This window comes from Sorex fumeus, unplaced genomic scaffold, assembly GCF_029834395.1.
Source record: "Sorex fumeus unplaced genomic scaffold, SorFum_2.1 ptg000115l, whole genome shotgun sequence".
NCBI classification, from domain to species: domain Eukaryota; kingdom Metazoa; phylum Chordata; class Mammalia; order Eulipotyphla; family Soricidae; genus Sorex; species Sorex fumeus.
Window position 1 is genome coordinate 11,743,151 of NW_026606172.1, and position 72,089 is coordinate 11,815,239.

Sequence of the window (72,089 nt, forward strand, 5' to 3'; positions counted from 1 at the left end):
AGAAATTATAAAGAATCATATAGTTGAATTCACTTTCAATGAAATAGAAAATACTGTCTAAGTAAGGAGAGTTTTTCCATATTATTGGTCTAACCCTTCACCGCTTTGTGGTGTTTACTAGTTAGAGGAAGTATTATTTCTGCCTGACCAAGAGGAAATACATTGTTCTTCCTGTCCACAGGCCTTAAACTCTCTGTTCCTAACACAAGGTGCTTCCCTAATGCCCTTCTCTGTAAGACCTTTATTGCAACCTTGCAACCTTGCAGATAAGACTATTGTTTGTTTTAGAATCATGCTACACTCTTCTCAGGTCTTACTCCAGATTCTATGCTTAAGGATCACTCTGGTGCTCAAGAATCAAATATATGTAGGGGGTATAACCTGGGTTCTGTCTATATGTGGTAAACATCTTGTTCATTGAACTAATCTCTGGCCACAAACTTTGCAGAGGACTATGAGTGCGCTATCTTCCAATCCGAAGGCTTGTTGCTAATCAAGCTCTTCCTTGGCCTATCATCATGTCTCTCAATTGACTAGTCCTTGAGGCCATGGAGCACGATCTTCTAATTATTTTAACACTTATTTTTTCTAATGGCAAATATATATTTATTTCAACTACTAAACATGCAATCGTTATCTTTATTTATTTTTTATCATTGTTCATTTTAGTTGGGGGCCACACCTGATCATTCTTGAGGATTACTCCTGTTGGTACTCAGGGGGTTATATGTGGTGTGGGTAGTGAAGAAGGCTGTTCTCATGCAATGCAATCACATTATTCTCTGAAATATCTCTTAGGTTTATAATCTTAAGTTTTGAACATTAGAAACATAACCGTTGTTTGCATATATGTCAATCTCTAGGCCGGAATATCTTGTAATAATCATAATAAATATAAAAGTCTCTGTTAATACAAAAAGGATCTCTCTTATTTATAGTATGAGTCAACACATGAAGAATGTGAAGAGTGAGGAGTGTTGAGAAGTGTATTTTTTCATGTCTTTGCAGGAGTAATAGTTCAAACCTACCATGTATCAGAGAGATAGTGGAACAATCAGCACATTTGTCTTGCATGTGGCCAGCCAGGGTTCAATCCCCTGCACAACATATGGTCCCTTGTAATCCCTGGGCACCACTGGCTGTGGTGTCACTATTAAAAAGATTATAATGTGTTGAAAGGGTGAATATTAAAGTATTAACAAGTGACAATAATGATACAGATATAGTAGAGGGGTGGAGTGTCAGTTGAATTTAGTTGGTCACTTTGAATACCACCTATCAAAGAGTATCCAATCAGAGTGAATAATAGGATATCTGAGGGTGGGAAGAAGGAGAAAGAATTCTCTCCTCTCTCTCTCTCTCTCTCTCTCTCTCTCTCACACACACACACACACACATGCACATCCACACACACAGACACAGACACAGACAGACAGACAGACACACACACACACACACACACATTCTCAGACAGATTGTATGATTAGGTAGGTAGTTTTACTCTCCAGACTAATGAATGGCCAACTGCAGGCCGATCTCAGGATTTGACAGGTAAGAATCCAAGCAGAGTTCAGATGCCCAGGAGAGTTCAGATTCAGGGAAGAATCAATGCCCATACAGAGTCAAATACTGAGCATAGGAGTACTTACCCACATGCTCTATGGCTGTGACTGGAGACTAGGAAAGCCAAAATGAATGACATGCACAGTTTAGATAGACCCCATGACTGGTACAGCACTTAGGAATCTCACCCACTTGCACTATGCCATGGTTAGAAATCTGAAATACAGGGGAATCATTAGGGTACATTTTAAGAAAGGCCTGTCAATAAAAGTTCAGAAGGCATACACTGGGGTGTGCATCCTAACAGAATGAGTGAAGTCATACACAGAAAGAGGACAGTGTTGGCCATTTGGGGAGGGGCTCTAACCCATTTACTTTACAATAAACTTACAACTTCTTAAGCATACACTGCCACAATTAAACAAGTGCAACCCTGTCACACATGTGCAAACACAAAAACTCAAAAAGTTAGTGATCCTGGTTATTGCAAAACCAGAATTAAAGGGAATAGAAAGGCAAATTTAAAAAGTGTTATCCTTTGTGAGTAATAAAAATATTTTGTATTTGCACTATTTTAACTTAGTATATGAGGTATAGCTGCTAGGGTATAATAATATCACTTAGAGCATTTTTTGAAGCTGTTTTTAAAAAGCAAACTGATGGCTCTTATTAGTATTTCAACTAAGTATTTTTCTAGTTTAAAATAAACAAGATGGGGTGGTATCTTGTAATCTCTTTAAAAGAGGATTTTACAAGCAGCTTGTTAATACTCAGAAACTATCTCAAAGTATCAGATCATGAAAATTTATTAAATAAGTTATATTTTGTGGGAAAATTTCATTGAAGTACATTTGCAGGAGTTAAAGAATCCTAAGCATAGAAAGCTTTCTTTCCCAAAAAGAAACCCAAGTACAAGTCAGCATCAGAACCACAAAGCAGATCATTATTACCCACATTGCAACATCTTCCTCATCCTTCTCTTTGTTAATCCTCAAGAGAGAATACCTTATTGACTCTCATCGTAATGCATTAAGGACACAGGAACATATTAAATTTGAGAAATAAGTTTAGAACTACTTGGCGGAAGAGGCTTATTAACATAAACCAATAATGAGATGAATAACTAAATAAAGAAAGGATGTGAAAGAAAAACTGACATAGAGGGCAAGTTGAACTTGAACAGAACAAAAAACATCATTTTTATTTATTCTCACTGGGATGTTCACAATGTCAAATGACCAAATTACTTTTGAAAAAGTGGTCCACAGGTCAGGTTATAATAAGTGTGGCCTCATTTTCACAATGCTATTTATTTCCTCAGGGTAGTGAAAAACAAGGACGATTTTTAACAAACCTAATAATGCTTAAGGAACAAATCCTCCTGTTCAAGCTGTTAGGGGATACAGATGGCCTGGTGCAGATAAACACAATTTTAACCTTGTATTTTTCACGGTTTTATCAGCTATTATACTCATCTCTGCTTTGGGGGAGTTCATTTTCCTGGAGCGTAATAGCAAAGATTTGCCTCCCTAATATTCTGGTCCATCTAATAGAGAAATTAGAGTCACCATTAGTCTGGAAAGAGCTTTTCAGAGTGAGTCATTGAATGTTTAAAAGCTGTAAAACCTTTTACCCAGATGGATGATGGGGAGGCATGTTAGCTTGCTTACCAAAATATGACTGATTATGCTGAAACTTTTACTGAATATTCTTCTCTTTTAAATCTTAGCTGGAAGGTCATGCTCATGGATAAATCTCGAACCATAGTAATTCAGACCACATATTGAAAACAAAGACTACAGAATCAGGTTTTTCTATGATCCACATTCAATATTGAACTTCCTGTAAGTGACACTAGACCCCATACCTTTCATGGTCACGGTTCTCCTATTGTTCATCGATTTGCAAGAGAGGGCCCAGTAACGTCTCCATCGTGAGACTTGTTGCTACTGTGTTTGGCATATTGAACACGTCACGGGTAGCTTGCCAAGATTTGCTGTGTGGGCACGATACTCTCAGTAGCTTAACGGGCTCTCCGATAGGGGCAGAGAAATCGAACCCAGCTCAGCCGGGCCAGCTGCACGCAAGGAAAATGCCTGGCCACTGTGCTATTGCTCCTGCCCACCATACCTTTAATGAAATTTAATTAAAGACATTTTAACAAAATGTGGTGATTTAATTTGTAATATCAAAGTATAAGTGTCTTAACTATAGCAACTATTGCTGATTTCAATTTAAACAATTTTTTAGTAGTTGGGACTTTCTGGGGCTGGAGCGATAGCACAGCAGGTAGGGCATTTGCTTTGTATGCAGCCGACCCGGCTTAAGTTCCTCCGTCCCTCTCTGAGAGCCCGGCAAGGTACGAAGAGTATCCCGCCCACATGGCAGAGGCTGGCAAGCTCCCTGTGGCGTATTCGATATGCCAAAAACAGTAACAACAAGCCTCATAATGGAGAAGCTACCGGTGCCCGCTCAAACAAATCTATGAACAACGGGAGGACAGTGCTACAGTGCTACAGTACAGGACTTTCTGGCACACTCTGGTCCGAGTAAGACTCGAACTTTCAAAGTTAGAGGCACTCGAACTCTCCAAATGACCTGTCCATGCTGCTAGTCAATGAGAATACTTGGTACTGCTGCTGCTTTGCTTCATTTATAGCCAGCATATGTCTTCTCACTCTGGAATTTTCTACATTATTTTTATTTTATACTTTTTTGGCGTTTTTTACTACACTATAATTTTCCTTGATTCAGAGAATTTCTTTTGAAGGTCATTGACTGGGTATAAAAGATAACCTATGTTAATTGACTTTGAATATGCTTTAAAGTGTAGTATTTTCTTCATTCTATAGCTTTCATAAAAGGCAGGCATCTAATTTGATTATCCTTAGGATCAGCAGTGCTTTTTATTTTTAACTTTTATTTACATTTTAAAAGTGAAAAACTCTAAATAACAAATATTTCTGGCCATGAAGAAATATGCGGGACTGGAATTTAGCATCAGAAGATATAGAATAAATTTACATGATCACATTTATTGTTATTCAGTTGTGTTGGCTAACAATAAAGAAAATATAAAATATGACAATTCAGAAGTTTAGAATCCATACAAGTTTGTATCTTTGAAAGTATATGATTCATTTACTCTTGACATACGAGTTCTAGAATTATTCCCATTCATCAAGTCAGAAAGAGCTGTATTTAAAATGATTATACTCATATCTTCAGCATATTATGTGTAATGTCAGCATTTTGTTGATTCAAGGTGTGTTAAGCAAAACATGTGTTTCTCGGAAATTTCCCATGTGCATAGAATATTTTCTTTTGATTTCCCAACTACAGAGATATAATTATCAATATCTCAGATGGAGTGATAGCCCAGTGGGTAGGGCATTTGCCTTGCACGCGGCTGACCCTGCTAACCCAAGTTTGATTTTTTCCCCTCTTGGAGAGTCCGGCAAGCTACCAAGAGTATCTCACCTGCATGGCAAAGCCTGGCAAACTACCCGTGACATATTTGGTATGTCAAACACAGTAACAAGTCTCACAATGGAGACATTACTTGGCCCTCTCTTGCAAATCTATGAACAATGGGAGGACAGTGCAGCGTGGTCCCAGATGTACTGTTGCATAATGGAGATGCCTAACAGTAGATAATCTGGAGATAGACTGACTTCATATAAACCTCAGTGCTAAATTTGCCAAATTATTTTGGGATTACTTACTTAGTCATATATTAATAATAATAATGTTACTATCTTTAAATAATAGCACACTATGGTAGTTAAGGGAAATAATAAATGCATAAACTTCATTTACTACAGTAAAAGCTTAACATAAAAGGAACTAGAAAAACAATTTTTGTATGGACTTCTTAAAGTTATTAGGAGTTCTTGATTAAATTATTCTATTTCTGCCTAGTGATCTAATAATAGATTTCCATTATTTTATTTATTCTTTTTATCAAATCCTTAAATATATTAGAATTTACACTCTGGAAGCTAAGTTATATTTTTAAGACATATGTATTCACCCACCAAGGCAATACCAGAAAATATAAATAATGCTCAAAAAGGTGCTTTATAAGTAAATATATTTATATAAAATCAGGAACAATATAATTTGGGAATACACAATTGTTTTAAGTTATATGAGCATTCTTCACTCAGTTCTATTAAAATATTTAGATATAAATTCCTTGTAACCAAGTTTTTAAATGTATATATTCTGTGAATGACTGCTTAGATTAAATTATTTTTACAAAAATCCTAAACAAGGCTTGTATTGTGGCTCAGAGTTAAAGTATATGTCTAAAATGTTTGAGACTTTGCATTCAATTTCTGACAACACACACACACACACACACACAGGCACACACATACACACATCTTGAATAAAAGTGTGAATATTTACCAGAAATCTTAAAACCAAAATATGCCCCACTATAAAAATATACCCAACAATTAAAAAATCATAATAAGGATATTTAATAGTCATCTATAATTTGCTTCTAGACCACAGCCATTATCAATCCAAAAGAAATATGAGAAAAAGAAATCCAGGCTAAGGATCTCTGCAATAATGAGATTTCAAAATTTTGTGAACAATATCAATCAAACGCTACTGGATTCAACCAAGTCACAAAATTGTGTTTTGCTGGCACAGAGTTGAAGAAATATAGCTGCCTTACTATATTCTAACCATAAACTGAGGTGAGAGGGTAATGAATACAATCTATATTTTTTGAAAAGAACAAGCAAGAAAAGTTAAATAGGGCTAAGAAAAGAAACATTTGTTTAAATAACAACCATTAACAATTACTTATAAGGTTAAACAATATGTTTGCTATTAACTATAATTCAAAATCTTTTATTCTTTATGAAACACACATGACAGCTCATTTCTCAGTGAAATTTTTATGGTTAGAGAAAGGCAACTTAGTGACATTTCTTTACTTATCAACCAGATGACTTAGTCTTTGATTCTAGTGTGTCCACTGTGAAACCCTAATCATGTCATTTAATCCTAGTAAAATTCATTTTCTAACTTTATAAAATATAAAACTGAGTCAGATTACTCCTAAAGTATATTTTAAGTTATATTATACTAACACTCATCTCTTTATAAATATATAGTTGAATATAGTATGGCCCTTCTTTAAATTCAAAGCAAGATTTAAATTATATTTTAGATATTTAGCTATTAATTGACAGAAATTAGGGAAAGATCTAACACTCATTTTTTCTAGTTTTGTATTTAATTGATGAAAACATGCCATTTAAAATGTATATTCATCATATAATTGAAAACTTCTGTTTCATTACTGTGTTGGAAACAGAGACCAACTACTTTAATACAGGAAATTCATAATCTTTTGCTCGAGCGATAGTACAGTGGTAGGGCGTTTGCCTTACAAGTGGCCAACATGGCTGACCCGAGTTCGATTCCTCCGCCCCTCTCGGAGAGCCTGGCAAGCTACCGAGAGTATTCGATATGCCAAACACAGTAACAACGAAGTCTCCAATGGAGACGTTACTGGGCCCGCTCGAGCATAATCTTTTAAGTCAGAATAATATTTTGCTTTAATATATCACATTTATCATTGCCTTCTGATTTCTAAAAGGTCACTCTATTTACTATCTAAATTTTAAAAAGCAAATGTAAAAAAATCTTGAATTTTTTTCTCTTCTTTATAATTTTTTATCGACTCATTGTGTCAATACCGACCTAATAATATATTTCTATTCAAATAATTGAAATATATTTATAAACTACAGCACGCTTTTATAATCAGTCTTATAATTTCTAATGGTATTTTAACCTATAAATAATATTCATATCTTAGTATGTCTTGTAAATGGTAAAATATTGCTTATAATTAGAGAATTGTTTAGAAAACAAAAACTGAGTAATCAGCATTAAAAATTTCAAGGAATTCAAATTTTACAGACAAAATTGTGGGTTGCTTTTTAATACCTCTGAGCGGTGAGTTGAATATTTTAGTAAATATATGACATTTGACTATTAATAAAATGTGTCTCATTTTTCAAAAGCGCCTTGAGTATGTGTTGTCAATTTTTGATATGTGAAGCTTCAAATCATCAAATAGAATTTCATTTATTACCTAATCTTAATATTCATCTTAGTGCAAATGGGCAGGCAATGCTCAATTTAACATGGCATTACAACTGATCTCTCATCAGAGTATTATGACATACATCTAATTCTTTCTAAACCTAATATTTATCTTTAGAGAGTATTCATTAAGAGCTCTAGAGAATATAACCTTCCTTTGGAAAGGTGTCATAACTGAAAGAATTTTTAAAATGAGATAACTATTGAATGTTCATTGTTTTTGTTTTCTGCCATATACCTTATTTTTCATCGCATGGAATCATTAAAATATCATTTACATTTCCCAATTCAAATGCAAATTGTGTGTTGGACATATGGTATGACAGCAAATTTGGCAGCCTACAGAGATAGAGTGTTACTGATTTTTGTTAAGTACCTAAAATTTGTGTGGAAGGTCAAATGATATTTTATCAGTTTTTCTCAAAACAAGTGAATTGTTCTAATAAGTAAAATCTTTTTAAGGGTATATTTAGGAAATTAAAATAAATAACTGAAAATAAAATGATTGAAAATGAATAAGCTGTCTTCCTTATAAAATTGGAAATGATTTCCGTATTCAAAATGTAAATAGTTGTATAGTTTAAATATAGTTTTGATATTATTTTTAATTTTAATAAGATAAATGAAATGTACAAACTTTTGTTAGAGAAATATGTTATAATATTAATAAATTGAAAGGTGATTAGAAATTAATTTTTTGTTTTCTCATATAAATTGAGATTGACAAGATTAGTTTTTACTTTATTTTATTAACTGAGATTGACAGAATACTCCCTGTTAACTTTACAGAGTACAGTGGTACCATAATACATCAACTACCAAAGTGCCAGTGTACTTCCAACAATGGTCAAAATGACTTTTCTTATGTAATGCTCCTTTTACATCATCTACCAACATCATTACCTTGTTATAAAAACCTATGACGTTGTTTTTATTACATATTATTTATTCCTTAAGTTATTTATACCCCACATATGAATGAGATCTATAGTACGTTTGTCTTTCTTCTTCTAATTAGCTTCACTTAACGTGACTGTAGTTACATGCATGGGACAACAAAATGCAGGATTCTTTTATCTGAGTAGTATTTTATTACACACAATATTATATACCATAATATATTGTAAATATATATCACAAATTCTTTTTCCATTCATGGGACTGTTGGGCACTTGAGTTTGCAGATCTTGGCTGTTGTAAATGATACTTCAATGAATATAGGTATATATTTTTAAACTTGGGGTCTTTATATTTTTTATTGAGTTACTATGACTTACACTACTGTTAATGGTACAGGTTCATGCATACAACATTCTAACACCACTCCTAATAACCAGACTGATTTATTCCACTATTATAGCTGAGTTCTCTCTCAACTATCCTCTGCTTTGTTCCCTGCCCAACCATCGTTAAATTCAGTTTTATATGCTATAACATTTGGCCATATGTCATTTCCATACTATGAAATTTATTTCCATATGAGAGAGATAATTCTGTTTTTGCCCTTCTCCTTCATATTGACTTTTCTCAACATGATACTCTAGTTCTATCCACCTAGTGGCAAATGGCATGTTTTCAACTTTTCTTATAGATGAGTAGTATTCCATTTTGTGTGGGGGAGGTCGGTGTGTGTGTGTGTGTGTGTGTGTGTGTGTGTTTGTGTGTGTGTTTCTGTGTAGTAGTAGTAGTAGTAGTAGTAGTAGTAGTAGTAGTAGTTTATCAATGCCATCCACCATCACACCATCCTCCCGTTATTCATCGATTTGTTTGAGCGGGCCCAGTAACGTCTCCATTTTGACACTTGTTGTTACTGTGTTTGGCATATAGAACACGCCACGGGTAGTTTGCCAGGCTTTGCCGGGTGAGCAAGATACTCTCGGTAGCTTGCCAGGCACTCCGAGAGAGGCGGAGGAATGGAACTCGGGTCAGTCATGTTGGCTGCGTGCAAGGCAAACACCCTATATCAATGCATCAGCTTTTTTTTTAAATCTGGGTTTTTGGATCATTTCTGTTGTGACTAGGGCTGTAATAGATAAAGGATCACAAATGTTTTTTTGAAATAATATTTTTGGATCTTGGTATAGATGGTAAGAAGTAGAATTGCCAGATTTTATGGAAGTTCAATTTTCAGTGCTTGAGAAGTCTCCATATTGTTTTTCACTTAGGCTAAACTAATTTACATATCTACCAATTATTAGAGGAATTTGAAATGGTATTAAGAATCTCCCCCCAAACACAAGATTGAGCCCTTATGTGTTTACTTACACTTCCAACCTTTAAATATTTCTTTTTAAATTATCTCTTTGTTTGTCTGTTTCTTGGGGGGGTCCCACATGGTGATGGTTAGGGCTTACTTCTAGCTCTTAACTCAGGGATGATATGGTATGTTAGGGATCAAACCTGGGTCAGCTATAGACAAGGAAAATACTATACCCACCCTACTATTTTTCTAGTCCAGAATACTTCTTAGGTTGCAACAAGTGGAAGCTTTTTACTTTTCTACTCCTCAGATTTTTCTAAAAAGTTGAAGAAATAGGAATATTTCTAGAGAGTTTATATAAGGCAGAAACTACCATGATATAAAAAGCAGATAGAGGCATTACTAGAAATGAAAACTATAGAACTGTAGACCCATTTAACACAGACACAAAGATATTCATAAAATTAATAGCAAAGCAAATCCATCAACATATCAAAATATCATACACCATGAGCAAGTGGGATTTTCTTGATTATGCAAGTATGTTTTAATACACACAAGTCAATCAATGCAATATATCATATGAAGAATAGAATATAAAGAAAGATAAAAATCTGATCATATGTACATATGCAGAAAAAACATTTCACAGAATCCAACACCCATTTATAATAAAAAAAAATAGAACTCTAAGTAACCTCTCTCAATATGATTAGAGACATATACCACAAATCTGGAGCTTACCTCATACTCGGTGATGAAAAACTGAAATTATTTCCTTTAAGATCAGGCACAAGACAAGATTTCCCCTGCTCTTCACTATTATTCACCATAATATAGGAAATCTTCGTCACAGTAATTGGATGAATAGGACTTATAGTTTTCTTTGTAGTAATCATTCACTTCATTTTTTTCTTTTTCGTTAAAGTGTTTCTAAAATACTGGATATTTTTTCTCTTTTAGTGGTAATGGGGGAATGGGAATTTTTTTATATAAGTCACCTACTTCATTATTTTCATGCTATGGATTTCTGCGTGTTGACTTAACATCCTGCCACTATACTCTAACTCTTCAGAGACAAAGACCAAATGTTACTATTGTTTTTCTCTTTGAGTCTTATACGATGGACAGTAAAGCCAGAAAATACTTCTAACGGATCTAATGCCCACTATGATCTTAATTTTGAACTATACTCTGAACAGTGACAGGTTATCTTTTTGTCCTTTAAGTCACCTTATCTGTGGAAATACTAGAAAATTAATATCCTACATTTATTTTTATAAACTTACAAACCAAGCAAGGTTAATTAGCTATTTAAATGATTTCAACCAATGAATATATTCATTGCAATGTAATCAGTTCCTACACCATTGCCCATTTCCATTCACTGTGTTCCTTTACTTGGCTTTTCTGTGTTTGTAGACATAATTTTTTGATGCTTGAAACACCTTTAAATAACCCATTGTGCATGCATGTATAGTATATTATTCTTCATGAAATTTGATAAATTCAGTTAATATTATAATTTTAGGTGTTAATTTAAATTCTTAGATAATTTTATCCTAGAATAAAGTTCCAAAATGGAAAAAAATGCTAGTTAACTGTAAGAGAAAAACTACTATGCTAAATTGATATAATTATAAATTATAGCAATTTAAAAATATCTCTAAACTTCTTACCTCTTTTCATTTTTTTATTCCACACTTTCTTTTAAGTAATTTGGGTTTATATACAACTCACTTATTTTGCCCAGCTGAAAATCTGACATTCATTCCTCAGACATCTTTTTCCTTAACTTCAGTTATGCTCTAAAATGTAACTCATTCATGATATTTAGAAATAAAAGTACACAGAATTCATAGATTTCTTTTTCAGAAATTTCCTGAAAGGTAGAAATCCTTAAAACCATATTAGTGAAAGATTAAAATAGTAGAAACTTTTGTGAAGAATGAGTGGATGGGGCTTGGATTTTTTTTTCCCTCTCAACCATCACTGTTCTTCTCTTGCCCCAATTTGATCAGATGAAAACATTTTCTTAATTTCTGTGTGATATCTAACAGATCTTTCTGACTGAGATGTGGCATATAATTTATTGTCACTCAACTTTTTTTGAACATCATCCACTGTGCCAAGATTTTAGAACATGGGAGAAATATAAAATTGCAACAGCTTACATGTACAAAAAATCGAGAACTATTTCTCTTTTGGATGAATAATGCAGCACACAAAGCCAAAAGCCTTCAATAAAATCATCAGAAAATAAACAAGACTAGAAGATAAGGTTGGAGAGGCCTAAGGCTGCTGTCATGATCAATTACCTGTCTCTCAATCATCTTTAAACTTTCCTCACATTAGGTTCAGTATCTAAAGTATAGTTTGATGTTTCTTAAAAGAAAACATATACTATGGAATCATTTACTAAATTTCATATTTTTTATAATGAATAACTTTATAAATAACTTATTTTAATCGTTGTCAGTTTTAGGAAAAAATGTATGTATTTAAAAAAGAATTTACTACATAATTGTAAAACTAATTTTTTGATGTCAAGATAAACTTTTAAATAGCAGATGTATTTATGATACAGTGATGTTTTATTAGCATTTAAAAGAAATACTAACACTAGTACTTCAAAGTTTTTAAACGTTTTCAAATGGAGCTACTATTGGAGCTAAGAATTTAGTTTTAATAACTGTTCATAAAAGTAGAGTAACATAAATTAACTAATTTTCTTTGGTATATATAAAAATATAAAACATATGTTTGTTTAGTAAAACCTACAGCATAGAGATGTCTTGTTTAGCAAGACATTTGGCTAAAAGATTGTGCAAGGGAGAAATGCTTAATGTTTGGAACCAAAAGAATGAAACTGAGAGATAAATAAAGACTCAAAACTTAGGAGGAGACAGTGAGGCTGTTGGTGGCATGATAAGAACAAGAAATAAATATGCCACAATTTTAGGCTGGCAAAATTAATTGTGATGGAGAGGAAGCTATATAATTCAAGTATAAGTGGGTAACTTGTTTCTGATATAAGTATTTAGCTTAAACTTCAATGACGTTTACTATATATAAAAACCTTGAGTGATGACGTGTGTGTGTATTTATGTTGTTTTGTTATCACTTATATATGTATATTGGAATATCTCTACATATCAGATTCTACAATTCCTTTGCCTATAGTAATTGATAGGGGGAAATGTATCTGAAGCAACATTGCATTGTAAAATTATATAACTTTTAGGTGTGCAACATTAAAAATCAGTCTTAAATTATATACTACATTAAATATACCAATTAAAGTCAAAGTCTTTCCTTCTTCAAACAAATAATCCCTTTTACCTATTTTGTTTGTTTTGTTTTGGACTGGAGCGATAGCACAGCGGGTAGGGCATTTGTCTTCCATGTTGAGGACCCGGCTGACCCAAGTTTGATTCCTCCGCCCCTCTCAGAAAGCCCAGCAACTTACTGAGAGTATCTTGCCCACACAGCAAAGCCTGGCAAGCTACCCATGACATATTCAATATGCCAAACACTATAACAACAAGTCTCACCATGGAGACATTACAGGGCCCACTGGAGAAAATCAATGACAATGGGAGGACAGTGCTACAGTGCAGTGTTACAATTTTATTCTGGGGCAGTATCATCTGACAATGCTCAGAGCTTACTCTTGACTCTATGCTAGTAGATCACTATTATGATGGAATTCAGGGAACTATAATGGGATGCAGAGGATGGAACGCAGGTTGTACATGCAAGACAAATTCTACACCTATCCATAGTACAACCTCTCTAGTTCCCTGTTAACTATTTAACCACTCTGCTTCCTTTTCCCTTTTTCGGTAATTTCTAATTGTCATATATTCTAAAAAAACATTTTATTTTATAAAATGTTTATCTGCCATTTAAAATGTATACATTTTAATTAAATAATGTACTAAACATATTTTTCTACTTGACTTACTTCATTAATCACAATGCCTTGTAGATCTATCCATGCTGTTAGAAATATTAATATCTCATCTAATTTTTATTGTTAACTTGGGTTTTATTGTTTGTATATAATGTATCCTTTATTTAATATTCTCTCAAAGAGCATTATGCTTCCTTCAGCAACTGTAAATAATGCTACTACTGTGCACAAAATAAATGGAGAACAGTCAATGGAGCACCAAATGTCTTTCTGTGACTTCCCTGTCAACTTCAACTGGGTAGATACAAGCCTTCCACACATCCCTTGTAGTCAATGACCAGAACAGTTAATAGCTTCTGAGAACTCTTATCTAACAACCTGAAAACATCAATTAAGAGCCATCCACTTTCCCCAAGCATCCACAATAACCAGCACATACCAATGAAGATCTGTGAAGAGTCTCTCGTTACTCATCACATCAAGCACCCTGACATTTCCCAGGATACCCCTCCAAATCATAACTACTGGGTTCTATGTCACACTCTGCTCAACAGCATTTCTATCACTTTTTATTAAATTGTTTCTCTGCTATTTTTATAGTTCTCAATTCTTTGTTCAAGATACCAAGAAACTTGACAGAACTTTCTCTCCTCTCCACCACTACACTACAATAAATATGATTATACATAATGTCGCATTAGTTAGCATTTTCATATTCACCAACTAAAAAATCAGACATAAGACAACTGAATCATAGAATTTGAATGACTATTTTTCAATATCCTATTATTTTTCTTTTTGGGATCACACCTGACGATTCACAGGGGTTACTCCTGGCTCATGCACTCAGGAATTACTCCTGGCAGTGCTCGGGGGACCATATGGGATGCTGGGAATCGAACCTGGGTCTACCATGTGCAATGCAAACATCCTGCCTGCTGTGTTGCTGCTCTAGCCCCAATATCCTATTTTCAATAATAGTGGTGCCTATTTATGTTTCCCAAATAATAATTTAATAGAAATTATTATATGAGATGATTAGCATATCTTTCCATGTGTCTATTTGCTACCTCTGTGTCCTTTCTTGGAGACTTATCTATACTGATGCACTGCATACTTAAATTGTGTTTTTAATTGAAATAAAATTGTTTTACTAGGTTGTAAATATTTGTACACATATTAAATATTATGTTGTTACACCATGTCTGCACCATATCACTCCATCACAGTCCTTCTAGTCCATCCCCATACTTAATTCTGAAATCTGACTAAGGGTTCATGTGTAATAGACTCCGTCTATTTCTTGATTTCTGTATATTCCACCTATGAGTAAGATTGATTGCATTTGCTGCTCTTTTACTGATTTTCTTCACTTTACACAACCCCTTCTAGTTCAATCCATCAATTTTGTAGCAGAAGTCATTACCTCATCTCTTTCAATTATTGAGTAGTAGTCCATTGTGTATAAATACCACATAGTCTTACCCACACATATCTTGTTGGTTCTTGAGTGGTTTGCAACAGTAACACTGTATCATTGTCCTTCTTGTTCATCGATTTGCTCCAGTGGGCACCAGTAATGTCTCATAACAAATTGTGACACTTGTTATTACTGTTTTTTGCATATTGAATGCATTACAGGGAGCTTGCCAGGCTTTGCTGTGCGGGCAAGATACTCTCGGAAGCTTGCCGGTCTCTCCGAGATGGGTGGAGGAATCGAAACCTGGTCAGCCATGTCGGCTGCGTGCAAGGCAAATGCCTTACTAGTTGTGCTATTGCTCCAGGTTTGCAAGTAGACTGCAATATAATAGTAATGTATTTGCACATATATATGTACACATATATACATATACGTACGCATATGTTGCATAAAGACACAAAAATTGTACACAAACATTGTGCATACAGACCACAATGCATTTAACCTATTCATCAGTCACTGTACATTTATTTTGTTTCCAGATTGTCTCTAGGGCTGGAGTGATAGCACAGCGGGTAGGGCATTTGCCTTGCACGCAACCCACCAGGTCAACCCGAGTTCGATTCCTCCACCCCTCTCGGAGAGCCTGGCAAGCTACCCGTGACATATTCGATATGCCAAATACAGTAACAACAAGTCTCACAATGTTACTAGGTCCACTCGAGGAAATCCATGAATGAGAGATGAGTGATAGTGACAGTGACAGATTATGACTATTACAAGTGGCATTATAATAAGCAAGCTGTGCATTCATCTTTTTGAATTAATGTTTTTATATTCTTGGTGTAGATAATCAGAAGTAGAGTCACTGGATCATAGGACACCTCTATTTTGAATTTTTTGAGGAGTCTCCATATTGTTCTCTATACTGCTTAAACTAAACATCCGTTCAATATAGAACATATTTTCCATCCATGATTGTGAGCATTCATTATTTCCAGTCTTTCTTGATGGAAGATATTGTTACTGATGTGAGGTAATGTCATCATCATTTTGATTTGCCTTTCCCTCATAATTAGTGATGCTGAGAATTTTTTCCCCATGCACCGATGACAATCTGTTCATCGTCTTAGGAGGAGAGTCTACTCAGCTCTTTGCATAGATTGCTTTTACAAATTCTTCATAAATCTTGGATATTAGACCTCTGAAATATTCATACTATGCACTTATTTTCTCTTTAGTAGAAATGTTTTTTGTTGTTGTTTAATGATAGTTTCTTTCAAAGTGGAGAATTTTTCTTAATCTGACATATTCCTATTTGTTTTTTGTGTGTTTGTTTTCTTTTGTTAAGTGCATCATAGAAACTAATATCATAGAATGATTTTCCTGTTTTTTTTTCAAGGTATTTTATGGACTCAATTTGGATCTAATATTAAAATTTTTGTCTGGGTGTGGTTTAAGGCAGTGATTCAATTTTAGTTTTTGATTATGACTATACAGTTCTGCCAACACTATTTATTAAACATTATTTTCTTTTTTGAAGGGTTGAGTTTCCCTCCCCATCCCGAGCAGAGCCCCTGCAGCCGAAGACCTCCAGAACCAGCCACAGCCATGCTGAAACCACTCTCCACATGTCCGAACATGCCTCATGAATGAAGGAGCCGGCAGAGGAACCCAGGCATGTGGGTCCCAGGGCTGAGATCTCCAAGCCTGCTTGGATCGGGACTGGGCCTTCTCCACCCAGATGCCCCATCTTCCAGTAGGTAGGCATTACACCCACCAGCTGCCGCTGGCACCAGGTGGGCCAATCAATGGCCAAGACCCAGAGACTATAAATCGCAGCTCCCGGAAGCGACATCTTATTATCTTATTTTTACTTTGGAGAACCCGGCAGGCTACCGAAGGTATCCTGCCTGCACGGCAGAGTCTGGCAAACTTCCTGTGTTGTATTTAGTATGCCAAATACCAGTAACAATGATAGGTCTCATTCTTCTAGCCCTGAAAGAGCATTGAATATGGCTCTTTCAAAATCTCAGGACTAGGCAGAAGGAGACGTTACTGGTGCCTGCTTGAGGTAATCGATGAACAACAGGGTGATTGTGATAGTGATTTTTTTTTTGATTTTCTGCTTCTGCTCCTTTGTCATAATTGTCATTAGCTTTTATAAATTATTTACTTAGAAATTATTTATTATGCTGAGCATATTATGTGAAAATATCTGCTCTAATTTCGTAGAGATTCTTTTAATTTTTCTGTATTTTGCTATGTAATAGCTTCCTTAGAGTCTCCTGCCCCCACGCCTGGCTGTCCTCACCTGTGCTCCTTGGAGGGGGTGGATTTGAGTTTCCCTCCCGGCCCTGCGCAGAGCCCTGGCAGCCAAAGACCTCCGAAACCAGCCACAGCCATGCTTAAGACCACTCTCCACACGATGGAATGAACCTCACACATGAAGGAACCGTCAGAGGAACCCAGGCATGCAGGACCCAGGGCTGAGATGGCCAAGCCTGCTGGGGTTAGGACTGGGCTCCTCCACCCAGATCCCTCATCTTCCAATAGGTATTCGTTACACCCACCAACTGCCCCTGGCGCCGTGTTGTCCCATCAACGGTCAAGACACAGAGACTATATAACCCAGCTCCCGGAAGCTTATTATCTAGTTCTTACTCTTGGAGAACCCAGCAGGCTACTGAGAGTATCCTGCCAGCAAGGCAGAGTCTGGTTAACTCCCCATAGGCATATTCAATTTGGCAAAACCAGTAACAATGATGTGTCTCATTCGCTTGACCCTGAAAGTGCCTCAAATGTGGCAATTTCTAAAATCTCAGAGCTAGGATGAAGGAGACATTACTGGTGCCTGCTCGAGGAAATCGATGAACAATGGGATGACAGTGATACAGTGAATAGCTTCCTTCTTTCCTTCCTCCCTGTCTCCCTCCCTCTCTCTCCTTCCCTTCCTCCATCCTCCCTTTCTTTTCTTTCTCCCTCTTTCCTTCCTTCAACCCTCCCACCCTCCTTTCTTTCCTTCTTTTCTCCTTCCTTCCTTCCTTCCTTCCTTCCTTCCTTCCTTCCTTCCTTCCCTCTTCCTTCCTTCCCTCCCTCCCTCCCTCCCTCCCTCCCTCCCTCCCTCCCTCCCTCCCTTCTTTCTTTCTTTCTTTCTTTCTTTCTTTCTTTCTTTCTTTCTTTCTTTCTTTCTTTCTCTCTCTCTCTTTCTTTCTTTCATTTTTGGGTCACACCTGGTTATGCACAGGGGTTACTCCTGGCTCTAGACTCAGAAATGACTCCTGCTGGTGCTCAGGGATGCTGGAAATCGAACTGGGTGAGCCATGTGCAAGGCAAACACCCTACCCACTGTGCTATAGCTCCAGTCTCCCTCCCTTCCTTCCTTCCTTCCTTCCTTCCTTCCTTCCTTCCTTCCTTCCTTCCTTCTTCCTTCCTTTCCTTTAACATTAAGACTTTGTTATTTTACATAACACATCAGTATTAGTAATGACAAATATTAAGACTCACTAGTCAAGAGGTTCTTACTTCAACAGTTGCTGAGATACTGTACTAATTTTGCCACAGGAGTGAGTTTGTGAATATATTTTCTTCAGTATAGGCTTCATATGAAATTTCAAATATCCCAGGAAAATATCTTGTTTTTGTTATTTGAAGCACTTGATGCCTAAGTAAACTAGTAAAATTGACCTGAGTTCTGAAAGCACTTAAATTGAGGGCATAATATATACTTACTCTTTTAAAATTCTGAGTTGTTGGGGGTGCGTGATGTAAATTGTCTTAAGAGTAAGAGATAAGTATGTCAAAGATAAGTTACATCAATAGAATTATATTTTTACAAGATTATTTAGATTTATATATATAGTTGACTATATCACTTATATATAATATATATATATATACACACACACATACACACACAGACACGCACATTGTCCTAGATTACTCAATTATACTAATCTTCAAGTTTCTTCAAGTTTTTTTGATGCACAAAGATACAGATCATCTTGCCACTGAAGTGCTCATGTCCCATTTCCCCATCCCTTCTTCCAGGTTAGTCCATTTCTCCCATCCTACCCTTACCTTCATTATTTGTTAATTGATAGTTATGGTTTTGGAGCACACTGCTGCCCCCTTAGCAACAACTACGCACTTGAGACCTTCCATCTGTATCCCATATCACCTGAAAGCAGTCTATGAGTTCCCATCTTCCGAACAACCTCCCCCAATCTAGCACTCTCAACTCTGATTCTAGTCTCCAAGGTTTATTATCGATTTATGTTATCCTTATTCTTGGTTTGTTCTCAATATATTACAGGTGAGTGATATCATAGTATATTTTTCCTTGTGTCTATGACTTATTCACTCAGCATGACACTCTCCAATTTCATCCAATTTGCTGCAAACTGCATAACTTTATTTTTTCTAGAGACTACATATGCTTCAGTTTTTTTATAGAAAAATTATAGTGTAACTTTTGTTAAATGTAGAAAACTGAAGTAAACTGATGGACATAAATATCTTTGAATTATCTTGCCACATCAATTCTGCCCCATCATCTATGACATATTTGATGATAAAGGTCAAAAACAAATGAAAGTATGAACTGTAGCACCCAACAACGTGAAATGTTCATCCCGTCACAATTTAACCTAGGCTGATTGCCCTTTTAAATTTGACATACTTGCCTTTCAGAGAGATAAGCACTAAGAGATTCATACATATGGATAAATAAGTTATTATTAAGAAATGAAGAATAAGAAAATATGAATATGCATTTCATTGATTATGGTATAAATGTATTCAACTATATATATATACTGAAATATTTATTTAAAATAATACCTTAATGTAACTATATATTTATCTTAACATTTTTATTAGAATAAAAAATAGTTAGGGAATCATTAGTAAAATTAAGCAACAATGGGGATATATGGTCTACTTTAATATTTTATAATATCTCTATTTTTAAAAATAGAGATATTATAAAAATATTTTTTAAAAATTATTTTAAATGCATTTAAGTTAAATTATAAAATGGAACTAGACATAAGTAATTCGGAGGGAAATTAAGTGTGAATAAATAGTATAAAATGGCACTGTTTAATTTGTTACTATCAGATAAAAATTTGAGAATGAACTTTTCAAGTTTAGAAAAGTGGAATAAATTATGAACGGCAACGATTGAGATGGCAATACTTATGTGAAAATTATTTTAGTCATGTAAATTCCACAAACACTTTTCATCTATTTCTCCAAATTATAGTATTAACTGTATGCTTTCCAGTATAAGTACCGATCAAGTTAGGGTTCATAATTTGTCATAATCTTTTTCTTTTTTTTGGCCACAACCAGAAATGTTCAGGGATAACTCATAGTTTTGTGCTCAAGGATCATTCCTGACAGATTTCAGGAGCAATATAAAGTGTTGGAATAGTGACCGAGTATGCTGAGTGCACTGTAAGTGCCTTAACCTTTGAAAGCTTCTCTGATCCGTGTCATAAATTTTTAAAAGTCTCTTTTCTAAAAATTTTCTACTAAACTTTTGACCAACTTACAAAGAATATACTCAAGATTGATAACATATGTTTACTAGAATGCAAAATTTAAACTTCAATATACTTAGTATTGCAAAAAATAATATTGCCAGAATGTTTAGCAATTAAATGAAAGGCAACATAAAAAGAGAGTATGTAAATGCATATGTAACATTTAATATAGAAATCAAAATATAGAAATGTTGATATAGAAATACACATCTTTTATTATTGATTTATAGAAATAACATCCTTTCTTATTGATGATGCTCACCTGCTAATATATAAAACAATATAAAGAAAGATTCTGTTTATTTTTTCCACTACTGTCTTACAAAACATATATGAAGTTCCTCATATCAATGTCAGTAGAGTTAAAGAATACAGTATAAATCCTCTACTGGCAAAAAAATATATAAATATACATATACACACATATACAGATATATATGCACATATAAGGGAGAAAGATGCTACTGCAATTATAACAAACATTCCAAAATGCAAATATTCAAATTACTGTTTCTTCTAAAAATGCATTCAAATGATGCTGCTATTTCAAGAAATGCATTTTTTGAATTGCCTTTCAAATTTCTTACTCATTTTTCTAAACACCCTAAATGGTAGCAAATAATTATGTCCTAAGGGTAGATTTTAAATTAGGTTAAAAAAAAGACAGATGTTGCTTTAAACATAGAGAATGAGATGGATTACAAATAGAATAGATACATCATTATGAGATTCCTTTTCTTCATTTAGTTTAAGTACTGGTTCCAAAAGAAGATAACATTAACATATTTCAAATATGACAACATAATTAGAGTCAAATGCTTGACCTCCCAAGTCAGTTATTTCATAGAATAAGACTTATTTGTTGTCTAAGTTCTGTTTTCTAATTTGAAGTGTTTTCACTGTTGGTTGAAGAGATAATGTATATGTTGGGCTGTTGTCTTGCATGCAGTCTACCTGAATTCAATTGCTGGCAAACCAGATGGCTCCCCAAACCCACCAGGAGTATATAATAAGTTTAAATTAGTTCAGAAGGGAAAGTAACCAGCAATATGCTCCTAAACTTTCTTTTTGAAGGACATATGGAGCTGGATGTAGACTTGAATTCAACAACTAATCAAATTGAGAAATGAGGTAATACAACATCATAACACTTTAATGCCCTACTTAGTTAACAAGATTCTTCTTCTTCTTCTTCTTCTTCTTCTTCTTCTTCTTCTTCTTCTTCTTCTTCTTCTTCTTCTTCTTCTTCTTCTTCTTCTTCTTCTTCTTCTTCTTCTTCTTCTTCTCCTTCTTCTCCTTCTTCTCCTTCTTCTTTTCCTCCTCCTCCTCCTCTTTTGGTGCACACCTGGACATAACTCTTGGGACTTATTCTTGGCTTTATTCTTAAAGTTTTGAAAGTTCTTAGAGGACCATTAGGCAAGCAGGAACCAAACCTGGACATGTGGAATACAAGGCAAGCACCTGAAACATTGTAGTATCTCTAATTTCACATTTTCTTCTTATGTTTACACTTGGGGCTGATGATTATTCAAAAAAAATTTTAAAATTATGAATTAAAATAGAAATAAAGCCATGTCCTCTAAGAGTGATAATCACATACATTATAAGTCATAAGATGCAAAACATTCACATTCTATCCCATTCAGCATTGTACCAGTACTTACAATCAGAACCAATGTATAATGCATTGCACAGATAGCAGTCACGATGGTTGTCATTGTCTCAGCAGATCGACTTTGTGATAGTAATTTATGTTGTAACCCAATTCTAATGGCTTTTATACATTTTATGTGTTGAGTGTACATTTCTTTTAAAATTATTTATTTTAAAATTATTAAAGCTTTAAAAACAAAAAAATAATATTCGACTTCTCATGAAACCAAATTCATGGTTAATGTAAAGTGATGAAACAATAGCAGAGAATATACTTTTTGTTTGTTTAGGGTACATGCTTTTTGGGAAAATAAAGTGGTTTATCAGGTATAAAAAGGGAAACTTATGAAGCTGAAACTTTTATGCACTTCATTTTTGAAATTAAATAGAACATAAGTGAAATTTCATATATTTCACATCAGAAATGACAGAGGACATGTCAAATTTAATGAAAGATAGTGAGACCAAACTATATGTCATATTAGATCATTTTAAGAACTCTTTGTACATATTTATTCGTTCTTTAACAGGATATAATGTAATCTTTGAAAAAAATTTTAAATGATAAAATCAGATTTAAAATTACCTTTATTGGAAATCTGACTTATGCTAGTTTTAAAAATTTTGTTTCAAGAAAGATTTAAGATGACTATAAGCTCCATACTTAAACGCCATTCTGTGAATCAAATTGTCTTATTTATTCACTTAATATTTTTGTAGTTAATTCCATGCAAATGGTTATTAAAATTTATATAATGTATCTATGAAAACCAGAAATTGAATCTAGTTTTTTGTACTCTTATGCACTGCAATTTCCTAGTACAATCTATTACTTCCTTGAGGAAAGTACGTTTATTATGATTATAATTATTTACTATTATTATGATTACTGCCACACCTATCTATGCTCAGGGATTATTCTAGCTCGGTGTTCAGAGATTACTCATAAAGGAGTTCAGCTGGACCATATGTTATACCAGGGATACAAATTGTGATGGCAAGAATCCTAAGAACTCCACTATCTTTCCAATCCCTATTTAAATTAATTTTATACTAACGCATTGATAATAACTCTTATGACTGATTCCTTATTTAGCTGAAGGTACATTTTTAGGATAAACACAAATGAAACAATTTAAACATATCATGTTGTTCAAATGTTCGGTTAAAAAGAAATGTTTCACGGAGGATCGACAAGACTCGCTCAGGTCTTGTGACCAAGAGCTGCCTTTTCAGCCTCCTTTTATTTGCTGGCTTATTATAATCATGTCCAATGAAATTCAACATCTTCTGAATATGTAAATTAGCAAAATCGTTTAACAAAAATGGAAACATAAATATTTACACAAATGGAAACATAGTTCATGACCTCCTCACACTTGTGTCTGTGATAAATGGGAAAGAATGTTTACACCCAAAGCCTAGCTAGGCCTGAGATATGTGAGAAGAGGAGTCTTCTGCATTGTGCTGCAGGATTTTTGCTGGCCACAGAACGTCAGTTTTGCCCTTTCCATATCAATCAGATTCTCAAGCTTAGGCTTGCCCACCTAGTATAATTTCGGGTCCTGGCCCTTGTTCCTGCTTGCAGAGCAGAGTCCAAGGACTCATCTTCATGATATGGTAGGGTAACAACAATAGCACTTATTAACATGTGCATATAATAATTTATTTATTTACTTATTTATTTTGCTTTTTGGGTCACATTGGGCAATGCACAGAGGTTATTTCTGGCTCTGCACTTAGGAATTACTCCTGGTGGTGCTAGGGGGACCATATAGGATGCTGGAAATTGAACTAGGTCGGCTGTGTGCAAGGTAAACTCCCTACCCACTGTGCTATCACTCCAGCCCCATAATTTAATATTTTATAAAGTACACTTTATACAAAACATTAGCTTATGGCTGCCTTGAGTATTTGTACTTATTTCTTGATTTTGTTAACACTACTCAACTTTTACCAAATTCATAGATATAATTAATATATTATAAAGTCTCAAAAATGTTATAACACGAATCAATGTCTAAAGTGTTGTAGTAGTTGTCCAAAATGATTTACTTTGGTTATGTCACTGGACTATGGAAAAGTTTAGTATCTTCTATGAACATTAAAATGTATCTGATTTAGGTTTAGAAATAATTCAAGTCAGACCAGTTAGCAGTGTCCCTAGATAGCAAAGAAATTTGCAGATTCATCGTTCTCTGAGCTAATGTTGATTATCATAAATTTTAATTTCTGATTAAAATCCCTGAAAGCTTCCAGTTGAAGTTACACAAAATTTTATATAAATTTCTTGAAAAAGCATTTAAAAACCTCAGCAATTAAATTTCTCTTGAACAAACTTGTTTTTTCTTAATAACAGCAAAATAATTTTAATTCCAAGAAATATTTACTAGTTCATAGTTTAATACTGATCCTTTAATATCATGTTTCTAGTATTAAAAGTAAAACAGTCTAACAGCACTCATATATATACATTATATATACATATGTGTGTGTGTGTGTATATATATATATATATATATATATATATATATATCACTCGAGCGGGCCCAGTAACTATCCTCCCGTAGTTTATTGATTTTGCTCGAGCAGACACCAGTAAGGTCTTTATTTTGAGACTGGTTATTACTGTTTTTGTTATATTGAATATTCCATGGTCACTTGCCGGGCTCTGCTGTGTGGGCGGGATACTCTCAGTATCTTACTAGCTTGCCAGGCTCTCCTAGAGGGACAGAGGAATCAAACCTGGGTGGGCCAAGTGCAAGGCAAACACCCTAACTGATGTGCTATCGCCCCAGCCTCACTTTGTGTCTTATGTGAAAATACAAAGCAAGGGGAGAAACAGAGTCAAACAATAAAATTAGATGTAGACTAAATCTAAATTGAAGTGATCAGATTAGCTGGAGAATGGTGAAGTAAAAAAGTAGATGTGTCCTGTGGAATTTGGGACAACACAACAGCGTTCAGTGGTTGACGTGATGTGGTGATATCATGCCCATAAAGCATTACATTCTTATGAACTATTGAAACTTTGCTGAAATGTACATATGCAAAATGAACAAAATTAAATTAAAGGATTTTTATTGTGAAATATATTTTATTACATTATAATTGTATTATGCCATGGTTGCCAAATATGTAGATATTATAGGGCATACTTATTCACAATCTAAATTAACTAAACTTTGTGGAAGAAAAAAAATGATTCCTTAAACCACAGACAATGAAATAACTGATTAGGTATGTGCATACCGCTATTTGTTCTAATGGTTTATCTTTGTTTCTAACAATTTTTGCTTGTGTATATTTCCACCTGTTAAATTACTCTATAATTTACTGTTTCCTGCTATTTGACAAGAAAACATTACAATCACAATAAAAAGTAATTTAAGGCTATTACCAATCAATGAAATATGTCCCAGTCTAAGATGAGATTGAAATAATTTATGGGAATTTTACAGTCAAATTAGAATGGAGATTATTCCACAGGGGGGAATCAACTTCTGCAAAACTGCAAGCATCATATATTTCCTAATAAGTTCTCACAGCTGAAACAATGTCATTATTGGAAAGCAGCACAGGAAATTCAATGCAATCAGAGGAATCTTACAAATAAATGCTGGCAAAAAGGGTATTTGTGAACCCAGAGCTCAGTAATGGATTTGAAGTTAATGCAAAATGAAGTTAATGCAACATTAAACCTAGGAAGCACATTGAGTTTAGTATTGGATGCTAAATCACCACAAATATTGTGTGTTGACTGACTCAGTATACACTTAACACTAGGAAAACATTCCTAATAGCAGTCAGCAATTTTGCAGTAGTATATACCCCCTTCCACTTCCCACACAACTGAAACATTCTGGAAATCAAGCATTTTATTTCATTTGTGATAAACCAATTATGTCCTGGCAAATGAAATATATGAGTGTGAAAGCTTTATAAGCAATGGCATGATATCAAGGTAGGCGTTCATTATTTTTTGTTGAGAGTGAATGTGATGAATTTTACTTTTTTATAAACTTAAACTCATCAAAAAGGACAAATTTTGGAAGGATGAAATTTGCAAAAAAAAAAAATACCACTGAGTTTAACATAGAGCATTAGAAAATGGACACATTTACCATTGCAGTTTTACTAAAACATAAACATATTTTTGTCTGTTTGGGGGGGTCACATCCATTGATATTCAATGATTACTCCTGGCTCCGTACTCAGGGATCATTTCTGATGGATCTTGAAGAACCATAAGTGGTGGTGATGAGGATCAAACCCAATTGGTAATTTAACCCCTGTACTCTCTCCGACCACCATTTTTTTGTTTATTGTTCTTTGTTTAACAAGCATTTTCTCTTCCTCTCCGAGTTCCCCAGTGTTATCACATTCTAAAATTTAGTTGCTCATATTTTGTCAATACAGCAAATTAAGAGGTTGGATTTTCCAGATAACACAAACCGTTATGGGAACGAAAGAGAGAAAGAGAGAAAGGGAGAGAAACAGAGACAGACAGAGGCAAAGATAGTGAAAACAGAGATTTGGATGAGCTGCTCTTTTCATTAAGGAACACATAAGAGCACTTCTGTACCCACTCCCATCACCATTCTACCCCACTGCCCAAAGCATCACCCTGTGTGTTACATCAATATAGACCTAAGAGCAAGCCTGAGCGCAGCTGAGTGTGACACAGTAACCCTTCTCGCCAATTAAAAATGCCCTTAGAAGCCCTCTTCCAATTAAGACATAAGAATGAGATTGAAAGCTAATCTTACATTCAATGCATATTTACCAAATTTGCTGTTATTCAACTTAAAACTGAGTTCATGTACTTTATAATGCCCATTAAAAACAAAAAAAATATGAAAGAGGCAGTATACTTAAGTGGAAATGAGCTTCTAAGTAATGACAAGAGTCCATGATGTTTTCTAAGGAGAATAAACCTATGTTTTAAATATGAAATCTCATGAAGAAATATTGTTCAAGTATTTATAACTACCAATATTTTCATATTGGGACTTAGTTTAAAGAATAAACTTTAAAAGTTTAAAAAATAAACTTTTAAAATGTTTATTTTTGACCCTAAAATTCTTGACATTAAATTATTTAGATTTAATGCTAAGAATTTTTGGGTATATATGTATGTATGTATATATATATATATGTATGTGTGTATATACATATATGGCATATATATATATATACATATATGGCACCAGTAACATCTCCATTGTGAGACTTGTTGTTACTATTTTTGGCATATCAAATACGCCACGGGGAGCTTGCCAAGATTTGCCATGCAGGCGAGATACTATCAGTAGCTTGCCAGGCTCTCCGAGAGGAATGGAGAAATCGAACCTGGGTTCGTCACATGCAAGGCAAACACTTTACCCTTTATGCTCATAGATGAGGTATTTTTCTCAAATACATAATCTAGAACTTGTTGAGAGAACATTTCTGAGTTTATTTTTTAATTTCTAAGTCCTTGGTAAAGAGAATATTAATTCATTCTTTAAGTAAAATATATATTTATGGTGCTACCAAAGGACAATATTCACACAGACAAAGTGTGGTATTGGAATTCAAGGAAATGACTAATGATAATAAAATAAAATTAAAGTTAAAAACGGGTTTTGGGACATAGCTCAGCAATAAGTAGAGTACTTGTTTCTCCTTAATCATGCCCTACTAGATTCGCAACACCACACTTTTCTAATATGTAAATAAAAAAGTAAATAAAAGTCTGGTCTAATACTTATTTCTACAGGCTAAAGAAGGTAAAAAGTTGTAAACATAGAAATATTTAATAAATAACAGGGTTATAATATATAGAACAGTGATATTAATACTTTTGTTTTGTATACCTGAAAGTGGCTATGGAAGACGATATAAGTCATCAAAATGAGAAATAGTATGTACCATGTAGGGGGGTGTATATTAACTGGACATATTCTTCACTATAAGCACAGATTTCAATCATTATGTGATATTCCTGAAGCTTTTTGTCAGTCATGACTCAGTAAAAGTGAATATTATGTTATAGACGTATATAATATATATACATATATATATATAAAATGCACACAATATAAAGATATCTGTGTGCATCTTGTGGAAGGACATTTAAGGACAATATGTTGCCCGGTTTAAACTATTTTTTTACATAAAAGTATGGCATATACTTTAAGTCATATCTATGTCTCCTGATTTTTTATGGGGTTATCTAAACTAATTTGACTGACTTCTAAACTAACCTAATATTGTTAGATTATTCCTTTAGTACTTCTAATTTGTATACTAGTAGTTAAATTGTTTTGCCATGTCTTTGTATAATTGCAAGGACACAGACTATTAGGAAAGGTTAGATTGGGTTACATTTCTATTCAGCTCATCAAAATTATTTGCACAATTATTAGAAGGTGTTGATTTCCTGGGTGAATGTAACTGAAAGTGACTTTCAGTTTGCCACAGAACGTTTAAGAGTCCACCTGAGAATTCTGAAGATTTACTTGATATGCTGTTTGTAAAAAAAATAAATGAAAATCACGCGTTCAGAATTGTTGAGGAAAACGAAATTCAAACACTCTGAAAAATAGATAAAACCATTATTACCTTTTTTGATTATATATCACTGTAGCACTGTCCTCCCATTGTTCATCAATTTGCTCTAGCAGGCACCAGTAACGTCTCTATTGTGAGACTTTTTGTTACTCTTTTGGCAAATAGAATAATCACTGAGGGGCTTGCCAAGGTCTGCCGTTTGGGTAGGATACTCTTGGTAGCTTGCCAGGCTCTCCAAGAGGAACAAAGGAAATGAACCCAGGTCAGTCGCGTGCAAGGCAAAGGCCCTATCCGCTGTTCTCCAGCCCTTTGATTATATAGGTATTCATAAAATTGATCGCTGTTAAGTAAACATTTCAAATATTAGTGAAAATATAAATTTTCTTTAAAACTATTTGTCAATACACTAGTACTACTAGTACTTTGTTTATAAAATAATTTAATAACATTAATAACAATGCTATCTACCATTAAATTATGTTTTATTTTTTTCCAAAACTTATCACTAGTTTTTATTTACTGAGTCACAAGTATAGTACAAGTCATAACTATTTTTAATTAGTTATGGAAAATTATAGAAATAAAAATTGTTCTTTGTGTTATAAAATTTTGATTATGATCTTCAAACTGAGAATGAAAATATAAATTTAGCTCTTATTTGGGCTGGAGCATTAGTACAGTGGTTAGGTCATTTGCTTACACGTGGTCGACCCAGGTTTGATTCCTCCGCCCCTCTCAGAGAGCCCTGCAAGCTAACAAGAGTATCTGTCTGTACTGCAAAGCCTGGCAAGCTACCTGTGACATATTCGATACGCCAATCACACTAACAAGTGTCACAATCTTACTGGGCCTGCTCGAACAGATCGATGAACAACGGGAGGATAGTGAGAGTGACAGAGTGTTATATTCAATAAATGTTGAGTTAAGGTTCGGTTTCAGATCTATTATGATTACATGTGCCCCTTTCAAATTTCTTTCTTAAAATAATGACTCCAAAAGGATGGTATCAAAGTGTAATACCTTTATGATCAAATTATACCTTTGAAGGTGGACTCCTCATGGATTGAATTACAGTCCTTGTAAAAAAAAGGTAGGAACATATATCTCAGTCATGGGAAGATATAACTATGAAGAGGTAATCTATAAACGCAGAATAACGTCTCTCATCAAATACAGACCTCTCAACACATACCTTATCAAGTGGTGCCTTGGTTTTGAAATCCCCACTCTCCAGAACTATGAGAAAGAAATGTTTGTTTTTCAAGTCAATTGTATATAGTATGTTACAGCAGTCCAACTGACTAATACAATTCTGATTTATAAAACCAATGCTGTTTGTTCCTGCATACTCAATGTTTTTGACCTATAGGTATGTGTATGTGTGTATATATAGATATATATCTATATAGAGTGGAGAAGACTTAGAGAAAATAAAATTCATATTACTTTAAGCATTTTGTGGTAATTTCTATCTCTTTGGAAGCTGAGGGCTTATTATCATATTTTCAAGTAGTTTCTGATGAATGGTGTAAAATTCACACAAATTTTAGAAATATAAGACTGATTTTATATAGAACCTATAGGTTGTAATCAGACGTTTAAATGAACTTATTTGGCATTTATAAGTGTTGTTTTTCTCTTATGGTAAAATAGATGAGTGACATATGATCAATCAAAATCTAAGTTAAAATTGCCTGTTTTCCTAGAGAGAGAAGATACTTAATAAATACTAGGTTGAACTGTATGTTTTATGCTTTTCAGTGCAGCCATAAACATCTAGGAGATATTCACAAATCAAAAATCACAAATCAGGAGATATTAGAGAGAATAAAATTAAATTTCTTGTTTTTTAAAACAAAGCATATATATATTACACTGGAGTAACATATATTTATAATTGGAGAAATATTCAAATCTTCTCTTCCCAATCTACTGTTTCTCTATATCTGGGTCTGTAGATTTTTTCTGCCACTTACTTTGGTAACTTGCTTACTTATTTTTTGTTAAGTAGTATTGTCTTTCCGAGAGGTATAGAGGCTTTTGGGGTGACCTCTAATCACCCTTGTAGGTGTTACCATATTTGAACCCTATCAAATATGGTACGACAATTCCAGAAGACGGGTATTTAGTGTCTTATGATGTGTCGCGCGGCCGCTTTGCGGCCGCGCGGTTCCGGAAAGCGTCCTGGAGTGTGGCGACGGCTGGGTAGTGGAAGTAGTGTCGAGAGTGGAAGTCTGCCAGTGGGGTATTTATCTGGGTAGGGTGGGTCTCCTGTGCACAATTCGATCCCTGGGTGGTTGATGGAAGCAGACAGGGCAGGGTAGGGTGGGGCTCCTGATTAGAATCCCTTTGTCACCTGTGGTGGTGGGAGCAAGCAGAGAAGCTCTGTCCCTGGGTCCGCCGAGCCTGGAGTCCAAGGTCTCAGAGAGTTCCGCTTACCTTGTTCTGTGGGTCTTCAGTTGTGCGTGGGTCTCGGCCGGAGCTGCCGCGCGGTTCCGGAAAGCGTCCTGGAGTGTGGCGACGGCTGGGTAGTGGAAGTAGTGTCGAGAGTGGAAGTCTGCCAGTGGGGTATTTATCTGGGTAGGGTGGGTCTCCTGTGCACAATTCGATCCCTGGGTGGTTGATGGAAGCAGACAGGGCAGGGTAGGGTGGGGCTCCTGATTAGAATCCCTTTGTCACCTGTGGTGGTGGGAGCAAGCAGAGAAGCTCTGTCCCTGGGTCCGCCGAGCCTGGAGTCCAAGGTCTCAGAGAGTTCCGCTTACCTTGTTCTGTGGGTCTTCAGTTGTGCGTGGGTCTCGGCCGGAGCTGCCGCGCGGTTCCGGAAAGCGTCCTGGAGTGTGGCGACGGCTGGGTAGTGGAAGTAGTGTCGAGAGTGGAAGTCTGCCAGTGGGGTATTTATCTGGGTAGGGTGGGTCTCCTGTGCACAATTCGATCCCTGGGTGGTTGATGGAAGCAGACAGGGCAGGGTAGGGTGGGGCTCCTGATTAGAATCCCTTTGTCACCTGTGGTGGTGGGAGCAAGCAGAGAAGCTCTGTCCCTGGGTCCGCCGAGCCTGGAGTCCAAGGTCTCAGAGAGTTCCGCTTACCTTGTTCTGTGGGTCTTCAGTTGTGCGTGGGTCTCGGCCGGAGCTGCCGCGCGGTTCCGGAAAGCGTCCTGGAGTGTGGCGACGGCTGGGTAGTGGAAGTAGTGTCGAGAGTGGAAGTCTGCCAGTGGGGTATTTATCTGGGTAGGGTGGGTCTCCTGTGCACAATTCGATCCCTGGGTGGTTGATGGAAGCAGACAGGGCAGGGTAGGGTGGGGCTCCTGATTAGAATCCCTTTGTCACCTGTGGTGGTGGGAGCAAGCAGAGAAGCTCTGTCCCTGGGTCCGCCGAGCCTGGAGTCCAAGGTCTCAGAGAGTTCCGCTTACCTTGTTCTGTGGGTCTTCAGTTGTGCGTGGGTCTCGGCCGGAGCTGCCGCGCGGTTCCGGAAAGCGTCCTGGAGTGTGGCGACGGCTGGGTAGTGGAAGTAGTGTCCTGGCAAGCTACCGAGAGTATTCCGCCCGCACAGAAGAGACTGGCAAGCTATCCGCTGTGTATTCGATATGCCAAAACCAGTAACTACAACTGGTCTCATTCACCTGACCCTGAAGGCTTCACCAACATGGCAGCACTGAGAAGGATGAGAAAGGAGAGGCCGACAAAATCTCAAGGCCGACCTAGGCTGCCACAACGAAGGAAGACAAAAATGATCGTCTGTACTTTCAATGCACGTACGCTAGCATCAGATGCATCCATCGAGGACCTGATGGTACAAGCGCGAATGATTAAGTACGACATCATTGGTCTGACCGAGACAAGAAGACACGAATCTCACCATGCCGTTTTCGACACTGGAGAAGAATTGTTCCTCGGAACATGCGATAAAAGAGGTGTTGGAGGCGTCGGTGTCCTTATCAACACAAACTTGGCCAAGAGCATTGATTCATTCGAATGCCTAACAACCCGAATTGGACGTTTACATTTGAATAGATGTGGCTCACTGCCTGCAGTTTCTATCTTCGTTGTCTACGCACCAACATCTCATTATGATGAAAGAGAAATCGAGAAGTTCTACATGGAGCTAGAGAAATTCTATAAAGAAGACCACACCTTCTACAAGATCATTGTGGGTGATTTTAATGCCAAGATAGGACCGAGAAGATCAGCTGAAGAACTTCGCATCGGAACCCATGGCCTAGAATGGAACGAACAGGGTGAGAGACTGTCTGAGTTCATCATGTCGACCAAGACCATTCATGGTAACTCACAGTTCCAGAAGGCAGAATCTAAACGATGGACATGGGAGTCTCCCGGTGGACGATTCCACAATGAAATAGACCACATCATATTCAATCGACGGTTTTGCCTGACTGATGTCGCTGTTCTCCCAAAATTTCGAACGGGATCGGACCACCGTCTCCTTCGTGCAAAATTCTACTTCACAGAGCGGGGAGAAAGGGCTGCAAAGTTCAAAAAGAGAACTCCCAGAACGACCACCAACTGGGAACTCTTTGGTACTATTGCGGCAACATGGGAAGATGCCATTGTTGACAACATTGACGAGGAATACGATCGACTGGTTCAGCACCTCCATGAATGTGCGAGGAACGCCAAGAGAGAGATAGCCACAAAAAGTCGCCTATCTTCGAAAACTCTTGAGCTAATTCGCCAGCGTGGTTTGGCGCATGCCTCAGGCAACCGCAAGCTAACGTCCGAGCTTGCAAAGCAGTGCAGAGATGCGATCAAGGAAGACCTCAAAGAGAGAAGAGCAGAAGTACTGGTAGATGCGGCAGAAGCCGGGAAAAGTATTCGTAACGCCCGCCTGTCCTTCGCCAACTATAAGACCAAGATGACTGCCCTCCGACGTCCTGATGGATCCATCACATCCTCCAGAACGGCAATGGAGAAGATTATCCATGACTTCTACTCAAATCTCTTCGATAGCCATGTCCACTTGCCGACATACCAAATTCCACAGGATGGGTATGTCGTTCCCAACGTTCTCCCTTCCGAAATCCGACACGCCATTTCGTCAGTAAAGAAGCAAACAGCACCCGGCCCAGACAAGGTCAGACCTGAACACCTGAATAACCTGCCGTCAGTACTCATCAATACACTGGCTCGGCTCTTCACTCGCTACCTGTCTGAATGCAAGGTTCCATCTCAATGGAAAACCAGCAGGACCGTACTACTGTTCAAGAAGGGAGACATCCATGACATTGGCAACTATCGCCCGATCTGCCTATTGTCTGTCATCTACAAGTTGTTCACTCGAGACATCCTGAATAGGATTGGCAGAACACTAGATGAAGGACAACCATGTGAGCAAGCAGGGTTCCGCAAAGGATTCAGCACCATCGACCATATCCACACGATAACCAAACTCATTGAGGTTTCTCGGGAGTTCAAGATGCCGCTCTGCTTAACGTTCATTGATTTAAAGAAGGCCTTTGATTCTGTTGAGACGGAAGCGGTCATTGAAGCCCTAGCCAATCAGGGCATACAAGCCCAATACATCAGGATCCTCCGTGAGCTGTATTGCGGATTCACTACCAGGATCTCACCATTCTACAAAGAAGTGATCGTTGATGTCAAGAGAGGGGTGCGGCAGGGTGATACCATTTCACCGAAACTCTTCAGTGCCACCCTCGAGAACATCATGCGACGACTGGAATGGGAAGGAATGGGAGTGAAGATAGATGGTCGGCAACTACACCACCTCCGCTTTGCTGATGACATTGTTTTAATAACACCAAACATCAGCCAAGCGGCACAAATGCTGGCCGACTTTGACCGTGAGTGTGGAAAGGTAGGACTACAGCTGAATCTTACGAAGACAATGTTTATGAGAAATAGCCTTGTTCCTGACGCCCCATTCGCTCTCAATGGAACGACCATCTCCGAATGCAACAGCTATGTGTACCTAGGTCGAGAGGTCAACATGACAAATGACCTGGCACCCGAGCTGCGCAGGAGGAAGAGAGCGGCTTGGAACGCCTTCAAGAACGTCGAAGAAATAGCTAAGAGGACGAAGAACCTCCGGCTCCGGGCACATCTCTTTGATTCCACTGTTCTTCCTGCATTAACATATGCCTCAGAGACCTGGGCCCTACGCAAACAAGATGAGAACGCCATTCAGGTCTCCCAAAGAAGAATAGAAAGAGCTATGCTTGGAATATCACGTTTCACTCAAATGAGAGAACGAATCCGGAGTTCTGACATCCGTCGACGATCAAGGATCAGGGATGCTGTCTCATTTGCCAAGGTGTCGAAAATCAGATGGGCTGGTCACGTAATGAGATTTAAAGACGACCGTTGGACTAGAGCTGTTACTGATTGGATTCCACGGGATGTCAAGAGACCGCGTGGCCGCCCACCTACCAGATGGTCAGACTTCTTTGTCAAGGTCATGAACGATCGGTTTGAGGCCCTCCATGTTCCCGGAGCGAAGAGATGCCATTGGGCTACACTAGCACGCGACAGGGACAAATGGAGACGTTACTGGCGCCCGCTCGAGCAAATCGACGACTAACGGGAAGTTAAGTGATTAAGTGATTAAGTATTGTCTATGAAATGAAAAAAATAATAATGTATAACATAACATTGCAATTAAATGAGCAGAGACATTTGATGGTAAAGTACTCAGTAAATATCTTTTATCAACTTCTAATATCTACTGGTATCAATAGTGCTATTATATGCAAATCGATTGTTAAATTATATCATTTTTACAATAATAATACTACAAAATTAAAATTGATTATCAGAATTTTATAGTTTGTGCAATATTTAACATATTCAATTTGAATTTAATTCATTTCCACTGAGATTGATAGCATTAAATTTTTATTTTTCTATATTAATATAATTTCACTCAAAATGAAAACTTTAGAAGATATTTGACTAATATATGTTGGTAATGTTAATTTTTATTTTAGTTGATGTTTAGTATTCAATATTATTTTATCTATATTCTTAGATTATTCTAATTATGCTTCCAATAATGTGGAGGTGATTATATGCATACAAAATACTTTAATTTGAGGATCTGGAGAAAGACCACAGTGACTGTGTTTTTGCTTTACACACAGTTGATCATCTTTAACCCCAGGAATCCATATGGTTTATTCAAACACCACCAGAAAAGATCTCTGAGCACAGAGATACTTAGCACAAGTAAGCTCTAAGCATAAACACTTATGCTCCCAAAACAATAACATAAAAAACAAAACTATTTATTTAAGGTTCAGATAAATGATATATTCCAATATCTTAATAAATGTCATAATCATTCTAGATCATGTTGCACTCATTGAATATTAATAGTCATTTCTAATTATAAATACTAAGAAGCAATTTTAAGTTTATAAAAACATAATAAGTATGTTATAATTTATTTATGAACATTTTGAAAGGAATATTGAATATATTATATCAATTAGCTCCAACGACTTGTGTATTCACATTGTAGTGGATATTTAAAAGCAAAGTCAAACATTAAATTTTACCCATTTTATTAATTTTAAAATTTAATTTTCTTTACAAAGAACCTTGGTTTTCTTTTACTTTCACATAACTTATGTAAAGTTTGAATACAGTTAGCAAGTTATCTAGTATGTCTAATTCTGTGTTCATTTAATGATTTTGGCATACATAGTGTATCATATGGGCTTTTTAATTTTTCACTGTGAATTTCAGATTCTTGAAATAAATTTTTGTTAAATTACGCTGACAATAACTGAAAAAGATTTTTTTCTCTGTGATTTGACAGGTTTTGCAAATACAAAGAGAGAGACAGGAGAGATAGTACAGAGGTAGTGTTACTTATCTTTCATATGGTTAACCCTGTTTGACCTCTGGTACTGGTGATGGTTCTCTTAATACCTCCAGCTCTAGGGCCTGAGCAAAACCTTGTGTGCACCTAAAATTCTACAAGAAAGTACAAAAATATTCAGAGAATTTGAATTTATATTTATAACAAAACACTGTCCTTCCGTTGTTCATCGATTTGCTCGAGTGGGCCCAGCAATATCTCCATTTTGAGACTTCTTGTTACTGTGTTTGGCATATTGAATACTCTCGGTAGCTTCCCAGGCTCTCTGAGAGGGGTGGAGGAATGGAACCTGGCTCGGCCAGGCTGGCTGTGCACAAGGCAAATGCCATACCACTGTGCTACAGCATAGCGGGTTATATTTATAAATAGAGAGTAATTTTTTCCTTCAAACTAATATCAAATACTAAGGCTAACAATTTGGAATATCTGATAAGTGACTTTGATCTTAAAATATTTCTTACATTTTATTGTTTTCATTTATATTTCTTCACATTTTTATCTTTTGGGTAAATTAAAATAAATAGCCAGTTATTTCTGTTAAAAAACAATCCAACATTCTTTATTCACATCCCCAAATACTTCATCTTATCTTCCATGTGATTGTATCAATAAAAAATACGAAACATTCCCAATTAGTAAATTCACTAGATTTCCATGTTAATAGCAATTGCTCCTATATCACTATTCACACTTTTGTCTTCTTTCCTTTTTTTATTTTTTAGTGAGTCACCATGAGACACAGATACAGACTGACAAACTTCCATGCTTACCTTTCAGTCATAAAATGATCGAGTACCCATCTCTCCACCAGTGCCCATTCTCAACCAAGGTTCTCAGTATCCCTTCCACCACCCCCATCCCACCCATCCCATCCCCCACCTCTGTGGCAAATTCCATTTCTCTCTTTCTCTCTCTCTCTCTCTCTCTCTCTCTCTCTCTCTCTCTCTCTCTCTCTCTCTCTCTCTCCCCCCCCCCCCCTTTAGGGTATTGTGGTCTGCAATGCAGGTATATTGAGTCTATTTTTTTGATGCTACACTAGTGGTGCTGTGTTTTTAGTTATGGCACTGAGCTAGGGGATTATTCTTGTAGGGTGTTGGGGGGGCCGTATGTCCCCTAATAAATCCTATAAAAGGTATAGAACTTGGTTAAGCCATGTGCAAGGTAAACACTATCCATTGTACCATCACTCAAGCCACTCAATTCAGATTTTTTCCTAAAACCTTTTTGAATTTCAAACTCAAGGATACGAGGACAGCAACACAAGAATTCCTTCTGTAAGGAAAATGTTTTGTGTCCTGATTCATTAGTATTGATACTTTAATAGTGATTTGTGATAAGATTGTTCAGTTTGAAGTTAACTGTATAAGATAATATCAGTTACCAATCTATAGTTTCAAATTTAAATATTACATAAACTTGAAAGTCATAGGTAGACTTAGACACAGACTTCCTTATCTCTTTGAAACACAGTAAACTAGTGTCAAAGAGATTTTATAAAAGTCTAAATTGGGTGATTAAAAAAAAAACCAAGAAAGTGTTTTTATATAGCAAGAATTCACTTACTTCTATTGAATAATGACTCAAAGCTCTATAACCTTAAAAAACTGACAAAAAACTCTTAGTAGTGTTGTCTCATAGAGTTATTTTAAAGAGCAAATGACTGAAAAAATCTCTACTCAAAAGTAAATAAGTAAATAAAATACCAACTATAAGTCAACTGTGAGTCAACAGTCAAAATGCAGGGATGATTAGATATTGAATAATATTAATCATTATACAATAGAAGCCAGCAATGTGGTACTGGCTGAATGGTCAAGGCAGAGAAGTTTTATATTTGTATTCAAAGAATACACAAAAATTTATTTTGTGACATTATTGGTGTTGTTGAAATTTCCTTGTACTATATATTCTGTCATCTTATCTTCATTGTGAAGTGGGAAGAACCAGGCATTTTAGTTAGCAGGTAAGAAAAAAAAAAGAATTGATAAACCGAATAGAATTCTTTTTTCTATAAATGGATAGAAGTGGCCAGGAACATGAAGGGCATTGGTACCATGGTAACTGGAAAAACATGAAATGCTAAACATTGCATTTTCCTGAGGCTGGGTTGATAATACAAAATGTTTCGCATTTGCCGTGAACATGGCTGATCAGGGCCAGTTCTCAGCATCACACAGTCTCCTAAGACTAACTGGGAGTAATCCTGAACAGAGTCAAAAGTAAGCCCTGAGCAGTAGAGGGTGTATTCCCCCAAAGAAAAAAAAAGAGGTAAATAAATAAAATGCATTTTCTATAAATTTAGCAAATAAATATCTATGACATTAGACTCTAACAAACTAAATTGCAGAGAGGAAGAAAATATTTTCAGCTATATAGTTTCTGTTTGTGAAGGTTTAGTTTGGGCTTAATTAGACACACAAGAAGATTATTTCTGTGTTGATGGTTTTTTTTAAGGATGAGGAGAAGTAATCAAGTTATAGGTAGAGACCCAGGAAATCATTTTTCATCAACTCAGGTACTAGTATAAAATTGATAGTGACCTAAAAGTTTGAGTTTTTTGACAAATAAGTTTAATGTAATTATTAATGGAGGCTCAGAATCAACTCAAATTTACTTTTGAAGGACTATGAGTAGCTATAATGTAACAAACAAAGGAAAGATATTTTACTTTCAGTAAGTATTCAAATAAACATAAATGTAAAATTATTCACCATTTCAATTTTATATGAATATATGTAATATGACAAAAACTAACAGGTGCAGAATTAGGATAATTGGAGCCATAGTCAAGAGAAAACACCATCCATAAGGCTGCCAACTATGTAATACTAGATAAAATTATTTTCAATTATTTTTAGAAGAAATAATACTTTAAGAATAATTAGTTTACCAAGGAAATCTGTAATCCTTATTTCTTTTTTTTTTCCCCCTTTATTTTATTTTATTTTTTTTAAAGTTGTAGATTTACAATTTTTTGTGCTTTGGTTTCAATTATACAATGATCAGATACCCATCCCTCCACCAGTGCCCATTTTCCACCACCATGGATAATATCCCTCCCACCCCCATCCCCCCATCCCCCCGTCTCTGTGGCAGGGCAATCCCCTGTGTTCTCTCTCTCCTTTTGGGAAAAAGAAAATGGGAGGAATCAACCTCCCGAACTTCAAACTGTACTACAAAGCAGTAATAATTAAAACAGCATGGTACTGGAACAAAGGCAGAACTGCAGACCAATGGAACAGGGTTGAATACACTGACATCTCTCCTCAATCATATGCTCATCTTATCTTTGATAAAGGTGCAAGTAATGTGAAGTGGAGTAAGGAAAGCCTCTTTAATAAATTGTGTTGGCATCACTGGACGGCTACATGCAAAAAAAAATAGGCTCAGAACTCTGCCTAACACCATGTACAAAAGTAAGATCAAAATGTAATCCTTATTTCTTACCCTCTTATAGTAATGCCGCCATGAACCAAATTTTTTTTAAAAGGATTATACCAATGGTACCAAAACAACTACAAATTCACTTATATTCTAAACACAGTATTATAATGAGAATTTAAAATTAAATGAACATGTAAGTTTCTGACAGTATTATCAACCAATCAGACCAAATTGATTACTTTACATAAAACAATGCTATACATTACTCAATGTATTTATACAAAGTATAACTAGTTTTTCTAATAACATGGGTGGATAATATGTAGGACCTAAAGACAGATTAAAATATTTCATATGACTTAAACCATTAATTATATATTAATAATCCATGAATTATATTGGAAATCAATATAAAATCCCTAGAATACCCTAAATGCAATCTATAAGTTAAAGCATTTAAATTATTCATCCATCCATAAATATAAACATCAAGGTCAGTTAGGAATTAATGAGAATTTAATAATGAAGAAAACTGAGTACTAGTAAAACTTGTTCAATATCTGCATTTCTAACATTGTCTAGAAAACCAAATTGCTTTAAGAAATGTTTTATTGTTTTATGATACAGTCTTTCACATTACAATTTAAATTAGTAGTAAAGAAAAACCAACTAAAATCAAAATTAAAATGAGAAAAAAAATAAAAACAGTGGAAATGTTAGCAAATCTTATTGCTAGCAAATTTTTGACACTGATAAACTTAGATGATGTAAAGTTGGGGGAAGTTATGATAGCAACTCACTTGTACAAAAGTGGAGACAATAATGATTTATTATCAAAGCAATCACTTGCAAATCAGTCTCCTGAACTTCTCATGTTGGTACTTTGTACCTCTTACACCACCCTTTACTGCTAATTTGCTTTGTGTGCTAGATACCTTTTAGTCCACTTCTCAATAAAATCATATTACTATTTATAATAGACTTGAGTTAGCAAAATTTACTAAAATGAGCAGTGTTGAATCTAAACTTGATATTATACTTATTTTAAATTCACAAATTTATTATAATTTTGGTATTTTAATTATAGAGTCTGTGCTGATGATTTGAGTAGTTTCTAGAACATTGAACTTCCAAGTAAGTTGCAAGAAAATCATAAAATTCTCCCAAGTTCTTATCTGAAATGTAAGTTGTGAACTCCATGATTAAATTGAATGAATGAGAAACTCAAATATAAGTTGATTATGATAGATTAGGTCTGAAGAGTCCTGCAAATCCAATCCATGGAACATAATTTTAAGAACTATAATTTTTCATCGTATTCCTCGTCAATGTTGTCAACAAAGAGATAGCCACAAAAAACGCCTGTCTTTGAAAACTCTAGAGCTTATTCGCCAACATGGTTTGGTGCGTGCCTCAGGCAACCGCAAGCTAACGTCCGAGCTCACAAAGCAGTGCAGAGATGCGATCAAGGAAGACCTCAAAGAGAGAAGAGCAGAAGTGCTGGTAGATGCGGCAGAAGCTGGGAAAAGTATTCGTAACGCCCGCCTGTCCTTCGCCAACTACAAGACCAAGATGACTGCCCTCCAACGTCCTGATGGATCCATCACATCCTCCAGAATGGCAATGGAGAAGATTATCCATGACTTCTCCTCAAATCTCTTCGATAGCCATGTCCACTTGCCGACATACCAAATTCCACAGGATGGATATGTCGTTCCCAACGTTCTCCCTTCTGAAATCCGACACACCATTTCGTCGGTAAAGAAACGAACAGCACCTGGCCCAGACAAGGTCAGACCTGAACACCTGAAGAACCTGCCGTCAGTACTCATCAATACAACTGGCTCGGCTCTTCACTCGCTACCTGTCTGAATGCAAGGTTCCGTCCCAATGGAAAACCAGCAGGACCATACTACTGTTCAAGAAGGGAGACATCCATGACATTGGCAACTATCGCCCGATCTGCCTATTGTCTGTCACCTACAAGTTGTTCATTCAAGTCATCCTAAATAGGATTGGCAGAACACTAGATGAAGGACAACCATGCGAGCAAGCAGGGTTCCGCAAAGGATTCAGCACCATCGACCATATCCACACGATAACCAAGCTCATTGAGGTTTCTTGGGAGTTCAAGATGCTGCTCTGTTTAACGTTCATTGATTTAAAGAAGGCCTTTGATTCTGTTAGACGGAAGCGGTCATTGAAGCCCTAGCCAATCAGGGCATTCAAGCCCAATACATCAGGATCCTCCATGAGCTGTATTGCGGATTCACTACCAGGAACTCACCATTCTACAAAGAAATAATCATCCATATCAAGAGAGGGGTTCGGCAAGGTGATACCATTTCACCGAAACTCTTCAGTGCCACCCTCGAGAACATCATGCGACGACTGGAATGGGAAGGAATGGGAGTGAAGATAGATGCTCGGCAACTACACCACCTCCGCTTTGCTGATGACATTGTTTTAATAACACCAAACATCAGCTAAGCGGCACAAATGCTGGCCGACTTTGACCATGAGTGTGGAAAGGTAGGACTACAGCTGAATCTTACGAAGACAATGTTTATGAGAAACAGCCTCATTCCTGACGCCCCATTCGCTCTCAATGGAACGACCTCCGAATGCAACAGCTATGTGTACCTAGGTTGAGAAGTCAACATGACAAATGACCTGGCAGCCGAGCTGCGCAGGAGGAAGAGAGCGGCTTGGAATGCCTTCAAGAGCTTCGAAGAAATAGCTAAGAGGACGAAGAACCTCCAGCTCTGGGCACATCTCTTTGATTCCACTGTTCTTCCTGCATTAACATATGCCTCAGAGACCTGGGCCCTATGCAAACAGGATGAGAACGCTTTTCAGCTCTCCCAAAGAAGAAAGAGCTATGCTTGGAATATCACATTTCACTCAAATGAGAGAAAGAATCCGGAGTTCCGACCTCTGTCGCTTATCAAGAATCAGGGATGCTGTCTCGTTTGCCAAGGTGCCAAAAATCAGATGGGCTTGTCACGTAATGAGATTTAAAGACGACCGCTGGACTAGAGCTGTTCCCGACTGGATTCCATGAGATGTCAAAAGACCGTGTGGCCGCCCACCTACCAGATGGTCAGACTTCTTCGTCAAGATCATGAGCGATCGGTTTGAGGCTCTTCATGTTCCTAGAGCGAACAGATGCCATTGGGCTACAATAGCATGCGACAGGGACAAATGGAGATGTTACTGGCGCCTGCTCAAGCAAATCAATAATTAACGGGAAGTTAAGTGATTAAGTTAAGAATTTTTCAAATAAAGGTCAGGTTCTTCAGAATTTAACTTTTCCATGAAGATCATTCCTTATAAAAAATTAACTTCCCATAATATATTTAAGTCTGGATTATCAACAAATTCTTTGTGACCAGTGAAAAATAAACTTATTATTTTAGTTGGGGTGGAGCGATAGCACAACTGATAGGGTGTTTGCCTTGCAAGCAGTTGACCTGGGTTTTATTCTTCCATCCCTCTTGGAGAGCCTGCCGATAGTATCCCGACTGCAAGGCACAGCCTGGCAAGCTCCCCATGGCCTATTCAATACGTCAAAAATAGTAACAGGTCTCACAATGGAGACATTCGGCCTGCTTGAGCAAATCGGTGAACAACAGGAAGACAATGGACAGTGCTATTATTTTAGTTAATAATGGACTATTTTGATTTAGTACTAAACTAGTATTAATTTTAACGCAACTTGTACTTAGTTTATTTATTTGTTATTAATCACTTTCTCTGGGAATAATTTGTAGACAACTCTTGTAGATTCCTTAGTTTCAAAGGGTTTTATGTGAAATTTCTTATTTGCAAGTAGATATAGTATTTTTATTACCATTTTTGCTTACAATTACTAGATGTGATTTCTTTTTTATTTTATATTTCTTTACGGAAATATTAACTTTTATGTGCATTAGAACTGAAATTCCTGTTTGAATATAAGCTTCCTTTTGCATACAGAAACTTTTACAAATACAAATTTGAGAAATTCTGGACAAATATTATTCAAATTAAGAAAAATTGGCTAAAAAAAGGGTTTAAAAGCCACCATAAGTGAAAGAATGAGTCTAAACTGAATTAAGTTATCCTGGAGTGTCTTTTTCCTAATCCCCCATAGATTTATACTTGAGTCTTTAAAGCCTATAATTAACAATTTTTTAAAAACTGAAGCAACTCCTTGGGACATTGAGAACACAAAGCAACCATGACATTCAAGCTAGCAGCTTCTGAAGTAATAGAAGTCTCTGCCAGCCTCTTTGGCAGCAATGTGAAGGTGAATCAATGCCTCAAGGCATCAGCACCCTTTACAATAAGCATTGTCAGTCTCAGAATTTGGCAGGTGATTTCAGAATGCCCATGAAAAAGGATTAACAAAGTGTGCTGAGGATTCATGAGGTGGTAATGGAAGCAACTTGCATACCAAACAGATTCCAATAGTAGGCTTACAGTGAATATAGGTAAATCAGTAGGAAAACTTGAACCAGAGGGGAAATTTAAGTGTATATATATATATATATATATATATATATATATATATATAACTTTTCTCTTTTAAACCTTGTGTTATACCTCACTTCATGTTTTAACGCAGAAACTATATCTCTGTGCTTTGTCCATTGGTTGCAGTTTCAAAATCTACTCTCTTCTAATCTCAAGGTCTTATTTGCTTAGTCATTTTTTTAAATTTTAACTTTTATTAGTGGGACACCATGAGGTACAGTTGTAGACTTACACATTTTTGTGCTTGGGTTTCAATTATACAATGATCAAATACCCATCCCTCCTCCTGTGCCCATTTCCCACCACCACGGATTGCAGTATCCCTCCCACCCCCCATCCCCCCATCCCACACTGTCATTTTTGAAAAATGTGTTTTCACCAATACACTAGTTCCTTTCTTATGAATGATTTATAGTTAGAAATGATTGATTTTAAAGACATTAATGCTGTTTTAAAGTTTCACTTTTTCATTAATGATAATAAATATTTACTATAGGTGTAGGATTGTGAACATAATTCTAACAACACATGCACTATTGAAATGTTTTCAAATAATTAAAAATACTGGCACAAATATTCACTAACAATTTCTAAATAATCTTAAGAACAGTTTCATGGCAGATAAAATTTCATAGATGCACAGAACCTGAGTGCAATGCCCTGATAACTTATGCTAATCTTTAAAGAAATTCAGGTTATGAAAGCATTCCCTGCATCCATATCCTGCTTCTTTACAATAATGCATATCTTAAGCACATTTAATGCATATCTTAAACGAGTGCATCATCCTCACTTGTTTTTTGTCATAATTATGAGCTTTAGTATTTTTTAGAACAGTATACACACATTGAATATAATTGCTAAATAGCTTAACTCAACTAATACACAAATCATTTTAAAAATTATCTATATAAAATTTCAGATTGATCATTTTACCATTTGAGCAGAATACTTAGAAATGTACTGCCACAATTATTTTTTTTTAATGTAGGAGTATTGCTATTTATTCAGCCACTGATTAAGCTAATTGAGGAGAGCATGAACTCCACACATTATTTTTAGTATTGGATTAACTATATTATTTTGTCATGATATTTGCATCTGAAAGACAACTTTAATATCTATTTCCATCCTCTAGATTTAAAACAAGGTATTTAGCAGTTTAAAATTATTTTTGTTTCAAAGTCACTTACTCTGATTTATAAAAAAAATTCAGTAGCATAATTATTTCAGAGTTTGGTAGTGAAGTATGTTTCCCAAGGCATGAACAACAAATCTTTAGCAGTTATAGAAAAGGAGAATGTTTCTGCATAAACCTTAAAGATACTTATTGTGTGTTTCTGTGTGTGTGTGTGTGTGTGTGTGTGTATGTGCTACCTTTCAGTGATAACAAGTTCTGAAATAAGGACTTTCTTTAAATTAAATGTAAAGTTAGTCAGATGCGTGGACAGAATATGGTTCAAAGAGAGGTTTTGCTCTGTGTGGAATCAATTTTTTTAGTGCCCATGTTTTTCCTTCTTTTCATTTCAAGAAAATCATGCAACCATTTTTTTAAATTTTTCTTTAAATTACACCTCATTTATGTCACACTCCAAGGCAAATGTTCTTATTTTTCCCATGAGCTTTGATAGGATATATATGTCCTTTGTAAATGGTTCTTACTTGATTCCTGAGATTTGTGCCTACATAAAAGACTTCTGATGCGATCCAGTGCAGGTCAGATATTTCTATTTTACTAGAGGCTAGCTCCACTACAGAAGTCCAGACTCAACATATTCCTCTCATTTAGCAGTTTCCTAAACAAAAAATTTTATTAATATTCATGCCATACACGGAAAGACACATTCCTTATTGTCATAGAGGGTTATCGTTAATAAAAATTATCTATTTGGGCAATAATTTGCATTCCTCAATGCTGAAGTATGTGGAAAGTCTTAAAAAGTTTACTCAGTAAAGCTTGGGAGATAGTACAGTGGGTAGGGCACTTTTCTTGCATGTAGACAACTCACTATCCACAGTAACACAAATGGTTCCCTGAACCCTATCATGAGTTATCTATGAGCAGAGACAAAAGTAAATCCTGAACATTGCCAAGTGTGGCCCAAACAATCCCTCTATACAAATATATATACATATATATATATATATATATTTATTTACACATGGCTGGAGCGATAGCACAGCGGTAGGGCGTTTGCCTTGCATGCAGCCACCATGGCCGACCCGAGTTCGATTCCTCCGCCCCTCTCGGAGAGCCCGGCAAGCTACCGAGAGTATCTCGCCCGCACAGCAGAGCCTGACAAGCTCCCCGTGACGTATTCGATATGCCAAACACAGTAACAACAAAGTCTCCAATGGAGACGTTACTGGGCCCGTTCAAGCAAATCGATGATCAACGGGAGGGCCTTTACCTTTACCTTCTACCTTTATTTACACATAAGATGCAATGTTACATTGTAGTATGTGACTGAGGTTATTTCTCTCAAGAAAATCCTATTTTAAAGTTAAAACATAATTATAATAATTATATGTGATTTACTATTATGGATATGAGTATATTTTAGGTAAATTTTTGTTTATGATTGTAACATTTACAGGAATGTTACATGTTCTGTATTTACCTAATTTTAAATGTAAATATTATATATTAGTTATTTCTACAAATTCTACATTTATTTTTTTTTGTTTACCAAAGTGAGACACACAGTTACAAAGTTGTTCATAGTTGGGTTTCAGTCATATAATGTGTCAACACCTGTCTTTTTACCAGTGCACATTTCCCACCACCAATGTCCCTAGTTTCCTTATCACTGCTGCCCATCTCTTGCCTACTGCCTCTATGGATTGCACTTTTCTTCTTTTCTTCTCTCTCTCTCTCTCTCTGTATGTCTCTCTCTCTGTCTCTCTCTTTTTCTCCTTTTCTCCGTCCCCCCTTTTCTTTTGGCATTTTTTGGCATTATGGTTTGCAACACAGATACTGAAATGCTATCATGTAAATCCCTTTACCTACTTTCTTCTCCAGAATGATAATTATTGTCAGAGTATTATTATTATCATACTGGTCCTTTCTCTATCCTAATTATTTAAAGCAATGACAACTGGTTTTTTATAGCTGAAATATACTAACTAAAACCGAAGAATCTGAGTTCTAGTCCTTGTTTTGAATGATTATCTATCTCTGGATGACTTATTTCAACTCTCTGAGTGTTGCTTTTCTCCTCATAAATAAAACAGTGAGTTTTTGTTCTTTTCCCAGTAATAATAAAAACTTTTATTCTATTTGAAAAATGATTATCAAAGCAACCAATTCAATAAAATAATTATCTTTTCTTGCAATACTATCTTTAACTGCATATCTTGTTTGTATGTATATTGAATATTAATTACTTTGATATAGAGTTTCTTAAGCTTCTTCTGACTATGGCTTCCTTTCTATCTTGTTTCTTTTATGTGTTCTCTGTCCTACCACATGCCCCTTCTAAGTTTAATGCAATGGATTGCATTATATATCACTGCTGCTTCTCCCAGAGGGGACCATAAAGTGAAGTCCCCATAACCATGTCACTGGACTCCACACCAGGCTGTTTTCACTAGGGGCGCCCCAAATGGGGGCAGGTGAGATCTCTCCCTGCCCAAAGGGACCCAGCCCTGGCAGCCAACCTCCACTACCCAACTTCAGCCTCACTCCAGGCCGCTTGCCATACGCTTGAGCCAAGCCTCATGCATGAGTGAAGTCCCATAGAACCCAGTTAAATGTGGAACTTTGTGACCTTGGACTCTGGGATCAATAGGAGCCAGGAACAGAGATCCTCTGCTTTCTTCCCCCAGTCTCTGGTGACCCAGGGATCACACCCAGAAGTCACCTTCTGCCAGATAATCTCCTTTTTAGCCACCCTCCAGAACTCACGCAGCTTCTCCCAGAAGGAAGCATAAAATGAGGTTCACATGACCATGACACCTGAGTCTGTGCCAGGCTATTTTCACTACGGGTGGCCAGAGGGTGTCCCCACCTCAACGGATCCAGCCCCGGAAGTCAACCTCCATGACCCAACCACCACCACCCTCCAGGTTGCTTTTCACACGCTCGGGCCAAGCCTCATTTATGACTGAACATATTCCTGGACCGTGCAGCTGTGAAAGCAGTTGCGGGACACATCATAAGACATTTCCTACCTATTTTCCATAATTACCACACCATATTTGATGGGGATCCTTCCTGCATGGCAGAGCCTGGCAAGCTTCCCTTGGCATATTTGATGTGCACAAAACAGTAACAGTAACAGGTCTCATTCCCCTAACCCTGAAAGAACCTCCAATATGGCAACGTTGGGAAAGACGAGTAAGGAGAGGCTGCTAAAAGCTCAGGACTGGGACGAATGGAGATGTCACTGGCACCTGTTTGAGTAAATCGATGAACAATGGGATGACAGTGATATAGTGATAATATATATATATATATATATTAACTTATATTCACCCTGGAATATCCTGAGATCCTACAGGAGACTATAAACCCCTGCGTTAAGAAACACTGACATAAAGCATTGCCCACAAAATTGTAAAATTATGAATATAGTTGGAAATACATGAATTATTGTATTTATATTAATCACTATGTACTAAAATATTTAAATACCAACGCAAGAGTTAACATTTTAGAAGTGATCTTGTTATCTCTCACACTGTATTTGAATCTCATATCTTTAAGTCACTTTCTCATTTCTGCCACAGTGGGCTGCTAACTACTATTTCCAATCATTGAACATAGGCTGGAGCGATAGCACAGCGGTAGGGCATTTGCCTTGCACGCAGCCAGCCCGGCTGGGCCAGGTTTGATTCCTCTGCTCCTTCTGGAGAGCCCGGCAAGCTATTGAGAGTGTATTCAATATGTCAAACACAGTAACAACAAGTCTCAAAATGGAGACTTACTGGCCCCGCTCAGGCAAATCGATGAACAACGGGAGGACAGTGAACAGACAGTGAACATATGTTAACCCCAAAACTTTGAACCTTCATCTCCAATTTATAGAAATAGTCTTTTCTAAACTTTATGTTATATTTTCCTCCATTTTAATTATTCTAGTTGATTACTATTTAACGGCAAAGCCTGTCAAGCTACCCGTGACATATTCAATGTGCCAAACACAGTAACAAGAAGTCTCACAATGGAGATATTACTGGGCCCTCTCGAGCAAATTGATGAACAACGATAGGACAGTGCTATAGTGCATTATTATTTAAAGAACCCTTATTCTTTCTACATAAGGCCTCATTCACTTAACTCATATTTAAAATTAGGCCCTATACATAAACACTAAGTATATAAATATGTTTCTAAGGGGAAGTATATCATTATATGCTTACAGGTATATAAATGTACATATACATACATATGTGAAAATAGCTTATTTGCCATGTAAAACGTTTATTTTTTATTTTGAGAGGTAACACGTAGAACTAAATGTAGACTTTACCACATTTTATACTCCAACTGTTTTGCCAACTAAGCCTATTTTTTTATATTACTGCATTTTAATGTATTGGACATTATATGAAAACTATTGTGATAAATTCAAATTCACAAATTAATTATTTTTTTAAAAGTTCTGTCTGTCAATGAATGTGCTTTTATGACATATGAATGTCAGTGCAGACACGTGCTTGTATAAAACACCAGAGGGGAAAAATTTGGAATGGTAGACAATGTCTTTAATACCTGTTAGAGGTCTGCGATTTGTAGCTCTCAGAAGAAATTACATGATGTCCAAGAGCTCGCCATGAGCTCCCTAAGTGAAATGACTGTTAGCACCCCTAGTGCTTGGGCTCTTATCTGCAGAGAAGTCATTTCAGGTAGAAATTTAAAATACTAATAGAAAGCAGTTCAAAAAACTTATAAATGTTAACATCAAGGAAAACAAAAAAGGCTACTGAGGAAAGGAAGTTGATCTTTTTTAAGGCAGTCGCCGTTCAATAAACTTTATTGTAAAAGCTGACGACAATCTGTCTATGTGGAAATGAATCACATCTCATCTGCAGAATCTCACACATCACAATGATGAATTCAGGTTTCAAGCTTCCTGCAAGCACATCCTTTGAAATCATGACATGAAAGCAATCTCTCTCAAAAGTCACAGTAAGATTGCCTCTGTTTGTGAAACAATAAATTGCAACATTTAAAAGTTTCCTTCTTTCTCATGGTTGCTTTGAAGAGACAGAAAAAAAATCTAAGAATAATAAAAGCCTGCAGACCAATGAAAGTGCAGGTACATTACCTGAAATCATAACATAAATCTTCTTAAAGCTGTGAGATTTTATGCAATCTCTGAGTTGTGGAAAAAAAGTAAGAAGCACCTCACAAATCACATTTACCCAATATTTACACATAGTCAAAGAGTGGAAGGAAAATGTATTAGGCAACTTTTCTGCTGCCTTTATAAGCTTATGTATTTTTATGTGTATGTAAGTACATTTTGAGAGAAGTTATTTATCCCATTAACTTTCTTGACATTTATAAGCAATGAATTTCAGAAATGAAAGCAACTTTGAGATCCTTCCTCCCTAAATTTTGTTTTGTTTTGTTTTGGGGGTCACCACAGGCTGTTAAAGGCTTCCTTCTGGCTCTGTGTTCAGAGGTGACTCCTGGCAGGCTCAGGACACCATTTAAAATACAGAAGTTCTAATCCAGGTCTGTTCCATGCAAGGCAATGCCCTGATCACTGCAGATTCACTCTGGTCCCAATTTAGCTACATGCTTGAGGAAGGTTTTATGTTTTTACAATTTCTGCTTTAAATTATAATTTAAAAGCTTATCAGAGGATATTAGTTAATTTAATTCTTCAAATTTAAAACAGAAGTTAGATTGTTTTTCTTCTGATGTGATTAATTGGTTTGGTGATGTGAATGATACTTGTTAACTCTCCTATATGGCAGATATTTTCTAGATATGAAATGAGCAAAATCTCCATTTTTAAGAATTATGGAAAATATGTTTAGCAAAATGCTGCTACATATTATGTCTGAGGACATTAACTATGAAGCATTACGTTTATACTAAAATTAATTATGTGAGAAATAAATAATTTTAATTGTGTAAAATACAGAGTACAACTAAAGTTTTGAACATGGTCATTACATTTGCATTTATTAGTATAATTTTAATATATATAACAATAAAACTGAAACAAATATTCAACAGCCTGCATAACCAGCATTTGTAGATTAAAATAAAATGCACCAAGGTATCTTAAATAGACAAGATTTAAATAGGGAATATGTTGAGGCTATAGCTTTCCTTGATTGCTGCTGTTATAACTCAGGAAAACAGGCTCTGGATCAAACCAAACAGCTTATTGATTGATGATTTGCAGCTTTTCCCTCCAAGGCTCAGACATTTATCCTTATCAGAGGCTTGGTTGACAAATTTTTACTATTGTGCAAATTTTTAATTGAATGCTTAGATGACAATCATTGCCTGGCTTGGATTTCTGTTCTCTTGTATCTTGTTCATGGGAAGCAACATCAACAAGAACACACTTCATTTAACTTAGTTCATTTCTTCTAACTCTCAAACAGTGCATTCTTGAGTTTTCTACTTGTTTTTATGCTTGTGTGTTTGAAAGTAAAGTTACTGCAAGAGTTAGGTATATGTAGCAATTATAACATTATTAAGACTTGCTATATAAATCTCTCTTTCTTACTTATATATAAAAACAAATCATGAAATAAGATAATTAAAAATATTGATTGAGGTTTTGAGCAAAATAAAGTTAATTTCTTCTTTAGATGTGGTCATGAAAGAACCCTGACAAATACAACCCTAAAGGCAATCAGGTGATGAAATATATTGAAGCTAAGTAGAGACCTAACACAAAAACACAAAAGAAAACAGACTGATAGAAAAAACCTTTTAAAGTTTTTCTTAATTTGGGGTATAATTTATATAATTCTCCTTTTGAAATGCCATGTTAAAATATAATGTTTATGTATGGGCATCATTTAGTACATCAAGAAAAATGCTATGTATAAATAAGAATTGTTATTACGTTAAATAAAATTTCGTATCCATAGAGGTACATATAGGGCTATAGCGATAGCACAGTGGCCAGGGCGATTACCTTACTTGCAGCCAACCTGGGCCGACCTGGGTTTGATTTCTCTGCCCCTCTCAGTGAGCCCGACAAGCTACTGAGAGTATTGCGCCCACATTCCAAAGACTGGCAAGCTACCTGTGATGTATTCAATATGCCAAAAACAGTAACAACAAGTCTCACAATGGGATTCTTACTGGTGCCCCCTGGAGCAAATTGATGAACAATGGGAGAACACTGCTATACAGTGCTATAGGTACATATTGGCATAGCTAAGAATTTAGGTAAATGAAATATTCATTTCAGAAAATAAAATACACAATATATTGTTTCAGAAAAGATGAGGAGGAGTTGGGTCACCATTGATAATCAGGGATTATTCCTAGCTCTGTGCTCAGGAGTGACTCCTGGCAGTGCTCAGGTGATCACTTAGGGTTCCGGAGATTACATCAAGGTCTGTAGGATATAAACAAGTACCTTAACCCCTGCACTAACTTTCTGGTCACTATACCTATAAAATTTTAAATGTTGGTGGATGGTACATATTTATATCAATAATATAAATAATAATTTAACATATTTAATTTTTACTACATTTTCAATTCCTTATTAAGTACTCTGCAGAATTTGATTTATCCTTAATGTACTCATGAAACTAGTTTTATTATATTTATTTTGTATCTTTTAAAATGAGTAGATTAATTGTTCTTATCTTATAATACATGTGGAAAGAAGTGGTATCTTACCCTGTTTAATCCCAAAACTTGTGTTCTTAAAAATTATAAAAAATCTGCTCCTCTGTTTATTTTTGTGGGTTCATTTATAAGAGTAACCATTATCACTGTATTTCTTGATCTTTGTAAGTTGTCATTCTTCTTTAAAATTTTGATATGAGAAAGGATTAAATAATATTATTTTATATCCTCTAAGTTTATTGATTCTGAAACGAATTTCCCAAGTGATGTTTCTGAAGAGTGAACAAGAATAAAAAGACATAAACGCAAACACATATAGTAAAGTGACAGGGGCATAAATCTATACTTTTATATTATGCAAATGTTTCATAAGCATTTCTGAGTAGAAATATTTTCATGTATCCGTAATCAATCTGCTTGAGTGGATAGCTGCTCAACGGCTCTAACAACAAGATAGTGTAATTTAGAATTTGTAAAAATATCTTTTGAAGCATCTTTCATCCTGACCATATAGTGAAGGGGCCAGAGGTTGAAGCTCTATCTGGATGTCCTATATAATTATATTTTTTGTTTAAGCACAGTGAGGGTCTTCTGTAGCTGACAAAACTGTGAAAATTATGACCATTATAAAACTTCACCTCATTTATTTTATTCTTTGCTTTTTAAAGTTTTAATTATAATTCAGGAATGTATAATAAGGTCCACACGTATGGTTCTACTGAATTCTTAGATGGCAAATCCCCTAGTCCACCAAGGTACTTGTGACTCCCCACCACTGTTGGATATTTCTTCTAGTGTGGTCTCCCCTGATGTTTCTTCTTCCCTTTGGTAACTGTTTCTATTTTTGAATGTCAAGTATTTGTAATTTTCAGTGCTCATTCATTATTTTGACTCTGTTCCACAGATGAGTGAGATCATCTGGTATATGCCATTCTTCCTCTGATTTGTTTCAACAATTATGTCATCCAATTTCATCTGTTTCAGTAAACTCCTTAATTTAGTATTTTCTCACAGCTGCATTGTATCCCATTTTGTGTATGTACCCCAATTACTTTATATATTCATGTGTAGTTGAATATTTAGTCTGTTTTCATAACCTGGCATTTTTACTAAGTGCTGTAATGAACATGGGTATTCATAAAAGGTAAAGGTAAAGGCCCTCCCGTTGATCGTCGATTTGCTCGAGCAGGCCCAGTAACATCTCCATTGGAGGCTATGAATACCCATCCCCACTTGGATGGGTATTCATACATTCTTTTAAATCAATATTTTTGAGTTTCGTGGTAAATGCAAGATGTGAAATTGCTGGGTTATATAAAAGTTTTGATCATTTTTCTTTGTGAGGTAAAATAGTTTTTATTAAATAAAACTTGTGTAGAAAGATGTGAAAGGAGAACAAGAGGAGAAACGTGTTTAAAAGAGGGAGGTATGATGCCACCAGCAGGTCAATTTGTACCTGTGAGGTGAGTGCATAAGCAGTCTGATGGCACCGTCAGGCTTTCAGATATCTCCAAATTGCTGCTGTGCCTTTGGTCAGACCCCAAAAACTTGGGGCAAAGTTTACCAAGAAAGTAAATGGACAAAAGTTAGGTATGTGGGAGACACACCCACAAACCACCTCTGACTCAGCTATATAATTGGAGGCATGGCCTCTCTGGTTCCTGATCAAACTGCTTAACAGCCATGATCCCACAGACTCAGAAACGAATCTTGGAACCCAAGGGCTTTTGACAGAAATGTGTCCTGTTCCTGCAGTAGGTTACTGGCTCTGGGCCAATCCAGGTGGGAACAGGTTTTGTGCCTTGGCCTGTTCCCCTTGATGGGCTGGTGACCGCAATCCTGCAGAGGCTACTGGACAGTCAGGTTTGGGACTGCAGTGACGAGACATGTGGGGCCTCACCAGATGGGGGTGGAATCAGCCCTTTCATCCCCATACCAGCGAGACCCCGAGTTGCTGCCTCTCTGGCTCCTGATCAAGCTAATTAACAGCCATGATCCCAGAGACTCAGAAACAAATCTCGAAACTCAGGGGCTTTTGGCAGAAATGCATCTGGACCACATACAAGGTGGCCGCTGCCTCAGAGCTTCTTGGAAAGCCAGGTATGAACTGGCATTGACGGGGCAACTACAGTCTCATGGGAAGGGGGGGCAGTACTGACTCGTCCTTCTCGCCCTACTGAGGTCACAAGTTGCCCCCCACGAGCAGTTTTCTTGGCACGGCTACGGCTCAAGAGGCAAAAGGACTTAATCCAGAGCTTGGCAGCTTGCGGCAGAAAAGTGAATGGACCATGCATTACACTACGGCTCCATGCCTCCCCAGGAGGGAAAGGGTGTTGCTCCCTTCTGCCCTTTCCCGCCCAGCAGCAAAGGGGCCACCGCCTCCGAGCTTATTGAAAAGCCAGGTATGAGCCAACGGTGACAGGCCAACTGCAATCTCATGGGAAAGGGGGAGATACCGGCTCGTCCTTCATGCTCTACCACAGTCATGACTTGCCCCCCAAGAGTGGCTCTCTGGCACAGCCATTACACCAGGCGCACAAAAACCAATCTCGTAATTATCTGGCTCTTTGCAGAAATCCAAAATTGCAAGGCTGCTATTGCAGCCACACAAGATTATATGATTCTCATAACCAGCTATAGAAAACAAAGTATTTCACAAAGCCTTTTCAGCAATTTTGATTGTTGGGGGGATTCTAAACAATAATGGTGCATCTTTCATTGAAATAATGAATGTAATCAATGTAGAGAAGAGTTAAGAGGAAATCATCTGCCTTACAGGCATTGGAAGGGGTGAGAGGGGGTATATTGGGGTTCTTCGTGGTGAAAAATGAATACTGATGAAGGGAAAGGTGTTTGATCATTGCATGACCAGGACTTAAACCTGAAAGCTTGATAACTTTTCCCACAGTTATTTAATAAATAAATATAAGAAGAAAAATAAATAAAATTATAAAAAAAAGTAAGGTGCAGTTCATGCCTAATTTAAGCAGCTAATCAGTGGCTGAATAAATAGCAGTACTCCTACATAAAAAGAAATCACCTTTGAACTATCTTAAACTAAGAAGCTTCTGCACCTCAAAAGAAACAGTAACCAAAATACAAAGAGAGTCTACAGAATGGGAAACGATATTCGCCAAACACATATCTGACAAGGGGTTGATATCAAGGATATATAAAGTACTGGTTGAACTCCACAAGAAGAAAACATCCAACCCCATAAAAAAATGGGGCAATAAAATGAACAGAAACTTTCTCAAAGAAGAAATCCGAGTGGCAAAAAAGGCACAAGAGAAAATGCTCTACATCATTAATAATCAGGGAGATGCAGATCAAAACAAAAATGAGATGTGGTGGTGCTGGCATGGATGTGGCGAGAAAGGGACCCTCCTTCACTGCTGGTGGGAATGCCTACTGGTTCAGCCCTTTTGGAAAACAGTATGGATGACTCTCAAAAAATTAGAAATTGAGCTCCCATTTGACCCAGCAATGCCACTCCTGGGAATATATCCCCGAGAGGAAAAAATGTATAGTCGAAGTGACATCTGCACTTGTTTGTTCATTGCAGCACTCTTTACAATAGCCAGAATCTGGAAAAAACCTGAGTGCCCAAGAATAGATGACTGGTTAAAGAAACTTTGGTACATCTACACAATGGAGTACTATGTAACTATTAGAAAAGATGAATTCATGAAATTTACATACAAGTGGTACTACATGGAAAGTATCATGCTAAGCAAAATGAGTCAGAAAGAGAGGGACAGACATAGAAAGATTGCATTTATCTGGGGATCATAAAGTAACAAAATAGGAGATTAATACCCAAGAATAGCTGAGATCATTACCAGGAGGATTACTCCATGGCTCGGAGGCCAGCTGGGAATGCAAGGGGAAAAGACACCTCAGATAGAGAAGGGAGCACCAAACAAACGGTGTTTGGAGGATCCTCCCAGGATGGGAGATGCATGTTGAAAGTAGACTATGGACCGAACATGATTGCCACTCAATGCCTCTTTTGCAGACCACAACACCCAAAGGAGAGAGAGAACAAAAGGGAATGCCCTGCCACAGAGGCAGGGTGGGATCGGGGGGATAGGGGTGGGAGGGATACTGGGATACATGGTGGTGGAAAATGGGCACTGGCGGGGGGATGGGTATTTGATCATTGTATAATCAAAACCCAAGCACAAAAATTTGTAAATCTACAACTGTACCTCATGGTGTTTCACTAATAAAAATTAAAAAAAAAAGAGGACACAGTTTTCTCCAGAGTGGAAACAGTCAAGCAAAGAAACAGAGAGACGGAGCCCCACGGGAGGAGAGCAAGGACCCCAGGCCCCAGCGTGCATCCAGATCCGGACCGGCGCGCACGGCAGCCCACTGGCCCCCCCCATCCAGGTGGGTTGGAGGACCCCAGCGGAGCCCCGCCCCTGAACCTTGACGCGCCGCCCGCCGAGGGAGCCCCGCCGGAGGAGAGCACGGACCCAAGGCCCCAGCGCGCGTCCAGATCCGGACTGGCACACACGGCAGCCCACCAGCCCCCCCATCCAGGTGGGTTGGAGGACCCCAGCGGAGCCCCGCCCCTGAACCCAGACGCGCCGCCCGCCGAGCGAGCCCCGCGGGAGGAGAGCGCAGACCCCAGGCCCCAGCGTACGTCCAGATCTGGACTGGCGCGCACGGCAGCCCACCACCCCCCCATCCAGGTGGGTTGGAGGACCCCAGCGGAGCCCCGCCACTGAACCCAGACGCACCGCCCACCGAGCGAGCCCCGCCGGAGAACAGCGCGGATCCCAGGATCCTGGGAGGGAGTGGCCTGGGATTGTCTAGGGGCGTGGCCTCTAAGAAGGGGGCGTGGCCTCCTAAAGTGGGCATGGCCTGCTTCCGGGCGGGCCGCCGCTTATGCGGCCGCAGGTATATCACTCACTCCAAGCAACTTGGACCTTCATCCTTTCATCCTTTTCATCAACTTGTTACCTAATACCAACCAAAATTTCTCACCTCTTCTACTACAATTCAACAAAATCCCACTCGCCTACTCCATTTCCAACAAAAGTTCTGTTTGAAAATAGCTATACAAGCTCAGTAGTAAATAGTAACTCCTCCAAAAGTTTCACTCAATGTCAGTTATAAAACAAAGAATAACACCTGATTGAGAAGAAGGTCAGACTCAGAAAGGTAGAAGAGGCGCATCTAGCAGCAACAAAGCTGAACGGCTCCTGGCAGCCTCTCCTCACTCAACTAGAACAGTAGCAGCGAGTGTGAAGAACCAAACCACACTGGTCACAATGGTAAAGCAACGCAAAAGCCCACCAAACTTTCTTATTCACGAGGCTAGCCCAGACGACACCAACAGTACTATAGCGTTAGACAACCTCTATGACAAGGAATTCAGAATGGAGCTACTCAGGATGCTTAGGGAACTAAAAGAAACAATGGAAACCAGTGCCAATAAAAGACAAGAGGATTTGAAGGCAGAAATGAGGAAAATCCAATCGGAAATGTCGGACCTGAAAAATCTGGTAGCCGAATTGAAAACCACAGTGGAAGGCCTCAGCAGCAGAGTAACACCGGCTGAGAACAGAATCAGTGAGCTCGAAGATCAAGTTCAGAGTCTTGTCAGAAAACAGCAGAAAATGGAAAAGAGACTCACAGTTCGAGAACAGATGGCAAGAGAAGATCGTGACGAAGCCAAGAGGGGTAACATAAGAATTATTGGAGTCCCAGAGGGACGGGAAGAAAACCTTGATGAAGAAGAAACTGTCAAAGAAATCATTGCAACAACGTTTCCAGAGCTGAAGAAAACTTGTGACCACATCCAGGAGGCCCGAAGGGTACCGGCTAGAAGAAATCCGAATAAAAATACCCCAAGACACATCCTGATCAAAATGACCAAAACTTTAGACAGAGACAAAATTCTGAAAGCAGCAAGATCGAAGAAAGAAATCTCTTACAAAGGAGCATCCTTAAAATTCACAGCTGATTTTTCTGATGAAACCCTCAGGGCCCGAAAACAGTGGTGGGACATAGTGAAAAACTCAATGAAATAAATGCTTCTCCAAAAATACTTTACCCAGCGAGACTCTCATTTATAATAGAAGGAATAACACACAGTTTCACGGACAAACAACAGCTCAGGAACTTCATAGACTCAAAACCATGGTTACAAGTACAACTAAATGGGCTACTTTAAGGCAAGACAGGCCTCTCAAATACACCAAATTTCAACAGAACAATGGGACAAATTCCCATAACAATAATCTCTCTCAATGTCAATGGGCTAAACGCACCAATTAAAAGACATAGAGTGGCAGGATGGATTAGAAAATTGAACCCAACATTATGCTGCCTGCAAGAAACGCATCTCAATAGTCAAAGCAAACACAGACTCAGAGTCAAAGGCTGGAAAACAATCCTACAGGCAAACAGCTCCCATAAAAAAGCTGGGGTAGCTATCCTAATATCAGACCACATCGATTTCAGAGTGAAGAAGGTCATAAGAGACAGTGAAGGCCATTTCCTATTGACCAAAGGATCTGTACAACAGGAAGAACTTACAATAATAAATATATATGCACCTAATGAGAGAGCAGTAAAGTACATAAAACAATTACTCATAGATTTGGAAAACGACATCGATAGCAACACAATACTAGTGGGAGACCTCAACACCGCTTTGTCACCTCTTGATAGATCAACCAGACTCAAGCTTAGCAAGGACATACTTCATCTGAGGGAAACAATGGAAGAAAGGGGCTTAGTAGATATATACAGGACAATTCATCCACAAAAAGCTCAATACACATTCTTCTCAAGCGTACATGGAACGTTCTCTAAGATAGACCACATGCTGAGCCACAAAACATGCCTCCATAAAATTAAGAAGTTAGAAATTATATCAACAATCTTCTCAGACCATAATGCGCTGAAATTAGAAGCAAATCACACACAAAAACAGAAAACTAAATTAAACACATGGAAATTAAACAGTGCGCTATTAAACAACGAGTGGCTTAGACAGGAAATTAAAGAGGAAATCAGAAGATTCCTAGAAACGAATGAAAATGAGGACACGAGTTACCAAAACTTATGGGACACAGCAAAAGCAGTCTTAAGAGGAAAGTTTATAGCTCTACAAACATTCCTCAGAAAGGAGGAGCGAGCCCACATAAATAAACTAACCTCACAACTTAAGAACTTGGAGAAGGACCAACAAAAGGAGCACAACCCTAACAGGAGGAAGGAAATAATAAAACTCAGAGCAGAGATTAATGAGATGGAAACCCAGAAAACAATCTGAAAGATCAATGAAACCAAGAGCTGGTTCTTTGAGAAAATTAACAAAATCGATAAGCCCCTAGCAAAACTCACAAAGAAAGGGAGAGAGAAAACCCTAATAAACCGAATCAGAAATGAAAAGGGGGTCATTACAACAGAAACTACAGAAATTCAAAGGATCCTCAGGGAGTACTTTGAAAAGCTTTATGCCACGGAACATCAAAACCTCGAGGAAATGGATAAATTCCTAGACTCCTACAGACTCCCAAGGCTGAGCCAAGAAGACCTGGAATACCTGAACAGACCTATCACCATCAAGGAAATTGAAATGGTAATAAAAAGTCTCCTCAAGCACAAAAGCCCTGGCCCGGATGGATTAACCAGTGAATTCTTCCAAATCTTTAAAGTAGACTTACTCCCAATCCTCTTTAAGCTTTTCCATGAAATTGAAATATCAAATACACTTCCGAACAGTTTCTATGAAGCAAATATCACACTGATACCAAAAGCAGACAGAGATAACACAAAGAAAGAGAACTACAGGCCGATATCCCTGATGAACACAGACGCAAAGATCCTCAACAAACTACTAGCAAATAGAATCCAACTACTCATCAAAAAGATCATACACCATGACCAAGTAGGATTCATCCCAGGGATGCAAGGATGGTTCAACATTCGGAAATCAATCAACATAATCCATCATATCAACAAAAGAAAAGATAAAAAGCATATGATCATATCAATAGATGCAGAGAAAGCATTTGACAAGATCCAGCACCCCTTTATGAGGAAAACCCTAGCCAAAATGGGTATAGAGGGGTCTTTCCTCAACACAGTTAAAGCCATCTACCACAAGCCTACAGCAAGCATCATCCTCAATGGGGAAAAACTGAGAGCCTTCCCTCTAAGAGCAGGGACAAGACAAGGATGCCCACTCTCTCCACTGCTGTTCAATATAGTACTGGAAGTACTTGCAATAGCAATTAGGCAAGAAAAAGATATTAAGGGCATTCAGGTAGGAAAGGAAGAAATCAAGCTCTCACTATTCACAGATGATATGATACTATACTTAGAGAACCCAATAACCTCCACCAAAAAACTCCTAGAAACAATAGACTGGTATAGTAAAGTTGCAGGTTATAAAATCAATACTCAAAAGTCCATGGCTTTCCTATACGCAAACAGTGAGAGAGAGGAAAGCTATATGAAAAAATCAATCCCGTTCACAATTATGCCCCAGAAAATCAAGTACCTAGGAATCAGCTTAACTAAGGAAGTAAAGGACCTGTACAAAGAAAACTACAAAATGCTACTTCAGGAAATAAAAGAGGACATGAGGAAATGGAAAGACATCCCCTGCTCATGGGTCGGAAGACTTAACATTGTCAAAATGGCAATACTACCGAAAGCACTGTACAAATTCAATGCAATTCCTATAAGGATACCCATGACATTCTTCAAAGAAATGGAGAAAACACTCCTGAAATTTATATGGAACAATAAACCCCCACGAATAGCTAAAGCAATTCTGGGGAAAAAGAAAATGGGAGGAATCAACCTCCCTAACTTCAAACTTTACTACAAAGCGGTAATAATCAAAACAGCATGGTACTGGAACAAAGGCAGAACTGCAGACCAATGGAACAGAGTTGAATACACTGACATCTCCCCTCAATCATATGATCATCTAATATTTGATAAAGGTGCAAGAAATGTGAAGTGGAGTAAGGAAAGCCTTTTTAACAAATTGTGTTGGCATCACTGGACGGCTACATGCAAAAAAATGGGCTCAGAACTCTGCCTAACACCATGTACAAAGGTAAGATCAAAATGGATTAAAGACCTCAACATCAGACCATAAACCATAAGATACATTGAAGACAAAGTTGGCAAAACCCTCCATGACATTGAGGCTAATGGTATGTTCAAAGATGACATGCCACTGGCTGAGCAAGTGAAAACAGAGATAGATAAATGGGACTATCTTAAACTAAGAAGCTTCTGTACCTCCAAAGAAGCAGTGACCATAATACAAAGACAGTCTACAGAATGGGAAAGAATATTCGCCGAATACACATCTGACAAGGGGTTGATATCAAGGATATACAAAATACTGGTTGAACTCCACAAGAAGAAAACATCCAACCCCATCCAAAAATGGGGCAATGAAATGAACAGAAACTTTCTCAAAGAAGAAATCCGAATGGCAAAAAAGCACATGAGAAAATGCTCTACATCATTAATCATCAGGGAGATGCAGATCAAAACCACAATGAGATACCATCTCACACCTCAGAGACTGGCCCACATTCAAAAGAACAAAAGCAACCGTTGCTGGCGTGGATGTGGCGAGAAAGGGACACTCCTTCACTGTTGGTGGGAATGTCCACTGGTTCAGCCCTTCTGGAAAACAGTATGGACGATTCTCAAAAAATTAGAAATTGAGCTCCCATTTGACCCAGCAATACCACTCCTGGGAATATATCCCAGAGAGGCAAAAATGTGTAGCCGTAGTGACATCTGCACTTGTTTGTTCATTGCAGCACTCTTTACAGTAGCCAGAAACTGGAAGAGACCTGAGTGCCCAAGAACAGATGACTGGTTAAAGAAACTTTGGTACATCTACACAATGGAGTACTATGTAGCTCTTAGAAAAGATGAAGTCATGAACTTTACATACAATGGTACAATATGGAAAGTATCATGCTAAGCGAAATGAGTCAGAAAGAGAAGGATAGACATAGAAAGATAGCATTCATCTGGGGGATATAAAATCATAAAATATGAGATTAATACCCAAGAATACCTGAGAGCAACACCAGGAGAATTACTCCATAACTTAGAGGCCAGCTGGGTATTCTAGGGGAAAGGACAATTCAGATAGAAAGGGGAACACCAAGTGGAGGGTGTTTGGAGGATCCTCCCAGGAGGGGAGATGCAGGTTGAAAGTAGACTGGACTGAACATGTTTGCCACTCAATGCCTCTTTTGCTGATCACAACACCCAGGAGGAGAGAGAGAACAAAAGGGAATGCCCTGCCACAGTGGCAGGGGGGGATGGGGGGATGGGAGGATGGGGGGGGAGGGATATTATCCTGGTGGTGGAAAATGGGCACTGGTGGAGGGATGGGTATTTGATCGTGGTATGACCGAGATCCAAGCACAAAAATTTGTAAATCTACAACTGTACCTCATGGTGTTTCACTAATAATAAAAAATAAATAAATAAATAAATAAATAAATAAATAAATAAAAGAAACAGAGAGACAAACAAATGCGGTATCTGTTCAAGGGAGAACACAGGCTGAAAGTACAAGCCAGAAACTCTAATATTGCACTTTGAGAGATTTCCATACTGCTTCCCATTGAAGTTGAATAATGATTCTTTATTCTCATTACACCCTTGTCAATATTGGTTATTTCCAATAATTGTGATATAGAGATACTAGTGTGAAATTATCATGTACATTAATAAGTAAAGAAGAGGAGCTATGTAAAAATTCAAAGGGCATTTTTGTATATAGATACATTGAAAATAAAATTAACAATAGTACTAGAGATATAATACAGGGATAAAAGATTATGTCTTGCATACAACCAACCCTGATTCAAATCCTGCACCATATACATATGGTTATCTGAACCCTACCAGAAGTGATTTCTAAGTACAGAGCCAAGCATACACCCTGAGTACTGCTGAGTGTGGCCTCAAAGGAAGAAGAAGAAAGGAGAAGGAGAAGAAGAGGAAGGAGGAGAAGGAGGAGGATGAGGAGGAGGGGAAGGAAGAAAAAGAAGAAGAGAAGCTGTAATCAGGTTGTGAGTGAATTAAAGTCATTTATGCATATCAGAGCTAGAAGTTAATACCATACCCTACTTTCTCCTAGTATTGTTGACAAAGGCAAGACAACATACTTTTGGAAACCAATCACAGAAATACAACTAAGACCTTGATTCTAACTACAAACAAAATAAAAGCAAAAATTAATTGTACAAAACTAAGTGCTTGCATACAATAAAAAAGCTACCAGAAAACTTCAACTACAACCAACTCACTGAGAGATATTTTCATGTTGCACATCAGAGATGAGATTAATATGCATAATATATAAAGAACTCATTGAACTCAATAATAACATAAAAATATAACAGAAACAACTCTATCAAAAGATGAACAGAAAAAAATAAACACTTCTCCAAAGAAAAAATAGAAATGGATTAAGATCCATTTAAAATATAAACAACTTACTATAACTTACCATAGGGGAAATATAAATCAAAACCACAATAGATATCATCTCAAACTTAAATTGTTTCTGAGGATAAATGTAGTTTATGATGTAGTTTCCATAAGAAAAACCTATAGTATTCCCTTAAAAATAAATATAAGAAATACTCTATGAATCAGCAATACCACATCTTGATATTTATGCCAATAATATAAAAATACTAACCCCAAGAGATATATGCTCCCCTTATATCTATTGGTTATTTATATGTGTGAAAGTGTGTGTTTTGGCAAGGTGGAGGTACTGGAAAGCACTGCTATGTTCAAAGCAGTATTTTTCACAATAGCCAAGCCACCGAAACAACCTACTCACCTGTGTATGACTGGAGAAAGAAGATATTGAGTATATACTTATAATAGAAAAATACTTGTCTACTTTAAAGAAACGTAGTCTTCAATACTGTGAATGGAAATTAATATTTTTATCTTAAGTTAAGTAGAAAACAAAAATACAGAATGATGTAATATGTGGTATATGTTCACAATCATATTAAATAAACTAACAGTAATAACAAAAATAAAACTGGTTATTAGAGGGGTTTAAGAAAGAAGAGGGTGGGAGAAAAACATAAAAGGGATCAGTGTGATAGTGTGAATGACTCAAAACCTTTTGAGATAGGTTCGGTGAAGATTATCAAATACAGGAGAATGGGGCTGAAATCCTAAAATTTATATAATTTATTAATATTCGTTAATGTAAATTATTAAATTTTTTCAAATAAACCAACAAGCAAGTAGACACATTTCTAATGATAATGGCCGTGGGCTAAGCTCTGGTTACTTGTGAGACTGGACTGATAATCTTCATGCTGTGTTATCTTCTACCTGTCCCAGGGGAGAGAATACCAGATATTTCCTAATAACTTTCCTAGGGCTGAGACAAGATAGAAAGGAAACAGTGAGTTGAAAAGCTTTTAGCAAGCAAGAAGGAAAAAGCCAAATACCTGTGACAAAAATCTAGATCTGAACAACTGGTTGAATGCTGGAACCACTTTAAGAGAAAGAAAACTCAGATAGTAGCTATGTGGGAAATTGCTAGAAGTCAAGAATTCTCACATATATTAATATGTGAGATATCATTTGGGTTATTGGTGCCTCCTTCTTATATCTCCTCACTAATTGTTCTCCCATATGTTATATTTATAGGTATTACTAATTATAGTTATGCAGTCTGGCATAAATATGTTTTATGCTTAAGAATCTCATGGCAGACAGATATGCAAGCCAAATGTAGATTTAAAACCTATATGCAAAATGTTATAGAATCAACATCTATAGCGTTCTAGAGCATTGTGGACAATTGGCATCAAGACTAATAAGATGAAAATCCTTGGGGAAAATAGACGCTGCCCAAACATAGACAAACACTAGAAAAATTAAATTCTGGGTAATGATTTTGGCAGAGCAAATAAAATTTCAAGGAAGTGGGGTTACATAATTATTCATATTTAGGTAGATAGATACTATTAATGAGTTCTATGTTAAAACTGTGTAACTCTCTTAAAACGGTAGGGTACAGGGAAAGAAGAAGCCTTTACGATGCTTTACACTGTCACTGTCAGTGTCACTCCCGTTGTTCATCGATTTGCTCCAGCGGGCCCAGTAATGTCTGCATTGTGACACTTGTTACTTTGTTTGGCATATTGAATATGTCACGGGTAGCTTGCCAGGCTTTGCCTTGCGGGCGAGATACTCTCGGTAGCTTACTGGGCTCTCCGAGAGGGGTGGAGGAATTGAACCTGGGTTGGCTGTGCAAAGCAAGAGACCTACCTGCTGTGCTATCTCTCCAGCTTTACACATCAAAGCAAAAATATCAACACTCTTTTCATTTAAAAGCCAGGAATGCCTGGACCATTCATTGCTGTCATAGAGAAGCCTTGGTCTCAAGTCTATCATTCTATTAACACTGTTAATTGTTGTTTCTGCTCTAACAACCACTGATAATACTTTAATATTTTTTTACACTTTTCTATGTTTGTTATTATCCTGAGTTTAAATTTGTTAAATTGGTTTCTACTCCTTTGCTACTACGTTGAACAAACAACAGTATTCCAAGTTACTCTGGGTTGACAAATGTTCTTGATGGAAATTAAGATTTGATTAACTAATAACGATTGCTGAAGTAGGAAAAGAAGGTAAGATTGTAGTCTTTCTTTTTCTTCCTTCCTTCCTTCCTTCCTTCCTTCCTTCCTTCCTTCCTTCCTTCCTTTCTTTCTTTCTTTCTTTCTTTCTTTCTTCTTTCTCTCTTTCTCTCTCTTTCTCTCTCTTTCTCTCTCTTTCTCTCTTTCTCTTTCTCTCCCTTCCTTCCTTCCTTCCTTCCTTCCTTCCTTCCTTCCTTCCTTCCTTCCTTCCTTCCTTCCTTCTTCCTTTCTTTCCTCCTTTCTCTATTTCTTTCTTCCTTGATTGCTTGCTTTTTGGGTCATACCCGGTGATGCTCAGGGCCTACTCCTGACTCTGCACTCAGGAATCACTCCTGACAGTGCTTGGGGGATCTTATGAGATGCCAGAGATCAAACCCAGGTGGGCCATGTGCAAGGAAAACTCCCTATCTGCTTTACTATCACTCTAGCCCTTGTAGTACTTGTTGTCTCCCCTCATAAAAATCTATTATCCAATTTATTCATAAATTAAAGAATACAATATTAAACATTGCGATGTCACCTTTCTCTTTCCATAAGTGATTTTTAAGCAACTCCTTTATGTTTCCATCAATTCCTGAGTGTATCCCATTTTTGAAACTTGTTTTCTTCATGTGGCTCTTTTTCATACTGGTTGAACATTTATTTTTCATTCTGTAACTCCCATTGGCATGAATTTTATCGAATCTCCCTTGGAATATCCTGTGGTCTCCCAAGTTGCCACAGAGCCCTCAGCTGAGAAACATTCTATATTATTATAACTTATTCTCATTCCCATACCAGGAATCATTCCATACATTTCTGTCATTCCTAATGGTCAATATCCATAAAGACCACAAACTTAAACATTATTGTATCTCTTTGAAAGACTTTTTGCCTTATCGAGGCCTATGGTAATGAAAATAACTTTTTATTGTCTGAATAATAGAATTAAAAATTATATTCACTGTGCCTTTGAACAATCACTTCTCAGTAATGCTCTGATAGAGATCACTAGTTTTCTCATGTACTTTGTCATTCATCTTGGCTGATTTTCAGATTGAAAAATGATCCTATTTTTGTATTGCTTATTTGTAATTTTACTGATTCCATTTTAATGACCTCGATTTCTGCTCCTGCAAGTATTTTCCTGCTTTGGTAGATTTATCAACTATTATTTCTGTCCATGCAATATTGTAACTTCTCCATCCCCAGATCAATATGGATATCTAGTTGATATTTGCTGTAAATATTGTGAGAGTAACTTCTTCTAGGAATTCAGAAGAGTTTAAATTGCTCTGCAAATATATAATTGTTCAACTAAGATTAAGTTGCTAAAACATGCTAATAAGAGTTTGATACATGACAGGATATCATTCTGATACATCTTTATACTAATCATTAATATGTAAAAATAGTAGATCCAGATTATGCTATATGTCTATAGTTACTATGCAAACTACTTACCATGGCATGCTAACTAATATTGAAAGCAAAATCAAGATTCTCATTTTAGGTTTCTGTCTTTCATGTGACCTTCATTCCGATTTAAATAAAACTGCAACTAAGTGGAGTGATTGAAAAGAAATAGTTATTTGAAGGCAATTTGTTAAGCTGAAATCTTTCCAAATATATACTTTTAAAAATGAATCTACCTTGATACACTACCTAAGTTAAGGGAAACACTATGCTATTGATTGAAAGAAATAAGACTCAGTAAACCAGGACAGATTGAATGCAGATGTGAAATTAGTTATACTAAATGAAAGATGCGACCAAATCTGATATAAATTCAGAAACTAACTTACTTTAAATTTATTCTTGTTACTTATGGGTTAATGAACTTTCTTCTTTGAAAGTATATTCAAAATGTTACATTCTATAATCTAATATTCAGTAAACTAATTTTAGCATAGTTTTATTGATATGGGCTTGAGTGATAGCACAGCAGGTAGGGCGTCTGCCTTGCATGAGGCCAACACGTGTTCGATTCCTCCTCCCCTCTCAGAAAGCCCAGCAAGCTACCAAGAGTATCTAGCCCGCAAGGCAAAGCCTGGCAAGCTACTTGTGATGTATTCAATATGCCAAAAACAGTAACAACAAGTATCACAATTTTTTGTGATTTGTTGCTGGTGCCCACTCAAGCAAAATCAATGGAAAACAGGAGGACAGTGACAGAGACAGTGATTATTGGTATATGACAATATTCAATACAACTATAGTTCTGACGCCTTTTGTGAAAATCTAGTCATTTATTTCACTGTATTACTGTATGACTCTCATTTAGTTGTTAATCAATTTATTCCAGTGGGCACCAGTAACGTTTCTATTCATCCCAGCCCTGAGGTTTTAGCAGTCTCTCCTTACTCGTATTTCCTAACACTGCCATATTGGAGGCTCTTTCAGAATCAGGGTATTGAGACCCATTATTGTTACTATTTTTGGCATATCAAATACACCACGGGTATCTAGCCAGGCTATGCCATGTGGTAGCTTGTCCCACTCTTGGTAGCTTGTCCCACTCTCCAAGAGGCATAAGTCATTTATTTATTTTGAATGATTATTTTATGGATAACAGAGCAAAATTTTCAAGTTAAAAATCTTCTACATGAGCACGTTTTGGTGTTCACTTTTGATTGCCCCTCAGAGCCTTTCCCAAGGTCACATTCTCAGAGTTGCAAATTTGTGAAAATCTCTGTTTCAAGAAAGAACCAAGGACATATTGGTTTTATGATCTGGTAATAGAATGTCTAGTTTTACATGCTCAATTTTAATGAAATTGTAGTGAATGTAAAAAGCCTTTCAAACTGTCACCATGCATGTCAAACACATGCAGTCACTGTTTGTATATTAAAATCCCTTCCAGCCAGACAGCAAGGCTACACAATTTCTGTTTTGCAATTTTTAATTAGAGAGCCCACTTCTCTGCACTCCACTGTTTTCTTTGTCATAGAGGGAACAGTATTCTCAGTTATTAATATCTTTAATCAGTTTTGGTCGCTATTGATTCTTTTGATTTATCCAATTATAGGAAAGACTCTTTTGTAGATAGAAATCCCCTTGTTCTCTTTCAGAGTCAGTTGCATGTTTCATAAAGATGTAATAAGAAGGGCATTATGATCTCTGTTCAATTAATTCTGGAACATTGAGGCATTAAGTGAACACAGCTGCCACTTTCTTAACTGCTGTTAGAATAGCGAAAATAAGGAGAACAGTGAGAAAGAGCTTTCAAGGTCCCACTTCCCACCTCATACACAAAACATCTGGCAGTGATTTCTTTACAAGGAATTTTTTTTATTTCTAATAGCAATATTAAAGACCATATATATAAAACTTCTTGCTAAGGTTATTATATGTTCATAATAACCTTAAAAAATTGATACATAAATGTTGATGCGAGATCCACAATAGAACAGTGTTTTTGCAGATGTCACAATCAAACATTATCTGAAAACAATGACTTGTGTTTAAGTATCTGTTTTGCATTACTTATTGAGTACTGTAATACTCCAGAGCAGAAAATAACTGAAATTGTAAAAAGAATTGTATTGGAGTATGGTGAAAATTAATTTTATTATAGGAAATGAGTGATTATCTTTTGGCTATATGGCAGAAAAATTAAATTTTCATTTGCTTAGGCTCAAATAATTAATTTTGATCCCCTTAAAATGAGATTTATTAGCCTATTTTATTAAATAAGTTAAAATTAAAAAATAAAACTATGAAAAAGATCTGAGCAGATCGGATTCAGATTCTTTTCCTCCTCAGTTTGGATAAACATTTAATATGGAATTATGCAATTAAAAATAAAAATAACATATAGCAAGTTGTCAAATTTTATCATGAAAAATTAGATGAATAGTGTTCCAAACTCATGATACTTATTAACCCAAAGTATTGAGTTGTATCCATAATTTTTCAGTTATGCAAAAATTAAAAGAGATTTGGAAACACCCAAATGTTTTACAGATTAATAAGTACAAAAGATAGGGTAGTACATGAATATAAGAATTAGCACAGCGGGTAGGGCGTTCGCCTTACATGCGGCCAACATGGCCGACCTGAGTTCGATTCCTCTGCCCCTCTCGGAGAGCCCGGCAAGCTACCGAGAGTATTCGATATGCCAGACACAGTAACAACAAAGTCTCCAATGGAGACGTTACTGGGCCCGCTCGAGCAAATCGACGATCAACGGGAGGGCCTTTTAAATTAAAATTTACACTGAAATTTAAGTACAAGATACAGAATGTGATGCCTCGAGTGCATAGTATTAAATGAATTGGGATCGTACAATTCTGAAAACAGCTCCTAAGTTAGAGGCTTCTAGTACTGAGAAATTCATGTAATGAATGGGGTACTGAGGCATGATCAGGTAGTTCTGGAAAATTGAATTGGGCTACCAAATCATAAAAGTTGCTTTGTATTTTTTTATTTCATTATCCTTCTTGTTATTATCTTATTGCATTCAGATAAAGTGATTTTCCATAATGTTAATACTTATGCTTTATGCAAGCACATAAGTGCATTATAACTATCTGAAACTTGAGAATCATAATATTACTATTTCTACAAAGGTAAGTAATGGGAGAGAAAACTATCCAAAAGAGAGGTACCACTTCTGGGAATAAATCCCATTTCATTTCATTTCATTTCATCATCCTGTTAATCGTCGATTGCCTCGAGCAGGCCCCAGTAACGTCTCTTTCATCCTAGCCCTGAGATTATATTCAAGGCTCTTTAGGAGAATGAGACCCATCATTGTTACTGGTATTTGGCATATTTGGTACGCCACGGGGAGTTTGCCAGACTCTGCCCTGTGCCCTGAATAAATCCCTGAGACAAAAAAGTATAGTAGAAATGACATCTGCACTTATATGTTCATTGA